The following is a 64156-nucleotide window of genomic DNA, read 5'->3' on the forward strand; positions in this document are numbered from 1 at the left end:
GAATGCACACAAACTTAAAAAATGCAGTTAAAATATTTTCCAGCATAAAAGCTGACCACCTGACAAAAGCCTTATGAAATAACCAGCAACCGTATCTGTGTAGCTTTATCTTTCCAGGAACACGCCAGACACTGCACGGTGCCCTTTCACACAAGCTTATAGTGAAAGATAAAAGCAATGAAACCTGGAAACAGCTGGAGAAAGAAGATTTAGTTTTTATTGAAGCAATTAGCGATGTTTTGACACTGAGCTGAGTTTGCTTACCTTGTTGATAGGTAACGTTTTGAGAGGGCAGAAGTCGCACAGAGACTCACTGTCCTCTGCAGCCTGATGCCAAACCCAGCTTGTGCACCCAGACCCCATCACCTGCTTGTTTCAAAACATTTTTGCACCAACAGAGATGAGGACATGGCAGCATTGCTGACATGCAGCATGAAGACTGCAATAACTTCATGAGATAAGACTAAAAGGAGCTTTGTGGACAAGCCTCGCCTGACGTTACTGGTCCCAACCCATACGACTAGTCCCACGCCACTGCAGTGGCAGCAAGGCTCTGCCCAGCTTCAGCAGACTAAAGATGGGGATAATGTGTAAAGTCTGTAAAGTGACTGCAGAACAGAAACGGTTCCTGAAATGTAGTTCATGCATTAAAATTCATTTCAAATCGCTCATTCCAAATGACCAAGTCTTTCTACAGGACTCTGTAGAGTGAATCCAAGAGGAGCAGAGGGCGGCCCACCTGTCTCAGCATGTTTTAACTCCATCAGTTTATTATAACAATAAAGAATACTCCACTGCTTAAAGACTTTTTTGTTACTTCCACCCTGCAGAAGGATGCTTTGAGGGTCCTCAAACTCCTATGTGTGCAGGGGTTCTGGCCTCCAGAGAGCGTCCATAATGCTCTGCTACACCTCCTCCAGTCCCGGAATAGTTTACATGACTTGAAATATGCTGTGTTGGAGCTTCAGCTGATGGGAGGAATAGTCTCTTAGGGCAGCTTTTGGTATTAAGCTTATGGAGCAGATCTTGGAGCCAACAGTGTGGGTCTCTCATAAGCTCTGCTCTGAGAAGCTAGAAATACAGTCAGTGTTGCCAAAGCTCAGCATGTCAATGCAAGCCTGACAATATTTGTTGTTTTTCATGAATCCTTTGCCTCCTGGCATTTGACTGCTGGCCAGCACAAGGAGAGCGCTGGTGTCCATGCCTATGGAGCAGGGGGACTGGGGGCGGGGGATGGCTCCATCTTGGTGAGGACTGACCTGTGCCCAGGAAGACTGGACTTTGAGTCCCTTGGGTGCGCACCTTCTTCCAGGCTGTGAAAGGACCTGTTAGCTCAGACTCAGTGCTGGACTCACACTGGTCCCACACGTCGGCATGGTGGCTCTACATCAGTGATGTTAGCCTGTGTACAAAATTTGGGAAAAGAGGAGGAGGACGTGCTTTTCTCCTTAACTGCTTTTATTAAAGTAAGCTGTGCTTTGGGGAATGAGAGTGTGTAGGTGGAAAGGCAGAAAGGTGTTTGGTATGCAAAAGCGTGTGAAGAATCTGGCTGGCAGCACAGCACGGGGAGCAAACAGAGCAAAGATGGAAAACGGAAAAGTTTTGCAGTTTTCACCTATTTGCTTGGGGCTGGAGCACGTGGCGTGGGAGGAGGGGCTGAGCCATTTAGATCTGTTCAGCTTGAAGAAGAGCAGGCAAAGGGAACATCTTTTCCTCTCTTCAGCTACCCAATGGGACATTATGAAGAAGACAGAGACAATTTTTCTTGGAGATGCATAGTCACAGGACAAGAAGCAATGGGCACAAATTAGGTAGGAGAAATTCTTACTAGGTAAAACAGAAAAAAATTTCACTGCAAGGGTGGTCAAGTGCAGTAACAGGTTTCCAAAACAGCAACCTTGCACATATTCAAAACTTAACAAGGCCTTGCACAGCATGATCTGCTTGAACATGCTTTGAGCAGTGGTCAGATTAGCTGACCCTTAGCGGTCACTTCCAGCTGAAATTCTTCTGTTTCTGTTATATTGTGCTGTTATTTAGTTAGTCAGAATTTCTGGGTCTGGCTTTGGGTCTTTATGTGCAAATCCTGACATAAGGAGCTAATAAGCAGGATGCTGTCGGGACATAATAATGATTAACCACTAAAAATACAGATTTTTTTTAAAGGTCTGGGCTGGCCTTGGTTTCATTCAGATGCACAAATATACAGATTACAGTTAGGGGAGTAGTGATAGTATATTCGGATTTCTTGACTGGAGCTTTTTTGTAGAGCTTGCAAGTAGGTGTGTCACATATTGTATTTTCTTGTATGTAAATCTGCAGCTCGTCAAACTATTTCCAGCATTAGTGAAAAAGTCGTAACTGGAATTTTCAAAAGAACGTAATTATTTTCAAGTTCAATGGAAGTTGCATTTGAATCTCTATGAAGCTTCACTGAAAACAAGGACAGTTTTGCAAAGAGATTCTAGCCTAAAGGATAGTACCTGGCATAAAAGAGGAGACATCTCAAGACCTCCCACATTAATGGAAGTCCTGTTTGTTTTAATGGAAGTCCTACTTACTTATTAGACCAATATGTAAATTGTTGTGAACTGGCATAAAATGCCCAGTCAGGAGAAGAGAGGTAGGGGCAGTAATTTGGGCAGGCACCATGTCTTTCCAGTACCTCCGCACTGTCTGGGTGTGGAGGATCCTGAGAAGTTTGTGCAGGTGCTGCTGTTCCCTTTAGCGCTGTGCATTGCAATACTGGAGCAGTAGTGCTTGCGTATGAATGCTACATGTAATATTTAACAGATGTCTGCTGTGAATGCTTTTTTCATACAATTCCCATTTTTGCAGTAGCTTCTTTAATAGAGACACTAGTTAATTATTTTTTTTATTACTTCTTAGTACCAAAAAATTAACTTCATGCAGGGTGGCTATAATGTTTTCCATCTGCTAGCCACATCAATAATAAACAGCAAACTCATTTGTTCTTTAATTTCCCCATAACAGCACAGAAAATAAGCCAAAAGCTTTCCCCATTTATCCACTGCCCTGTTGTTGATACAGAGCCAAATGCAGTCCTTATTTTTAAGTCAATGGAGCAACTACATGGATAAACTTAAGCATATTAAACAAATCACACAAAACAATCTCTCCGCACATGGTGTAAGCAGCAATAGAACCAAGTAACAGATGCTTCTGTATTCTTTTTTTCAGTAACTCTTCCATCAAGCGTGAAACTATTTTTTTACAACACTAAAACCCAATGCAACTAATATATTCATAATGGATTTTTATGATCCACTCTTGTATCCCCAATGGCTCATTTGCAGACCTTAATGCAATTTTCCAAAAGCTGAAAAATTTAATTCAGAGCAGTTTCCTGGTCTAAAATCACAATGATTCACTAATTCACTGTTTATAGCTTCTTGTTGCAGACAAGGCAGTTTTTTGCAGACAAGACATTTCTCGGGAAGTAAAATATAAACCAGCTAAAGACCCCAATTCTTTAGCTGAAATCGTCAGGAAAGTGTTTAACCAGAACTGCAACAGGCCTCAAGTACATTTTAAAACTGAGATATATGCTTAAATATTCTCCCAAAGTAAAGAGGCTTTTCTAACCTAGTGACAAAAACAGTCAAGAAGGCTTTTCTACCAAGAAACCAAAGAAGACAAATCACAACACACATGAAATAAAATATGTCTAAGTCTTCAGTGAGTTCTTTTAATTAGGGAAACAGAAGCCAAGAATCTCTGTTACACATACAAATCAAACAGCAGCAAAAAAAAATAATATATATAACAAAGAAGTGACCATGAGAACACCAGGACATCCATTTATTTACCTCCTCCAAAAACACTCAGCCATGAGGCACTAAACGTCCATGAACTACATGAGTGTATTGGAAAAGTTTGTTCTAATGCTTGGGCCTTGTGAGATCTCCTTGGCCAAAAATGATGATTTAACCTGTTTTAAAGGTGATTGTGAATTAAACTTCTCAGACTTTTTGTAAAAAAAAGCTGTTGGTGTTTGATAATTGTGGAGTTAAATATTATAGTCTTCTTTAAACAAAACTAATGCTTGTGACTTTCCTTCTTTAGGTGAAACCATATACAGTCCATCCTTCAGAGCCTGAACACTGCTGGCAAAAGAAAGTCCTGGGGCTCCGTTCCCCACCAAACCCAGAATTTGTATCTGATCCTGCCACTTCATTTACTTGAGCAGTCCAGTGACTTTTGTAGCATTGGTACATTATTCAAGCATGTCTTGCAACACCCTAAGAAAAACACTACTTTCCTTTTCACAGCTGAAAGACCAAGTCTCAGAGAGATCAGAAGGTCTAGGCAGTGGCATCCAAAGTCTAGCTGCCCCTTTGTCTCCTGTCTGAGCCTGGAGCACCTCAGATTTTGACATTCAAGTTCCTCTGATGCCTGAAGGACTTCTCCCAGGCACATTTAGAGGCTCTGGATGATCCTGCTGTTGCATGCATCAGCTTGCACCTCAAGCCTAAGCCTGCCAGGCTTCACAAACCTGCTGTTTCCTCATCCAGCCTTTTTAAGCATCATTTCTCACATGTGCTCAGAGACACCTGCCACGTTGGATTCCACGTAAAATGCAGGTTCTTCCTGCTGGAGCAACGTGTAAGGTAACACCTTTATCATCTTCATGGTTTGAGGCAGGAGGTTTGGTCTCAGTTCCCACATGTGCCTGGCAGCTTTGCTTCAACCACCAAGCCACAGGTTCTTGGCTTGAAGCACAAGTTGGGGGAAATGCCCTAACTCTTCACATGAAGCCGTGCTGCTGGCAAAAAATAAATAAGAAGAAGAGTGATGTAGGCTGAGAGCAGGAGCAAGACTACAGCCAGGTGATATGGGACCTTCTCTGGGAATGGGCGTCCATGCTCCAAAGCCTACCTGTGCAGTTCTAATAATCGAGTCTCTAATTTCCAGCTGATATCCCTAACCTTTAGTTTTAGTCTTTGTCACAACTGTTGCTTGATTTAAAATGGAATACAAAACCAGCTTCTCTGCTGAAAAACAGCCTGTATTAGGTGTCTAAGACACTTTTTGGAGAGATGTGTGGTTTAGTATCTTTAGGCAGAAGTGAGAATAGGAACAGAGTCTTCTGCAGCCTGTAACTCATCCAAGCAGTAGCCACTTGGCATTGAAAGGAAGGGCATCCCAGTCCCAGGAACTGTGTTGAGTGACGCATAGCACAGCGTAACCGGTGAAGTCTCAGCGTGGGCAAGGTTTTGAGATGCACTCTTTTGGATGGTATCACCTTTTCAGGCTATTTTCAGTGGCTCCCTGCCCAGTACACTGCCTGTTGGATTTCCAGTTGAAAGCCATCAATTCCCACATGCATTTATTTGGGAACTGAACTGAGAACTGAGGATTTCTCTGCAGAGGTGAGTGGTTATAATTTTGGTGCTCTGAGATCAAGTGTCCCACTCCCATTACAGATCATTAAATTTCTTGTTTAGAATAAGGCACAAAGGTTTGATTTTGGAGAAGAAAAGCAAAGAACAAAAACCTCGAGGTTCATTCCCTTAAGTCTCCGTTTCTGGTGGAGACCTGGGTGTGGAGGTCTCCTCTTCACCGAGCAGGCACCTCTGCAGGCTGATGCCACATGGGATCTCTTCAGAGGATTTCAGCAGTGCGGGCTGTTCAACATGCAGTCTTGAAGTTCCGGAACCCAATCAAATTGGTGATCATTTTAACTATAAGTTATGCAAACCTGGAATTTACACGGAAAGGCGGGCCATCCTCTGAGCCTGTTGCCTGAGAAGCTGCAAAAGGCTTGAGAACAGCACCATCTCCTGGAAATGCGGCATACAGCTGTGCTTTTCTAAGTTGGCTTAATGCTTTTTTTTTTTTCTAAACCTAGTGTCATTCAAATCGGTGTTTTGCTTAACGTATGCCCTACTGCTACCAAATAGTAGTTTGGCTAAGGTATTGCCATGCTTCAGCAATAACTGAACACCACCCATGCATGTTTTTTCCAGTGTACCCCGTGTAACAGTGAAACAAGTGTTCATGAAACAAATGATCCTCTTCAAACACACTTACAGGTCTCAGAAATCACAGAATCACGGAATAATTAAGGTTGGAAAAGACCTTTAGGATCATTAAGTCCAACTGTCAACCCAACACCACCATGCCCACTAAAACATGTCCTGAAGTGCCACGTCTACACATTTTTTGAACACTTCCAGGGTTGGTGACTCCACCATCTCATTAGCCTCTGCACTACTAATGCCCTTTTGCCCTGAACAGCAGAGCTGATGTGGTTAAAGGCCTGCACACTCTACGCACATTAACATGTCTGCCTGTGTGGCAATCACACATCTGACTGCAATATCAACACGGTGCAAGAGGAGGTCTCTGTTGGTGGTTTACAAAGCAGTTCCACTTGCATGAGGGCAGAAGATCTCCACACATAGATGATATGACTCCTCAAAACAGTGTAAGGAGGAATGATCCAGATTTTATTCTCACCTTGTTTTTTTTTTTTTTTTTACAGGAGAAAGCTGTATATTTGGCTCACTTACAGACCCTCAGGTTTATTTCTAAATGTCCCTTCTGTGCCTGGGGAGTAAGAAGGTTTTGTCAAGAAATGGAAGATGCAGATGAAAGAAGCTTATGAAATAATCCCCAAACACTCCAAAGATCTTCACCTCCTAGTAAAACTTACTGCAACCACACAAAAATGTTTTCTTACCGGAAGACTGAACATGTTGTCTTTGAGATAGTAGGAGCTAGGCAAAATAAGTCCAGACTGGGAAAACAAAACTCATACAGTACTTGGAGCAAAAAGGGACATTTCAGGCTATGAAACTGGAAATTTGAAAAGGAACTGTTATTTTGTTACATGCTGTTGGATAATGAAACTTCCGACGGCACAGAAAAACCTTTTTGCACGTGGAATAAGCTGACCAGAGAGGGAGATGTTTCTGGCTTTATTACAGGAATAGAAGACAGAAACAAACTTTGTTATGGCATTGTGGATGAACTGGGCTTGTGTCACAAGGTTTTGGTAGCAGGGAGCTGCAATGGTGCTTCTGTGAGCAGATGCCAGAAGTTTCCCTCACGTCTGACAGAGCCAGTCCCAGCAGACCTCCAGACAGGCTGGCCGACGGCCAAGGCTAAGTCCATCAGTGACGGTGGCAGTGCCTCTGAGAGAACATGTTTAAGAAGGGGAAAAAAACCTGCTGTGCAACAGCAGCCAGAAGAAAGGAGTGAGAATATGTGAGAGAAACAACTCTGCAGGCACTGAAGTCAGTGAAGAAGGAGGGGGAGGAGGTGCTCCAGGTTGCTCTAGGTGCCAGAGCAGAGGTTCCCCTGCAGCCCATGGTGAAGACCATGGAGATGCAGGTTGGCCTCTGCAGCCCACGGAGGTCCACAGTGGAGCAGATATCCACCTACAGCCCATGAAGGACCCCACACCAAAGCAGGTAGATGCACCTGAAGGAGACTGTGACCCAGTGAAGAGCCCATGTTGGAGCAGACTCGTAGCAGGACCCGGGACCCTGTGCAGCGTATTTGCTGGCAGGACTTGTGACCCCACGGAGGACCCATGCTGGAGCAGTCTATTCCTGAAGGATCGTAGCCCATGGAAAGGACCCATGCTGGAGCAGTTTGTGAAGGATTGCAGCCTGTGGGTGGGACCCTATGATCAAGCATACTCTTTAGTATCTCAATCAATGACATAGACAGTGGGATCAAGTGCACCCTCAGCAAGTTTGCAGACAACACCAAGCTGAGTGGTGCAGTTGACATGCCTGAGGGACAAGATGCCATCCAGAGAGAGCTGGACAAGCTCAAGGAATGGGCCTGTGTGAACCTCATGAGGTTCCACAAGGCCAAGTGCAGGGTCCTGCACCTGGGTCAGGGCAACCCCCAGTATCAATACAGGCTGGGGAGGTGAAGGGATTAAGAGCAGCCCTGACAAAAATGACTTGGGGGTACTGGTGGATGAAAAGCTGGACACGAGCCAGCAATGTGCACCCGCAGCCCAGAAGGCCAACCATATCCTGGGCTGCATCCAAAGCAGCGTGGCCAGAAGGTTGAGGGAGGTGATTCTGACCCTCTACTCCACTCTGGTGAGACCCCACCTGGAGTCCTGCATCCAGCTCTGGAGCCCTCAGGACAGGAAAGACATGGACCTGTTGGAGCAGGTGCAGAGGAGGGACACAAAAATCACTGGAGGGCTGGAACACCTCTCCTATGAGGACAGGCTGAGAGAGTTGGGGTGTTCATCCTGGAGAAGAGAAGGCTCCTGGGAGACCTTCTTGCAGCCTTTCAGTGCTTAAAGGGGACTTTAGAAAGAAAGAAAGATGGGGACAGACATTTTAGCAGGCCCTGTAGCGGTAGGACAAGGGTCAATGGTTTTAAACTAAAGCGAGTAGATTCAGACTAGATATAAGGAAGAAATTTTTCACTCTGAGGGTGGTTAAACACGGGCACAGGTTGCCCAGAGAGGTGGTAGATGCTGCATCCCTGGAATCCTTCAAGGTCAGCTTGGACAGGGCTCTGAGCAACCTGATCTAGTTGAAGATGTCTGTGCTCATTGCAGGGGGTTTGACAAGATGACCTTTAAAGATCCCTTCCAACCCAAACTATTCTATGATTCTATGATGGTTCTAAGAGTGTGAGGAGGAAGGAGAAGCAGAGACAAGGCATAATGAACTGACCACAACCTCCATTCCCTGTCCCACTGTGCTGCTTGTGAGAAGGAGGTAGAGAAGTCAGGAGTAAAGTTGAGCCCAGGAAGAAGGGAGGGGTGGGGGAATGTGTTTTAAGATTTGTTCTTACTTCTTATTATCCTACTTTGATTTGATTAGTTATAAACTAAATTAATTTCCCCAAGCTGAGTCTGTTTTGCCCATGACAGTAATTGCTGAGTGATCTCTCCCTGTCCTTATCTCCACCCATGAGCCTTTCATCATATTTGCTCTCCCCTGTCTGGCTGAGGGGGAATGATAGAGCAGCTTGGTGGGCATCAGGTGATTAGCCAAGGCCAAATCACCACCTTAACAGCTGATGTCACCCCACAGAGACCTCCCAGGATTGTCTCAGTGCAGCAGAATACTTATAATTCTCTTATTGCTTCCTTCTATGTGCTGCTCATGTCACAGACCCCACGGTCCCATAGTCAATGCATTGCACTGCTGAACCACCCAACATCCAGAGGCACACTTCATCTCTTAGCAGCTATTACAGCTATAACAGGTTCAATTTAAGCTAAAACTTTAAAGTATTAATCGCATCAAATGGCAAAATTACCTAACAAGTAGTTAGGAGTCTTACCGGAAGGTAAGCTGGAAACTATATGTTTGTGTTAGGAACAGATTTAAGATTTTAAGAACGTATTTCTTGCCGTAAATACAGCCGTAATATGTGTTTTTTCTGTCTACTCAAACTGCTGCATGAACTTGTCCGTCTTGTATTGCAATAAGAGTTTTTTCTTAAGAAGCATCAGTATTATCTCCCTTGAACAGACATGAAAGTAGATAACATCTAGATAGTCATAAATAGTCATTATCTAGCTAGTCTAGATAAAGTCTCTGGCAAAGTTTACCACACCAGTGTTTTATCACATATAAATTATCATACAAACATATACAAACCTCTTGAAAAAAATTGGCTGATAGCCAGTTAATTATTAAATGTGTGGGGATAATTGGAATAATACAATTGGAAATGTTATACTTGGCAATATGGAGAATTTTATTACTGAAATCTAGAGTTGCCTGTATTGTTCCTGTCAAGTGTTGCATTATGCCTTTTGTATTTATACAATCTTAATTGAGGGCTAGCTAAATGCATACTTGCTCACTACTAAAGAGTAATTTTCCTGGTAGTAAACTGATTTGCTACAGCCTTTTGTTTTGCAGCTATCTTAATCTTTTAATTTAACATCTTTGCCCACTGAATTGAAGACCACTCCTTGTATTACTCACTAGACTTTTTAATGCTTGAGACATGACTGAATTTTTTTCTCTACAGATGAAACCTGGCCTGAAGATGAAGCAGCTGGCTGCACTGATAGGACAAGATGCTTTTCTTTGTTAGCTTTAATGCATCACCCAGGCTGTGTTTCTGGTATTAAGTCACACAGATCTGCATGTGGGCTCTGCATGGCCCTAAATAGTACCTTGAAAAAACAGAAAACCCTCTGTATCTCAAGGCCTGTCATTAAATACTGTCAGCTCTTTGCTTCTTCTAAAACAGGTGAGAGAAGAGTTATTATTGATAAGTGGGTACTAGCTCATTTGGGATCTCATCTTACACCCACAACTTTAAAGTCCATACTCTGATACTGCATCTTCTTTCTGTTTCTCATTCTCTGAGTCTGTGAATCTCAGCCTGATCCTTCCCAGGAGACTTTTATCTCCATTCTGTTCTCCTGCATCTCGCCCACAAAACATTACATTACTGAGGACAAACAAGGGATTTTTAACAAAACTCGCTTTTGTTTTTTTCAGGAACAGGGGAAGACGTTCTGTTTAACACTCCAGTCACTGTCATCCTTTTATATTTTTCCCCACAAAGCAAACTCAAACTATCTGTCTTTGTTAAATCTGGTTAAAACTAAACACAGGGTCAATCTGATTCCAACTACTGCTTTCACCACTGTTAGTCATATATGCTACGCTTGCTTGTGCTATTAAGCTATGGCTTTCAGAATGAAGAACAGATTGCTTAATAAAGCAACGCCCTTCATGTTCCACTGATGATGGAAAATAATTTACCACTCTTTACAATATACAGATGCATAGTGGGTTGAACATGAAGTTCAGACTGTACAGGATAAGAGAACGGAGCTCAGTTTCACTCTATGTGAAACAAAAATCTTTTAAAGGAAACATATACAGTTGCTATGCCCAAAGACTTTCTAGAAATTACTGCATTTTCTTCAGAAGGCTAAATGTATAGTTATTAAGTAAATAAATATATTTTTTAAAAAGAGAAAAATTGAAGTAGCTGCCTGGCTGCAAAGCCAGTGACCTACATGGCCTCTGTGCCCTGGCACCCAAATGACAAAGTCATCACTCTGACTGTGTCTGCTCCGCATGTTTTCCCGTGTGGCATTTGCCTTTCTCCAGCCCAAGCAGCCTGACGGCAGTGTGTCCAGGCTAGGCTTGGAGAAACCTGAAAGGAGGACTCTAGTCTCCTCAACGTACATCAAGATATTCAGGGAGCTAACGAGTGCTATCATGTGTTGCCTGTTATTTGTAACCTGTTCCAATCATTTTTCATTAGCAACCACTGAGACTGTCTCTTAATTAGGGACCCAATTAGGGGCTTTTCAGTGTGAGTGATGGTTCATGGAGAGATGTATGTTAGAGATTCCTAGAGGATGAGTGAGCAGAGGAGTGTGATGAGTGATGCTGACTGTTAAGGTCTCTGAATGCTCTTGGCTTCATGAATTCTGTTGCAGGGTACGTATGGCTGGCTTGCTCTGAGACAGGGAGGCATGGGGAAATGCAGAATGAGGGTTGAAGCTACCTCCTGCTTGTGTGCACTAAGCCAGGGTAACTGATCTAAGGGAACTGGGCACTAACACAGGCAAGACCTCTTCCTGGAGCTCCCTCCTGTCCCCAGGCAATGGGGTGGGGTGGAAGGTCATTGCTCTTCAGACCGCTGCAAAAAAAGATCATCTTGGTGACAAACGGCAAACAACCTGGCTTGCTGCCTCTTGAGTACTGAAAGGCAATCACAGAGGAAGGTACTATGTAACACATGCCTAACTACGCTGGGAAAGCGGGTGGTATAAGTGGGGAACAGTGCTTTCTGCCGGACCCACCGGCTCTGAAACCACAAGGCTGCCAAGTGAGAAACATGAACTGAGCAGGCCAGCACCTGCTGGGGATGGGAAGGGGCAATCAGCAGGAGAAATGTGAAAACGTAATTGCCTTCTTTCTGTGCCTCTTTTTATTTCTTTCTCCTTCCCCACATCGTTACTTATGTACAGTGCGAAGTGACCTATATAATCCTGGAGGGTGTTCACAATTCACTGTGTATTTAGTCTGGTTTTGGTGCAGAGGGCCATAAAGAAACACTGTTGCCTTTTCAAGATGTTAATTAACAATTTCAGCTGTGAAACTGGTTTGCAGGATCCTTCCTCTCCGGCAGCTCAAACTGCACTGGGAGCATTAGGAAGAGAGTGATGGTCAGTGCAGGAGTTGGAGAGCGAGCTCTGGCCGGCGGGCACAGTGTGAGCTCCAGTGTAAAGGTGAAGAAACTTGGATAGATTTGATGTTTCTTGTTTAGAAGAGAGGGACCAGCGAGCTGTGTCTCAGGAAATTCTCCTGAGAGGGGAGGAGGAAGGACCTGGGGGTACGGACAGTAGCAGAGGTTCAGGCTCTACAGGGCCAAGTAAGAACCAAGAAAAACCTCACCTCAAACCATATCTCCCAGGGTCAGTTTTTAAGTATACCAGCATTTAGTACCTCTTTATAGGTAACAACCCCCTTTGGGTGCACAGGTCAAATGTTTTCTTTTATTCAAAGCACTGGAGCACAGCAAAACCTCCTAACTATGGAAATTGTCTATATCCGCTATTTAGATACTTTTTGCTAAGCCTTACGTTCAGCTATTTTGAGATATAACAGGTATTCTAAGTGGCACAGAGATATCTGTTTCTAGGAAGCAGATGTTTGATGCAGATGATAGCCTGTTCCCTAGACCTTCCTAATCTAGGTGGTACCTGGCTGACTTTTATGAGGTTAGTGAGGAAAATTACATTTGTTTAGTAACTTCTCTTTGGAATATTTTATACTACCAGGAAAAACAGTGTCTGCTTCTCTTGCCCTCCACATTGTTTTGTTCACCTACAATCTCTCTTTCACTGCTGGTGCACTAAAAGATTGTCATAAGAGACATGAGGTGTGAAAGACCCTCTCCTGAAAGAAGACAGACATATGGCAACACACTGTTGTGATTCTTACTGTTTTTTAAAAAGGAAAGCAATTTTCTGGAAGGATTTTCATTACCTTTTCAGCTCTGTACTGTTTAGAGTAATTGGCTTCTGAAGATCAAGTACAAGCAAGGAAATTGTGATATTTTAAATACCATGGGCAGTCTATAGGCATTCACCTCCATGCTAATCACTTCTGGCTTCTGTTACAATCAGTGGAGAGTAGTGGGCAGTTCATCCTAAAGCAGAATATTACCTGGGTTTCTCCATTGTAAGAGGAGTGTATGGGAATAATTGATGTATAAACCTCTAGACAGCAGACACTTAAGGTTAAATGAGATTATTCCACCCAAAAAGAGCACTAGGCTACGTTTACATAATTTAATGGGACTACTTACTGAAAGGCGGATTATCAATGGGAAGTTTGAGCTCTTTTTCATGAGTTTAAGTTTGATATGTAGAATGAGATGATCCAGATACCCACCTAAATGACTGACTACACATCACACCAAAAAAATTACCTCCCTGTTCCAAACCCTAAGTCTATGTACACCACCTTGTAATGTTCTTTCCCTCAACGTAAGGAATATCGCTTCACAAATATGAGCTCTAGTAATCTGAAATACTTGTAACTTTGAGGAGGTGGGGGGGTATCTTGCTTTCATGTAAGGTTATCACAGTACAGGCATTGCTGTATCCTGAAGCTCTGGCAATTTCTTGGAAGCTTAACTGAAGTCAGGAATGATCAGTGTAGCACTGAAATCAACAAAAACTGTGTGCAGGCATTATGTCAGATTTACTCATAAGTATCTGAAAGCCTTGGCTTAGATCCCAGGTAGTAGTATTAAAGACATATTTACTGTTGTGTTCAACCCATAAATATCAGTTAAGATAATATTGACCTACTTTAAAAGATCATGTTTGGACATGGAGTTAAGCAAGAGTAATATTTTGTATTAATAATTACCTTTAATTTTTTGAATTTGACAATTAATTTTGGTCAACATTGAGCTTCCCAAGTTAAACTTAAGCATATCAAAGAGCTTATCAATTATCAAGTGGTAGATATCTGTTTTGTAACACACAATTATTTTCTTGAATCAGTCTGTTTAGATATCCCACTGTGACTTTCAGGTGAGCTCTAGATGCAGTATTAAATGTAAAACTAAAATTTTTTACTACTGTGTTTTACATCTGCAATCATTTTAAAATCTGTGCAGACCTAAAATGTCCTTGGAAAAATTTTAAATCTACAAGCAGAAGCGAAGCTCTACTTTTTTGAGCAATCTTTACAAAAGCTTTTTAGTTGTCTCCAGATCTTCCCTGGAAAAAAACATGGGTGTGTTTTTCTTACTGGTCCACTCTAATACCAGTTTGAGTGGCTGAATTCTGCCTATCTAAATTCTGCCCTACAATTTCAGACAGATAGGATGTTAGACACTTCTTGTCCTAAACTGCTACTTGTGTTCACGGTGGCCTGATCCTCCAGCTCCAGCAGCAGCAGCAGGAGGATATTGGACATTCCACTGTGTATCAGTCCCCATTCAACAGAAATACAATATCAGAGCTGTCTGCTCTTCATTTATTATAGTACACAAGTCTTGTTGTTAGAGGAGAAATTTTTGCTGGGACTAATGAGCAGAGTGTGAATTGCAATGGAACTAGGACAACATTTCAGTTGCAGCATAACTGATTGAGGTAAAATGAGGATATTCTCCTCAGGTCATCCTGGGCCTTTTGAAATAACCACATATACAGATGTCAGTACTTCATAACTGTACCATGGGGCTGTTTGTGCAGTTCAATCTATGGTAATTCTTTTTTATTTCAAGCATAGCCTAACAAGCATATACAAATGCAAAATTTCTAGTAATTTGTTTACCCTTTCTGGAATTGCCAGAGCCTCTCAGAGATACAAGCAATGAGGAATTATTTTTCTCCATTAAAAATTCTGTGTGTGGGATTCTTTTTCTTCTGAATTGGAATGAGAAGCCAAACTCTGTCCCAGACAAAGAATTTTGAAACTGAGGTAAGATTTTATTATTATAAAGAAATAAAATCTGTTTGGTTGCAATGAGATGAAAACTGTGTTCATACAATATCAAAACTTATAATGGAGAGTAGTCTGGTAGTGCAACAGAGGTGAAACCATCACAGGTCCACACTCCCAGGTCCAGCCAGGAGCAAGGCTGAGCATGTAGTCCCAACAGGCACACATACAGACACAGGTATACATTACACATATATATATACACATAGGTGGCCACACTGATGAACACGGACAGAAAACGCATCACAAACACAAGCTGCACCAATGGCCTGGTCCTGTTCCCTTCTCTGGCTCATCAGGTTGAAGGTCTGTTGGTGGGAAACATATCTATACCTATAAACAAAATACGGGTTGCTCCAGTAACTGACTGAGCTCCTCACTAACTGGTCCTGGATCCTCAGTTTCCACAGTCGCTAGCACCTGTGCATGCAAGCCCCCAGTGTCTGCAGCCCAACCTACGGACAAAAGCATGCTGTGGATCCCCCAGTGTCCTGGTTTCAGCCAGGATAGAGCTGGTTTTCCTCACAGAAGCTAGTGTGAGACTGTGTTTTGGATTTGGGATGAGGAACTGTTGATAATGTGCTGATGTTTTGGGTTGTTGCTGAGCCGTCAAGGACAGTCCAGCTTCTTGTGCTGGCCTGCCAGCGAGCAGGCTGGGGGTGCCCGGGGAGCTGGGAGGGGACACAGCCGGGACAGCTGACCCAGACTGGCCAAAGAGATATTCCCTACCATACGACGTCATGCCCAGTACATAAACTGGAGTTGGCCGGGGGGCGGAAATCGCTGCTCGGGGACGGGCTGTCGATCACGGGGTGGTGAGCAATTGCTGTATTGGGCATCACTTGTTCTTGTACATTCCTTTGTTGGTATTATCATTATTGTTCCCTTCTTTCTTTCTGTCCTATTAAACCGTGTTTATCTCAACCCACGAGGTTTTTCCTAATTCTCTCCCCCGTCCCACTGTGGGAGGGGGAGTGAGCGAGCGGCTGCGTGGTGCTTAGTTGCCAGCTGGGGCTAAACCATGACACCCAGTAAGCATGACCTGGATCCTCTTGTCTCCAGTTGTCTCACACACACATATGTAAATAGGCCTCTCAGTCAACCCCAGCCCCCACAGTCTGGCCTGGACCCCCAATCCCTCCAGTAGCCAGCTCCTTCTGTGGGCTCATGCAGAGAAGCACGCACCCCCAGCTCCCATGCCACCCTGCTTGCCGCCTCGTGAAGGACGGTTTTTGATAGTGCTCACATACTTGCTTGCACACCTGCACTCGTGCCAGTTGCTGGGACCATGGATGGATGGGCCCCTGTGATGTGTGGTCCCTGCTCCAGCTGCTGGCACTCAGGCACCCACGCCTACACGTGCACACAGAATGGACAGTCCGTCACCCGGGAAATCGCTTAGAAATGGATTTTAGTGAGAAGACAGGACAGACTGTTGTGACCAGGCATGGCCTGACAAGCGTGCTGAGCAGCAGCATGTTTACATATCACCACGTCTTTTATCCTCTTATTCCTCTATATCCCACACTTGCTCCTCCCCAAACCACCTTGATCCCTTGCTTTCTCCACCCTTGGTTTCTCCTCTAAACATCTTTCAATAAATCTTAAACAATCCCCAAATGCTCTTACCAGGATCCCTGCTGACTCTGGCAGGCAGCTGAGCCACTCGCTCACTCCCCCCTGGTGGGATAGGGGAGAAAATCAGAAGTGTAAATGTGAGAAAACTCATGGGTTGAGACAAAGACAGTTTAACAGGTAAAGCAAAATCTGCACGTGCAAGCAAAGGAAAATAAAGGAATTCACTCACTCCTTCCTATGGGCAGGCAGGTGTTCAGCCATCTCCAGGAAAGCAGAGCTCCATCATGCATAATGATGACTTGGGAGGACAAATGGCATCACTCCAAATGTCCCCCCCTTCCTTCTTCTTCCACAGTTTTATTGCTGAGCATGACATGATATGGTCTGGAATACCCCTTTGGTCAGCTGGGATCAGCTATCCATGGTGTCTTCTCCCAACTTCTTCGAATCATAGAATAGTTTGACTTCGGAGGGACCTTTAAAGGTCACCTAGTCCAAACCCCCTGCAATGAGCAGGGACATCTTCAACTACATCAGGTTGCTCAGAGCCCCGTCCAATTTGACCTTGAAGGATTCCAGGGACTGGGTATCTACCACCTCTCTGGGCAACCTGTGCCAGTGCTTCACCACACTCAGTGTAAAATTTCTTCTTTATACCTAGTTTGATTTACACTCTTTTAGTTTAAAAACATTACCCCTTGTCCTATCACTACAGGCCCTGCTAAAAAATATGTCCACACCTTTCTTTCTAAAGTCTCCTTAGTCCTGAAAGGCTGCCATAAGGTGTCCCCAGAGCCTTCTCTTCTCAAGGATGAACAACCCCAACTCTCTCAGCCTGTCCTCATAGGAGAGGTGTTCCAGCCTTCTGATCATTTTGGTGGCCCTCCTCTGGACCCGCTCCAACAGGTCCATGTCTTTCCTGTCCTGAGGACTCCAGAGTTGGATGCAGGACTCCAGGTAGGGTATCACCAGAGGGGAGTAGAGGGGCACAATCCCCTCCCTCGACCTGCTGGCCATGTTGCTTTAGATGCAGCCCAGGATACGGTTGGCCTTTCGGGCTATGAGTGCACATTGCAGGCTCATGTCCAGCTTTTCATCCACCAGTACCCCCAAGTCCTTCTCGGCAGGACTGCTTTTAATCCTTTCATCTCCCCAGCCCGTATTGTTACCAGGGGTTATCCCAACCCACATACAGGACCCTGCACCTGGCCTTGTTGAATCACATGAGGTTCACACGGGCATATTCCTCAAGCTTGTCCAGCTCTCTCTGGATGGCATCTCGTCCCTCAGGCGTGTCAACCTCACCACTCAGCTTGGTGTTGTCTGCAAACTTGCTGAGGGTGCACTCGATCCCACTGTCCATGTCACTGATGAAGATATTAAATAGTACTGGTCCCAGTATGGACCCCTGAGGGACACTGCTCATCACCAGTCTCCATCTGGACATTGAACCATTGACCAATAACCTCTGGATGTGACCATCCAACCAATTCCTCATCCACCCAACAGTCAACCCATCAAATCCGTCTCTCTCCAATTTAGAGAGAAGGATATTGTGGGGGACCATGTCAAAGGCCTTACAGAAGTCAAGACAGACAACATGATACTTTTCCCTTGTCCTCTGATGTGGTCACTCCATCATAGAAGGCCACTAGGTTGGTCAGGCAGGACTTGCCCTTGGTGAAGCCATGCTGGCTGTCTCAAGTCACCTCCCTGTCCTCCATGTGCCTTAGCATAGCTTCTAGGAGGATCTGTTCCCTGATCTTCCCAGGCACAGACATGAGGCTGACAGGTCAGTAGTTCCCAGGGTCCACCTTGCTATCCTTTTTAAAAATGGGTGCAATGTTTCCCTTGTTTCAGTCTATAGGGACTTCACCTGACTGCTAGGACTTTGCAGATATCATGGAGAGTGGCTTGGCCAATTCCCTCAGGACTCTGGAATGCATCTAGTCAGGGCCCATGGACTTGTGTGTGTTCAGGTTCCTTAGGTGGTCTTGAACCTGATGTTCTCTTACAGTGGGAGGGACTTTGCTCCTCCAGTCCCCATCTTGCAGTCCATCCCCTTGAGAGATATGGGAAGAGAGACTGCCAGTGAAGACTGAGGCAAAGAAGTTGCTTCAGCCTTCTCCTCATCCATTGTTACCAGTTTGCCAGTCTTCCTTACCAGGGAGGTACATCTTCTTTGATCTTCCAAGAAAGAAAGTCACCTTGATCTTCAAAGAAAGATCAAAGAAAGGACTTTCTTGTGTACCCTCAGCCTACTCACTGGTGGGGCAGTTTGAGAAGCAGAAGAGGCCTTGATGCTGTGCAAGCACTGCTCAACAATAATGAAAACACCCCTGTATTATCAACATTGTTTTCATCACAAATCCAAAACATAGCCCCATACCAGCAGCATCTCATTTTTGCTTTGAATCCTGTTTGGACTTTGTCTGTGTGATAACTTCCACTGAAGTATTTTGTCTGTTTTGTAATTCATAGTATGAGTTAAAATGAAATCAAGAAACATGCACAAAATAACATTTTTCAGCAAAAATAAAATTTTGATGAAGAACCATTATTTTTCTATTTGGATAATATAAATGTTATAAAGAATTAAAACAAATATAGCTCCTGGTCCTGCAGGAGTAGTTAACAAGTACTTAAACTAAATATTATTCTCTCTGAAGAAGTAGAATGCTAAACACAGTAGTAAACCTGTACTTGCTCCTAGTAATCAAGAAAGAAGTTGATTTTGTTAGGCTTGCCATGAATATGGACTACAGAACAAATATCCCTAAAGATTATCTTTGTTTTAAGGAAAAAAAACCCAGACTAATTCCTCTGTCTCTAAAACAAGTTGAGGTTTAGGGTTCTTGATCACAAATGTTTCAAAGCAGAACAGTTTCTTGCAGATCTGCTCTCAGAAAGTGGAAAAATCCTCCTTGGCAGGTGGTGAGATATGCCTTTTCCCAGGTGAGGAAGTTCTAGTCAAAGCTTCTTTAAGAGTATGTCCTTAAAAAATGAAGACCTGAATTAAAGTTACAGATATTGTAGCATTTTAAGGTAAGGTATGTTGAGAGTCACTTACCCAGCAGTTTCATTTGCTCATCCTCTTGAATGTTTGATTTTGCAGGATAGAAAACTCAGACGGGTATTTGGAAATGTCAAAGGATGTGTGTAATTTGAAGAGAGTGGAACATGAAGATCAGTTTGAGACTGGAGTTCAAGTTGTCACCTTCAAGACTGGATCACTGAGCCCACAGCCGCTACCTATCAGTGAAGATTACTGCTGCTTCTCAGGAAACACTACAAGGCATCCCAGGCTGAAGTACCCCTCTATCATTATGCTTCAGACCCTTCCAGACTCACCAAGCTGACTTAGCAAAAGGCGTGCAAAGGTGTTCACAAGTACAAAAAAAAAGCAGGGTTTTTTTGGTGCAAAAGCAGTATGGGAGAAAGCTCTTAAAAACTTGTGAGTGATTCTTTCAAGGAGAAAGTATAGCAGCAACAGAATGAGCAGTGGACTTCAGAAAAAGCAGGTATCAGCAAACTTAGGAAATAGCAGAGAGGATATCTTTGGGACCAATAGTAAGAGGAACAGGCACTGCATTTGGAAAGGAGAAATCAAATGCATACCTTTAACATAAGGACTAATAGGGCAGGTAGCAGTCCTTAGAAAATAACCTGAGTATTATAGTACATCACAAACTGAATATGGGTCAGCAATGGACGTTACTGACAGGGAAGGTATTATTTTCACAAGACCATCAGCTAATTCACGTGGGACCTCAGGACGTCACTAGTCCAACTTCCTGCTCCAAGCAAGGTCACCTAGGAGGTCAGACCAGGTAGCTCTGGGCCTTACCCACTCTCACTGTGAAAGACTCCATGCATGGGGACTGCACAGCCTCTCTGGTCAACATGTTCCAAAGCTTGCCTTGTCTTCATCATTAAAAAAGTCTTTCCTTAAATCCTGTCAGAATCTCTGTTTCAGTTTTCCAGGGTGCATTAAAACAAGTAACGATGACTATGGTAATTACTTTGGTCTACTTGCAATGTGCTGGTGGAGTCTCAGTTTTATAGTTTGTAGTTTTTATATTTTTTCCAGTTTGGTGTACTGAACTTAAAACTACACTGACAAGTTGCAGCATTGAGAGAAGAACAATAAAGGGTGAAGAGAGGTTTGGAAACATGATCCTTGAGGCATGCATGAAAAGATGGAGTGATTAGCAATGAAAATAAAAAAAAAATGTATGGCACTGTATATGAAAATATTCTCTTAGGCTGTAAGGGGACTGTGATCAATCATGCTCATGGACACAAGGACAATGGACAAAAAATAATTGACTCACATTGCTGCAAAGTTTGGTTAGACATCAAAGGAAGATTTTTTAAAAAAACTACAAAGCAAATTTTGTGGATTTTTCTTCACTAGAGGTTAAAAGAGCAAGTTTAGACAAGTATCTGCCAGAGTTGTGCCTAGCTCAGTCATCCCTCAGTAAAAAGGGATGGACTGAGGGTCCTTCTAATCCCATGTTTCTCAGAGAGGGCTTGCTGCTATTAGACGGAGAAGAAAAAAAAGATGTAAAATGTAATACCACGTTGTCAGACAGCCTCTCTGTCCCTTTTACACCCCCACAAAAGTCTTAAATGCTTATGTCTGTGACCTTATGTCCTGGTTTTGGCTGGCACAGAGTTAATTTTCTTCCTAGTAGCTGGTATAGTATATAGCTGTGTTTTGCATTTAGTATGAGAAGAATGTTGAAAACACACTGATGCTTTAGTTGTCGCTAAGCAGTGTTTGTACACAAGGACTTTTCAGCTTCCCATGCTCTGACAGTGAGGAGGTGCACAAGAAGCTGGAATGGACTGTAGCCAGGACCCAATCTGGCCAAATGGGTACTCCATACCATATAATGTCATGCTCAGTGTATAATCTGGGGGTAGGTGGGGACGGGTGGTGACTGCAGCTCAGGAACTGGCTGGGCATCGGTCAGTGAGTAGTGAGCAATTGTATTGTGCATCACTTGTTTTGTATATGTTGTTGGTGGTGGTTTTGTTATTATTATTTCTTCCTTTCCTGACTTATTAAACTGTCTTTGTCTCAACCCACAAGTTTTACCTTTTTTTTCTAACTCTCCTCCCCATCCCACTGGGGGAGCAGGGAGGAGTAAGCAAGCAGCTGCATGGTGCTTAGCTGCCGGCTGGGGTCAAACCATGACACCTTACCACTCTTTGTCCATTATTAAAGCTGTGGTGGGTTTCTTCATGCCCACTGGTGGGTTTCTTCATGCCCACTGGTGATCTTCTGGCCTTTAGTGGGACTTTCCCTTCTGCAAAACAGTCTTCACTACCTGTTGTCATCTAAGTGCTTCCTCTTCAGAGACCTGCTGAAGGAGACTCCCCAGGTTTCCAGACACAACTTCAGAAGTTCTTCCTACCATCTCCTCAACAAGTCGTCCCTCTTCTTCCTCACACAGAATGCTATTTGGTAGTGACTGCAAGAAATGAAGACATTAAATCTGTATTCATTCACTTCAGAAACACATTGCAGCAGCTGCTCTCCTCACATGGACACTTCCTCTGGAGTGGGAGAGTGTAGGCATGGTCACACAGCAGTGAATGCCAATGCCACCACTGTCCTGTGCATCAGGATGTACAGACACACCCTCCCCAGCCACAGGGAAATCAGCATACAAAAACAAGTGGTACATAGGGAGAGCTGCAAGTGAACTTTAAGAGCAATTTTTGCTGTGAATTTGGGGAGTAAAAGAGCAGAAAATATTTTTTCTGCAAATGTGACTGTCCAGTAGGTGAGGTCACTGCTTTTAATGTGACAAAACACCTGAACAAATAAAGTGCTAAGAACTAATCAGAACAATTACCAAATTTGTGTTTTGTAGTAATAAATACACATAGATATCTGAGGATGAAAGAAAGAGTTTGTTGTTTTCTAACTCTTTGACATTAAAAATATGTTCAGGGAGAGCAATTGTGTTCATTCTTTCCCACATTGCAGTCGTCTGCTTTGCAATGTTCATTGTATATAGCAAAATTAAGCCAAAGAACAGTGAACTTTCTTTTTTATTTTTTTAGTTATCCTTCAGAAATCCTTTAAAAGTTGTCACAAACCCACAGGGATACATATCAATGTTAAAAATCACTGTATTAGGCAATTGCAAAGATAAGGCTGTGAGACATTTTTACCTGTAAAAGCATAATGTAGGCAACATTCATGTCACATGCACAACAACCTATGGTTCTTTTGGATGCGTTGAAGCTGTCTTCTCTGCCATAAAATGTTAATCCTGCCATAGATGGGGAATGGTCTCATCCATGACTGGAAGATGGTTCCTGGTGAGAGAACTGACAGTCTCATTGTAAGAAAGGAAACATGAAGGTTTATGGGCTGAAAGAAGAAGCACAAGGTAACAAGGACACAAGAGTGACCAGCCTGACAAGGAGTGGTTCAAGCCCATCAGTGGTCTGCATCCAGCCATCTGCTGTCAAGCATTTGCAGCTATCACAGACAAAAAAAATTTTAAGAAAGGATTTGAAGGGAGCCATGGAAAGCTGCTTTGATATTTACTGAAAAAATCTCTAAAGTATAATGCCAGTGTGTGTATTTCTGCCAGAAGCTAGGGTAAAAGTGCAGTAGAAATTTGTTCTGTTCTAAAAAAATGAAAGGGGAAACCCCCTTCTAATTACCTTATACTCACCATTGGGTAAAGGTATTCTCATGGGTAGTTACTGTATATTGGTTAAGTCCATACCAAGAATTGCTGCACAGTAACTTGTTCTTATCACTACGCATTGAGGTAAGATAAATTGAGCTTGCTTACCTTAACTCTTTCTGCTCTTCACCATTTAAGTAATATCTTCTAAGTTTGATTTAAGTTTATCAGTGCAATTTAACTGCAAATTTTTCCATCACTGTCTTTTCCCTCTTTATTCCCCTGTGTGCCCTGCACAGGGCCTCTCTAACTCCTGAAGATTGTGATTAGTGAATGCCTGGTTGACTTTTTGCTGCAGAGAGCAGATGGGACTGCTGCAGTATTTCATTTCACACTAGGAAAGCTGTGAGGGGCCATAAGCCTTAGGGCCAGCAGGAGCAGTAAGTCACGGGGCCAGCAAGAGGACAGGGGCCACGAGGCCAGGTTTCAAATTAACTGCACAATAACAGCATTGTACAGAGAGATGGTGGGGTAGGGGATATATATCCTGCAGAGGCCAGAGTATTGATTGCAGGCAGTCCTAATAGTGGAAGAGGTGGAAAGTGAAACAATAAAGAATCTACATGCTTGAGCAAGCAAATTTGGGCAGTCTTGGCATGGTGAAGCTGGTTTTCAGCCTTTGTGAAGTGTCTTCTCTTGAGTTGCCTGTTGCTCTGTGATGGTAAAGCCCTCCAAGAGAACTTTCTACATCTACCATTCCACATGGCATCCTCTTCAAACACACTTACAGGTCTCAGAAATCACAGAATCACAGAATAATTAAGGTTGGAAAAGATCTTTAGGATCATTAAGTCCAACTGTCAACCCAACACTACCATGCCCACTAAAACATGTCCTGAAGTGCCACGTCTACACATTTTTTGAACACTTCCAGGGTTGGTGACTCTACCATCTCATTAGCCTCTGCACTATTAATGCCCTTTTGCCATGAACAGCAGAGCTGATGTGGTTAAAGGCCTGCACACTCTACGCACATTAACATGTCTGCCTGTGTGGCAATCACACATCTGACTGCAATATCAACACGGTGCAAGAGGAGGTCTCTGTTGGTGGTTTACAAAGCAGTTCCACTTGCATGAGGGCAGAAGATCTCCACACATAGATGATATGACTCCTCAAAACAGTGTAAGGAGGAATGATCCAGATTTTATTCTCACCTTGTTTTTTTTTTTTTTTTTTTACAGGAGAAAGCTGTATGTTTGGCTCACTTACAGACCCTCAGGTTTATTTCTAAATGTCCCTTCTGTGCCTGGGGAGTAAGAAGGTTTTGTCAAGAAATGGAAGATGCAGATGAAAGAAGCTTATGAAATAATCCCCAAACACTCCAAAGATCTTCACCTCCTAGTAAAACTTACTGCAACCACACAAAAAAAACCACACAAAAATGTTTTCTTACCGGAAGACTGAACATGTTGTCTTTGAGATAGTAGGAGCTAGGCAAAATAAGTCCAGACTGGGAAAACAAAACTCATACAGTACTTGGAGCAAAAAGGGACATTTCAGGCTATGAAACTGGAAATTTGAAAAGGAAGTCTTAACTTAGGAACTGTTATTTTGTTACATGCTGTTGGATAATGAAACTTCCGACGGCACAGAAAAACCTTTTTGCACGTGGAATAAGCTGACCAGAGAGGGAGATGTTTCTAGCTTTATTACAGGAATAGAAGACGACAGAAACAAACTTTGTTATGGCATTGTGGATGAACTGGGCTTGTGTCACAAGGTTTTGGTAGCAGGGAGCTGCAATGGTGCTTCTGTGAGCAGATGCCAGAAGTTTCCCTCACGTCTGACAGAGCCAGTCCCAGCAGACCTCCAGACGGGCTGGCCGACGGCCAAGGCTAAGTCCCTCAGTGACGGTGGCAGTGCCTCTGAGAGAACATGTTTAAGAAGGGGAAAAAAACCTGCTGTGCAACAGCAGCCAGAAGAAAGGAGTGAGAATATGTGAGAGAAACAACTCTGCAGGCACTGAAGTCAGTGAAGAAGGAGGGGGAGGAGGTGCTCCATGTGCTAGAGCAGAGGCTCCCCTGCAACCCATGCTGATGACCATGGTGAGGGTGGTGAGACACTGGAACAGGTTGCCCAGACACCCTGTGGATGTCCCATGATTGGAAGTGTTCAGGGTCAAGTGTTCAGCATCTCCTTTTCCTATGCACTACCACGGCTGTGATAGGGTATGGTCTTTACTGTAAAAAGTATCATGGCAACCCAAAATGCCAAAGGAGAGCTAAAGGCACCTTGTGGCAGGTGGGAGTGTGTGTGTGTATAATCTATTGCACATATATTCAGGGGATCATCCCAGTTCTATGTAATGTAATCTACAACATTCCCCCACTGCATATATTTAATGTCATTGGTGTGAGTAGTCACATTAGTAAGGTTGAACATGCTTTTAAAAATTCACAGTATAAGCGTGAGAGAAGGAATGGACACACAAACTCACAGTGAGATTAATATGATTACCAGAAAAAGCACGAGCCATGTCCAAGCATCTTTTGTCAAGACTTCTGTAAGCCTCACAACCTAAGTTAAAGAGAAAGCGGAAAGTGGGTATTTATTTGCGGGTTTTGCACAGAGGTTCCTGCAGACATAAAAGATGGCATGAAAGATGTAATAACAATAGAAAAAAAGAAAATGAAATGCAAAACTATTTCTAAACATTATTGGAGGTGACCTATGAAGGCAATAATTTATTGGAGGATTTCTGTCTGAATGTATTTCTCTGCCGTAAGATCATATCTGTCTTTATAATTTTTTTACTAAAAGACTTTGTGCCCAGGATTTTAATAGCACATCCATATCCTAAGCAACTAAGAAAGGAAATATTTTTATTAAATTACATTGTGTATGTTAAAGTCTCCTTATCTCCTTTACAAAACCTAATAAATAACAATGACAAAAAATGGATGAAAAATTTTTCACTGAGAAAGGCCCAAAGGTTCTTGGTCCTTCCCACGAAATTGTCAGCAAAAATGAAGATAGAAATCCACAACCAGTTTCGAGGTTCCTTCCTTCATTTGTCATGAAAGCAAAAAATACAGGAAGCATAGTTACTAATTTTAATAATTTCCTAACAGGGTTAAATTCTAATTGTATGCCATTAACATGTCTTGTTTTCTGCTACTAAATATTGCAGAACAATTTTCACTATGTAACATGCATAAATACAATTTTCTGTCTTTCTTTGAAATGCAAGTGCAAAATATAATCAATATTACTCTAATTAGTAGAAAGAAATTAAGGTAGCATAAACCTTGGTGCTACTACGTAGAGCTGTATGAGTTGATCTTTGAGCTCACAAGGCTTCTTGATAAAGTGTATTTTAGTATGACCTAAAGGATATTCCCATATTAATCCCTTTTTCCGTAGCCAACAGACCTTTGTCAAAGTTTGGTTGTAAATGGATTTTAAGGTAATCATTGTATTTTAAAACTTCTGTTCATGCTGTCTCCCCAAACCCTGCTTGTGATCTGATAGTTTCAGCAAAGTTATGTTATTTTGGACACACACATAATCATTACTAATGCACTGAATCCCTGCTTCTCCAGCCCCCGGAGCCATAAACCTATCTTTGGCAGACAGCACTGAGTAGTCGATGGAATGACTGCTGTCCCCCACATCAGGCTGATTCAAAAAAGTTAAAGAAATTTAAACTCAATAACATCAAAGTGCTATTAGGTGGACATCTTTATTGCAGCGCTGGATGCACGGGGGATATCTCCTCCTAACATGCGTGTGCTGAAACAGAAGTTCATCCTTTATATACATTAAAGACATGAATATTCAAACATTTTTCAAGAAATTACCGCCTCCTTGCTTATCCACTAAATTTACATAATGCTGGCATTGCAAAACTACACTATGCATGCACGGGGGTCTCAGGTGGTCATTTGGGGAGTTAGCCCCCTACTCCTTTTTCTCTTTTACCGTCATGGGTCTCGAGGATAATTTCTTCTCCTTGGATGTTTGCCCCTTCTGTTGTCCAGCCAAGCGGTTCCTTCTTATCATCCTTGTTAGAGCATTCCTGCCAGTCTGTGTCTATGCTCAAGGTTAAGATATCTTCTCTGTACTCATTAATCTCTCAGTCCTCGCTCTTAACTCTTCTTTGTTTCAATTTTGGTGAGGCCTGCTTTCCTTGTGATTAACTGTTTACACATAGTTACAATGTAGCTACAATGTTAGCATTGAGGCAGATACAGCCTAAGGACTATAAGAGTAGGCTGTTAAACATAATCACACAGTTATTAGGCTAAAAAACTCTACACTAAAGTTAAACTAATCACGTAATCAATTATCTTCCAGAAAGTACATATATTAAGAAATTTGCAATTACTAATCAATTACAGTTGATTAGTTACACATGCTAAAACCTTATAATTGTTTTCGATCCTTGTTTCAGGGCAGTGAACCCATTTTGTGCCCAGCTTCCTCCATACCACCAATGTCACCACAGCTGTGCACCTCGTACTTCCCCAGCTCGGAGCAAAGGATCATACGCTATAAAGCAAGGGTATGTTCGCGTAGCCTGAGTCAAGGGTGAGTGCCGTCCTCTCGGAAGAAAACTTGTTTGGCTTTGTTTCTCTTCAGCTCCCTGGCACGCAGGTCTTCTTGGAGGTGGACAGTGGTGGGGAACAGGGTTGGACATTTTCCTTTGGAAAACACACTCCTGCCAGTACTTCAGTTCAGTTGCCCACCCCAGTTTGGGTGGGGTGTGGGCACTCTGTGGGTGTCTTGTCAGAGATCTGCAGGCAGCCTTTACCATCCGGGGCCGTGAGACCACCTTCCTTGCAGAGGGGTATTTCCCCACTAGCCTCATGGTGAGCTGCCTGGCACTAGAGGACTACGTGTGGCCAGGGCCACAGGGCTGGTACCACCACGGTGAGCGACGGTACAGTTACCACCACAGCCACCGTGGCCATGGAGCCGGCACCAGGGCTGCCTCCATGGCGAGCGCTGGCACAGGTACCCCACTAGCCGCTGTGGCAGGGGCCGGCACTGCAGGTACCACCACGGCCGTGAGCCACGGCGCAGGGACCGCACGACCCGCCGGGAAGGGGGGGCCGAGGGCACGGGGGCTGCTGCCGCCGCCATGGCAGGGCGACGCAGGGAGAGCAAGCGCCGGCCCGAAGCGCGGCAGCGGGACTGCGTCAGCGGCGAGGGGCGGGGAGGAGATGATATCAGGCGCCGGGCGGCAGCAGCGAGCGCAGCTGGAGGTGAGCTGGAGAGTGACGGTAGCGCCGCCAGGGAGCTCGGCCGCCGCCTCTTCCATTCATCTCCGTGCTGTCACCACCACTGCTGTCGCCACCACCACCACTGCTGTCGCCACCACCACCACTGCCGCCGCCGCGGGAGGGTTCCCGGCCGGCTGAGGTGAGGGGTTGCTGGGTGTAAGGGGTAACCTGCTGAGGCGCCCCGCTTCTTCGCGCAGCCCAGTCGGGCCCAGGCGGGTGGGAGGACGTGGCGGACGTCTTCTGAGGCCGGGGGAAGGGAGGCAGGCCCGGCCCGCCGCGCCGGTGGGCGCGGGGCGTGCTGCTGGGTGGGGGCAGGTGGGCAGGCCGGAGCGGCCGCTGCTCCACAGCCCCTCCTCCGCGACCGCGGCAGGCCCCGGCACCGAGTGCCCGCCGGCATCCCCGCGGCCATCCCCCGCGGGCGGCGCGGTCCCTCCGCGGGGCAGCACCCGGCCCACGCCGCCGTCCGCGGCCATCGCAGCGCCGGGCAGGCTGGCGTGGCCGCGCCGAGCACGTCGCCGTGGGGGGCCGCTGGGGCCTCGGGAGAGGGCCGAGGGGCGGGTCGGCTGTGTCGGGCGGTGGGGCCGGCCAGGCTCTCCCGCGGCGGGGGGCGGCCCGGCCCGGCCTCGGCCGAGCCCGTCTGGCCTCCGCGGGAGAGCCCCCTCGCCTCGCCTGGCCCCCGCGGGGTGCGGGCCGGGGCTTGCGTGGTGCCAAGTTTGGTGTCAGTTTTGGCCCAGGCTACTCCGAGTTGGCTAGGGCCAGCCATCTTCTGTCGGGGCATCTGTCGTGGCTTTGCAATTTACGTATTATAGCCACACACATAGGTAAGATCTATTATACATACGTCTTTATACATACATTTGAAAATAAAAGTTGCAATGCTACAATAGATGCCTCCCACAAAAGATAGCTCTGTGTATGCGTATATGTGCAAATTAAAGGTCTTTCTAACCATTTTGGTTCTATGATTCTATGAAATACATGTGATCATGCACAGTCACACACACTCTTCTGTTTTCCTATATGTGATGTGTGAGGTTTGTTGAATTTTATTGTGAGGTAGGGTCGATTCTTCCCTCTTAAAACAAGGGGAAGCATCTTGCCTGAGATACACATTGACGTAGCATTGCTATCCTGCTTATGGAGTGCTAAATCTAGCCTGAGAAAGTGGGTTACTCTGGGAGCTAGAGCAAAAGGTTTTACTAGCATTAATGGAAAACAAAATATACTAATTCACTGATTTTATGTACATATTAATGCCCTGTTTAGAGGAAACCATTAAAGAGTGTTTTTTAAGCTCTTCTGGGCTGTGGATTTTCCAGTATTAATAATGAGAAATTTGGAAAACTAGCCTGTGCTGTATGGAGACACTGTCCAGCTGATACTTGGGGGTTTTTATGTATGTGCATGCAGGAGAGAGAAGGGAACTTTTTCTTCTTCCTGCTTAAGTGCGGGTACTTGTTTTGTGTGTTGGGCTGTACCATTGGTCATACTGTGGTATATAACCCACGAGTTTTTAAGGGGCATAAGTATTGTGGCAGAGTGATCAGTATAATAATATCAGTGCTGCTTCACTGTAGGACCTATAAAAGGTTGCAGCACATCAGAGTCATCGTGGTCCCATTTCTCCTTCAAATTCTTTTGACAGGGACTGAGTATATCATCTCTCTGTTTCCTTAACCACATGGGCGTCTTTTGTGTTTAACTGACCTCAGTTTGATTTAGATACTGAAGAACTTCTTGCTTCTTGTCTTAATGGTGGCTAGTAAAGAAAACATTCTAGCACCTGCTTCATAGAGGGAAAACATCAGGGCAGAGAGAGGCTTATAAGATAAATGCTTAAATTCAGGTGGTGTTGACCTCAGTGATCATCTCAATTTCAACACTTTTATGAATGAATAGCTGCTGAGGACTCTGATACAGCAGATGGGTATTTTAAGTTGCTTCCCCATCCCCTTCCCCCAACCTGAATCTTACTTAGCATCTGCCCTATGTAGAATCAAATGCTTACAGTGCCTTTCTTCACTGGTGTGGAAGATGAGTAATTAAAACAGGGTTCTATTGTACCTTTCCAATATACTCTCTCCTGCGATGTGTAATAACAACATACAGTACCAAGTCTTTTGGAATGTTTCGTAACTAGCTCCTTTACAAAGAGGCATTACTCTCAGAAATTACCTAGAAAGTTCTCTTTATGTATACTGTATGCATATTAAGGTAGTTAACATCTCTTCACTTTAATTATTAAAAATAGTGGTTTGGGTTTTTATGTTTTGTTGGTTTTTTAGAGTGCAGCACTGACAAAAGGATTTTGATGTGTTGGAGTATTTTATTTCTCTTGGTACTGCAGCATTGAGACTTTGTTCTCAACCTTTACTCTGAAGAAGCAGGAGGTAACTAACTGATTCCTGCAACTGAGGCTTAAAACTGAGCACTAATTGAGGGTTAATATCATGAGTTAGCAGTGCTAATACTGTTCCAGTTTTTTATACAGTAGGGTATGATGATATGTTCAGAAGTATGATTAACTTGCTTATCTTTGTTCTAAACCCACCACGAACAAGCCAGTAATGTCTGCATTTCTAGAGAAGATCAGTTATTGAGACTTTTAAGGCATTCTTTTCAAAAATTCAAGTACATCCATAACAAGATAGCCTAGGTACAAGGAGGTGTAGCTTAGAAGTTTGAACTTTACAAATGTGTATTACAGTGAGAAGCAGGAGAAATGTGGTATATTCATAGAAGCCTGCAAGTTCTTGGAAGGGTGTCAGGATGGTTGATGATTGAGAATAAGGATGGGATGACACCAGGGAGGAGGTTGTTTGTGGATTCCTTTCCGCTCTTAGAGACATTCTTGCTAATGTTCACAGACATAGAACTTCAGTCCTGTGGCAACATGTTTATTGGTAGCTAGTGAATGCATGTTAGCTGATGTTTTTTATCAGGCTGTGATAGGTTGAACTAAAACAGCAGTGGCTATACCCAGACAATAATAGGAAACAAATGAACCACCTGCAAGTACGAAACTGCTGAGAGCTGAGGCAAACACAGAGCTGATCAGGAATGTGCTCTGTCTGTTAAGGAGTTTGCTAAATACTGGTTCTGATGGCAGTAGGTATGGACAGTGGGGAGAAGCAGTTCATTTGGGGGAAGATGGTATGCACTGAGCTGCTGTGCCCTGAGCTGCTGCTCATTTGTGTGGTGCCTTAGGGGACTAAGCTGTGGAAAGCTTAGGGAAGAGGGATGTAAGTCAGTTGATATCTGAACAGATTCTTCAGGGCTCTGAGCAATGAAATACTCTTTTGATCTTTTATTCGTCTTTTGTTTGGGGAACTGGACTTCTACATAAACAAGAAATACCAGACCTTGCTACTTATCTTTTTCTTCTAGCTGGAGCAGTCTACAAGATGCCTGACTCTTTCATAGCTTCTTAGTCATATTGGTGCTAGGTTTGAATTTGTGTTTCTTGAATGCTTATTTTTCAGAAGATGGAGTTTACTCCTAGTTTCATAGTTTTAGTTCATATGTGCCTTTTTTCCATACTTCTGAAGATGGTATGAGGAAGACAAAGATATTCACTGCTGAGTCCAGCTGTGAGCTAGATTGGGGTAGTCTGTCTGTGTGGCCTTTGTAAAGGTGAGGAGGTATTAGTGCTGTTTTGCATGGACATACGGAAATGCTTACACCTACCACTGTATTTGTGAGAATGGTGTCCATCACCTAGGATGGTAGCTTGAAATACCTCTTCACAAAATGACTGGGGTCAGACTGAGACTCAGTAATGACTTCCTCATCATGTCTGTTGTCCAAGCATGGCGTCTTAAAGCCCTTTGAACATTGTTCTTGATGTCTGTGGTGTTCTTGTCATCAGACTTTCACCCAACCTTTCCCTTGAGAAAGGCAAGGTAAAGTTTCTAGTTATCTGTGTCTCTACCTCTTCTGCTGTTCTTTGATCCCAGCCTGTTTTGGTAAGTCCACAAACTGCATTCCCTATGAAGTTCATCATTTTGTTGCACGTTGTCAAGCCTTCAGCTGTGTGCAGCTGAAGAATTTGCTACTGTAGAACACTGAGCACAAATGGCAGGTAAAATTCAGAATTTGCTTTTATTAAACACCATATTTTTAACCATCTGTCATCTTCTGAAGATAATTGTAATAATGATTTGAGATAGCTGCTGTTCCCTTTCTGGAAAAAATGGAATTCTTAAGTTTTTACTGCTCCAAATATGTTATACTTACTGTAATGCTGATTTCTGGATTCTGATTCTAAAGATGGTGTAAATGGGTTGTAAGGCCATATAGTCAGACTCTGAAACTTTTCAATTCTGTGTACTTGCTGGTCTGCAAGAAAGTTTTAGGGTGACTGACAGGGATCTGTTGTTGCAGTCTTGTTTAGTTGCTTTTGCTGCTTCTCTTCTGTGACTAACTCCGCTCCTGGGAAGATCCCATTTATAATTTCTGTCCCCCTTTTCTGTCCCCTGCATTTTTATTTGAATCGTCCACAAAAAAAGGCAAGTGCTGCTTTCTTAGTTATAGGTCTCCTGCTGCAAATGACTTTAAAAACAAAGCAAAAACAATAAAAACACCTACAGATAATTTAAAAAAAGACAGAAAGAGCTTGAATACTACTTAACCCTTGAGTTTCCTACAGCTCCTCTGCTGACAGCCATGACCTCCACAGACTTCATGTGGCATAGCTGTAGCTCAGGCTGTTGGAGTAACTCCTTGGATATGGAGGGTATGATTGCAAAGCTTAATGACCTGCTGCTCACCATTAGTAACAGTGGTCACCATCACACTTGAATGTGCATGTGGAGTATTCTCAAAGCAGCCATAGAGTTGCTGTTGTTTGGCTGATGAGCAGTAACTCATTAGGCTGTGCTAATATGTGTCTGCAATTGGCTGACCTAATCTGTGCAGTTTTGAAGTCCACCACGGTTGTGGGAATAGAGGAGAGGACATCACAAGCACTCATGTTAAAAGTAGATGCAAATGCATCCATAGGGTTACTGCAACACTAGTCTCACTGTGGTGTTAGATTAGTTACACTACGCTTGATAGACCACCAGCTGCCTAACCAGACTGAGTAGGGTTTTTGTAAGTATGGTCAAGAAAATGGCTTTCCTTATTGTTCTTATCTCTGAAATCACTAGAAGCATTTATGAGGTTGGCCTTCCAAACCAGAGGGCTAATGTTAAAGGAAGATAGGAAGGTTTGAAGACTAAGCAACTTGACAAGAGGCATGGGCACCAAGTGGGAGTAGGCAATGGTCTGCTGATAGCAAGTAGCAAATAATTCTGTAGAAAGTCAGAGAGGAGGCGTATCTTATCGCCTTGTTGAAAAAGTACCTGGAGAAGCAGGAGACAAACCTAAGGACACAGAGCTGTGGAAGATGAGCAGGGGCAGGAGCAGCATGGCTGGATGTTTTCCAGGTGGCTAGCCAGCCACCTGAGGAGGGAGGCTGAGTGTGGGCTACAAGTGCTGAGCTGTAGGAAGGCCTTTAAAGAGCAGATGCTGTGGGGTATAAAGTGCAGGAGCAAAACTGGAGGGAGCCAAGGGTAGAGCTGGAGAACTGCAAAACAGCTGCTCTAAACTGCTGAGGCATGGAAGGGGAAAAGCAGTGACCAGAGAGAAAAGGTGGGTCATTAGGGGTATCTGTGTGGGGTTAGGTGTTATTTTTTAAGACACTAAGCATGTTTGTATTGTGTAGTGAAGGGAAGGTAGAGGGAAGTGGGAGATTAGAAAGAAGAATGAGTGCTGAGGACAGGAGAGATCAGACATATGTCAGACGCAGATCCAGGAAGTAATAATCCCACTTAGTCCTATCTTTCTATCTTTAGATGTTTATTATTTTCAAACACAACTGGAATGGATATAATTTTGTGTATGGATATGCTCACCTTGAATCTGAGAACCTGAAAGGGAAGGCTGTCACGAATGGATAATTTATTCCGCTTAAAGAATCACTGTCAAAGATACCAGAAAGCAAATGATTTTAATATAAATTTGTAAAAAGCAGGACTTAACAGGATCCGATGGCAAGGTTCACTGTATTACTTACTCAACATGGAAAAGGTATACAGAGAGAAACCAAGTTACAATTAGATTGGAATGATTTACTCATGTATCGAATTGCATTAACATGTATATTGAGGAGAGAAAGTAGGGGAGACCCTCCTGGTGAGTCACAATGTTCAGGGTGGACCGAAATCCACCCCTAGTCCCCGACTTGGTCAACAGTTTATATCTCAGATTAAGTAAGGGAAGTAAAGGAATGCCCTCCCATTGAGTCATGAGGTTCAGAGTGGACCCCCTTGCTTTCTAAACTCCTTCCCAGAGGAGTCTAAGTGTGGGTGAATCCACTTCCAGTTCCAGGCCTGGTCAACGGTTTATGACTAAAGGGATAGGGTATCGGGGATTCTGGCATAGTGATATATGTTTTGCGTGGTGTAACTTTAGGATGACAACAATCTAATACAAAATAACATGAATCAGGTTCACTAACAACATTGAGATAAAATCACAGTATCAAATCATATAAGACTTAGCAGCACAATTGACTTAAACTTACTAAGATTCCTTAATCGTACACACATATAGGTGTAGAGACAGAGACACATACAGAGATGTAGAGAAAAGAGATACATATGTACAAAGGTACCTATTAAACATCCCCATCGAATTCTTTGCATCACTTAATGGGTGCACAGTCGAGCCTCTGAGTTGATCATGAACTTGAGGATTCACAGACTGTGAGAGGCATCCCACTCAGAGGGAGGTGCTGGCTGCAGCCCGCTGCAGTCCAGGAGAGCTCAAAGGGTCTCACTTGGGACCACTACTTATAGGACTGGGAGATGATTGAGTTTCCACAATCCAGGCAGGTGGTTTCTCGAGTTTTTGATGGTACTGCTGCCAGGATTGTCAGGAGATAATTGATTAGTTCTGTACCTTGTGTAGGCAATCGCTTCCGGATACGCTCAGTGCCGTTCTTCTCCTTGGCTACACAAGAGTGCTTGGTATGGTTGAAGGGTTTTCAATGACCAAACTCTTTGTTCAGAGACCAAGGCTTGTCAGGCAACTTAGAGTGGCCCAGGTACAAAGCAAAGGGACGGGGCGGCAGGGGAGGAGTGCACCACCACAAAGGCCTGAAAGGTTTCTTTAAGAAAACCTCATTTTTTAGGTTTATTAATTGCATCTATTTTGAGTAATCTCAGGCACAGAATTTTAATTTAGTAAAACTCTGGCACACTTTCCTCATAGGAAACACGTGTGCATACTAATTTCCCAAAACTCTCTACTGAAGAAAGTGGTCTTCAAGAAACCATATGATAATTTCATTAAAATGTGAGACTGTAGAAAAATATAAATAACAGGTTTGTAGTCTGTATATCTAAGTACTTAGTCTCTGATTAAATAGGCTACCTAAACAAGTAACTAACTTTAATCACTTGAGCAAAATGCCAGTGCTGTTACACAGGTGTTTAATTAGGCATATGCTTAAGAACCTTACGTACCAAAGGTGGATTTGAGCGTGAAGTTGCATAATCTCATAATGCTCCTCTTTCACCTCAGTCTTGATAACTGGTAAGTTTTCTGTGCTGTTTTCATTAAAGTCATATAATTTTGTAGTTGTTAAGAGAGTTCATGTTTTCTGCAAATCTAACCACCAGTTGATTAAAAGCACTCTTCAATCTTGTTGCTTATAATTTCACTGAGTGCCTAGTTTTATGTTAGTACATTTTGGTTGCAGTTTAGTCTTTTAGAACTAACAAATGTTAAATTTTTTATTATATCCTGGATATATTTATTTGTAGATTGAACTTTCAGATACTTTTTTAAAAGACTGCATTTTGTTTTCATTAAAATTAATATACCTTTTTCAAACTCTTTTTTTTTTGTAATTGAAAATAAATCACATGCAAATACTTTTTCTTTTTTAATGTGGAGGACTCTCTTTTCCTTCCTTGTTTATGTTTCCTTTGACAAGAGATTGTTTGAACCCAGTCATATAGATCTTTTGACCATAATTCTTTCTGATCTCCACTGCAATTGTGTTTTATACCAGGACTGGGAGGTTGGATCCTTTATGTAGATTTCATAATTCTTTGAATTTTGAAAGATTATGAAATTTTAATCTTTCATAATTATGCGAGTAAATTAAAGTTAAATTGTGGTGGCTAATTAATGAACGGAAAGGATTGATTATTTTTGTTTGTTTATTTGCATTCAAATCAACAGCTTTGATTTGCGTCTCTGACAGAAAACCAGAGCTGCATAAGCTGCTTCAAGAAGATTACCAATAATGTGGTTGGCACATTAATCTAGAGCTCTTGGTGGATGTTGACAACAATTTCTAGATCACTGCCCCGTGTTTCCTTAAGAACTTTCTATTTGGGATTTTGTAGGGTATGAGTAGATGCTATTTGTGGTATTATGTTCTTTAAAAAAAAAAAAAAAAGTCTTTTTTTCCTTTTAGGAGAAAAATAAAACCCTAAACCAGAGCAAATTCATCTGAGTTGGCAAGAACTTGTATTTAAGCTTGCTATCAAAAGCCACACTGCAGGGAAATCATATTTCTATGCCATAGTGTGCTGTGGTGCATATAATGGTTTGGAGACCATTTAGGAATATACAACCCAAGCTTTTTGAATTAAAACCCAAGAAAACATACCTTTAAACACGTAGTTATTTGAGCAAGGAGAATTTGAGTTGTCTATTCAATGTGGCAGATCAAATAGTGTATTATTGTTGCTTCTTCAAGCCTGTATAGTTTTCAAGAAATCCTAGTATGTATAATTGTTTGAAAAACATCTTCCCTCTCCTAAAATGTCTTACATTATGTTACAAATTAAAATAAATGTAGGTTTAAAAGAGGTGGGAATATTTATAAAACATAAAAGCTTTGTTACAATAGTGGTCTAAATTGTTAATTATGGGACAGATTTTCTGTATGTATTTCAAGCTACAAGACTCACAATAAAACACATAGGCACTTTTTATACATATCTAAATTATTAATTATCTTAGCATAGGTTTAAAATTTACTTATTTTTCTGTTATAAAAGGAAGAACAACCTTTTTACTTACTGAAATGTTTCAGACTGTATTTGGAATCAAACAAGAAAAAAAAACACATTGAAAAACAACCCTTCCTAATTTAAAGTATTTGATGTTGAATAAAGAAGGAACAAAGGCAATTTTGTGCATGTGACAGCTGGTAGTCTAAGTAAATAAACATTTATGTAATTTGTCTGTTAATAGAATTGTCTGTTAATAGAATTAGTGTTAGTAGAACTTAACAGTTTCAGAAGTGGCAGATGTGATGGATTTTTTGTAGTTGAAGCTAGAAGACTGAAGATACTACTTTTTAAAAATTTTTATTTTTCATTCACCTTTTATGTAGTTTCACAGCTTTCACTGAACCAGGAACTGGACATTGCAAGGTGGGGAAATAACATAGCACAATGGAAATGATGTTCCTGCTGCTCTGATTAAGATGGTTGCTGGTTTGGTACGTCATCAGATATGGTTCTGGAGCGTGGCTTGGGACTTCTGCATTCCTGGCTTGGTTTTCTCTGGAGCATCAGCAGCTAGTGTATAGAGTTATATATTTAGTTTGTTTTATATGTCTCTTTTCATGATGCTACCCAGGTGTAGCTTACAGCTAGTCTAGGAGATCATAGTAGGATTATATTTTTAAGATAGAATTTGGTTCAAGGTATGTGATAATTCATAAGAAATGCATGGCAGTCCTTAAGGAGTTCTGGGATCCAATACTTCAACACTTGTTCAAATAGATCAAAGCTTAGGTCAAGCACTACTGTGGTTTACTTTTTGTCTGAGTAGGCTAATACTTCATCACAGAACCTGACCTGATGTGTATCCTGCAGGCTGGTGCTGGATTATCTGTTCTGGTTTAGCAGAAAAGTTCTGCAAGTTATAGCTTAAGCACCCTGGTGTCTGTTTGCTAAACTTCAAATTTTAATTTAAAAAAAACCCCACCCTAATTAAATTATAATTATTTATTGTTAAACACAAGTTTAAATCTGAAGATTGTTCACCTGCCATGTAGCTGTTAATTTAGTTTTGGACATATTTCTTACACCAAACGTGTTTATCTGTCCCAGTTATTTTATGTTGAAAAGTCCTTGGTGGATTGTGATCTTTATTCTTTTTAAAAGGAAAATGAGCTGTGCAGTTAAGTTGTGCTGTGAAAGTAATTGTCAACTTCCAATAACTGTCAAGTTTTGATACAATTTGCGTTCAAGTATCTCATGATTTCCCTAAAATATTTCTCATACTGGTCTCTCTGAGGTAACGATTATTTGCATTTTGTAGATGAGGAGTTCAGGCAGATCAGGTAGCATGTCTGTGCTCACATAAAGTCTGCGCTAGAGCTGGAAATTCATCCTGATTCCTCTAAATCCTTGGCTGGCAGCCTAGCCTCTTAGATTTCAGTTCCCCTAAGATTAAGGCACCCTAAAGCAGTTTTAAGCTGCTTTTAAGCCCTCTGACGTGCTGTAAAAACAATATAGCTTTTGGTTTCTTATCTTTCTGCTATTTCATGTCACTCAGTATTGAGGGTCCGCAAGGGGATGAACAGATCTCTTGATTCCTGCTGAAATCCATGTGTGAGCTGGAAGTTGCATGTACTGTGCATCTCTCCTTCATGCACTTCTAAGATGAATTCGGGGTTGCAGTTGTGATTAAATTAATTTGCAATGTTAGAGCTCACTTGCTCTACTTTTAATTTTTGTATCCTTAGTGTTTATAGTAATAAAGATTTGGTGAAGAAGGAAATGCCTCAGTTGCACAGGAATCTGTTCACTCATCCTGTTAAATGTGGTTTTTATTGGTGCTCCTTGAACTGATCTCTGTTACCCTCTGGTGCTGCAGCTGTTCCTAAAAAGGGACGTGCCATTTCTCGCGTAGTAGATTGCATAATGTTGACATGGGGAAAGTCATACTATTCCACATTAAAGCAATTGTTGCTCATGTGAGTTTGTTACATACAATCTTTAACACTGTTTTGTGAAATTATATGATTATGAATAATGTAAGATTTATTTTCTTTCATTTGAAACATGAAAAGCAAAATTTGCCTCATTTAAAAAATAAAATAAATTTCATCCCCCCCCTCCAGACACAGACTTCTAATAAGCCTTTTGTACAAACGGTCATGATTAGTTTGGTTGCTTAAGGCTACATCACATGTGCTCGGCCACCCTGACTGTTTGCTAACCAATTGGAGTGGTACCCCATGAGCAGAGCACGGTCCTGCAATGCGTGACAAGGATTTGACCTGACAGTTTTACAGCCATGCAACACATGGAGTCTTAGAGCAACAAAGAGGGGACTGCGTGGCACAGACCTGTCCTGTTCCTGCTGCAGCTGCATAGAAAAATACATAATGCTGTTGTCAAGGAAAACTGAAAAGCTGTTTTCTCTTTCCTTTTTTCTCTCCTGTGCATTGCTTGAGACTTGCTAGATGTGGAGCCATCTGTGTTTTTACTTTGTTAAAGACACTGACAAACCAATTGTGTTTTTATGAGGGAAATATATTAATTTACTAGTATTGGAAGCCATTTGGTTTGTCTTTGGTAGGTAATTTTGCCTTTCAAAATGCAGATGCTTGCATTTTGGACTGTTGAGTTACTTCCTTATGCTCTGCTGTAGATTGGCATGGGACATTCTCCTTTCATCACCTTTTAATCCTTTTAATGTAACTTGATAGCTTTTTGCGTGTAGTTACTGATTTCTTCAAGGATCTAGTAAACAGTGTTGTGAAATATCTCTGATCTCATCAACGCTGAGATAAATTATGTCACACAGGTTTGAGAGCTTGTCACTTTACATGTCTAGTCTGCTGCACAGTACAAATGATGGACAGTTAGTGGGGATGCTGAATAGGTTTTCTTTGGTTCAGTCTTGAAGATTGCTCTGTATTGGGTTTTCTCTGCGTAAACCATTCTCTGTAAATGATGTAAGAAGAAAAGTCAAAAGTGACTAATCTAAGTGAGTTGGGAGTGGGTAAAATCAAAGTATGCTATATGAAGTGTTAAGTAACCCAAACAGCTAAACAGAAAGGAGTTCTTTGAATGATTTTGAGGATAATTCAATGAATTTATGAATTAGCAGAAAAGAGGTTTTTGTCTTTTTTGCTTATAAGCAAAGATATAGTTGTTGCTTTTGTTTTCATAGTGGTGTAGTGGTTGGAACTCAGATAATCTACTGAATTCCTTATTGCATGTTTTCTGCTTTGGTCCTATGTTATTCTGCTCTTAAAAAAATGTCAGGAATTATTACCTAGAGGCTTTCAGTTATAGCTTGTGGCTTGCTTGTCTGTTTGTCATGTAATAACTAACGAAAGCTCAACTCAATTTGTCTGTAATTCTGAGTTATCCAAGCACTTAGGTATTTTTTTTAATAGTGGAGGGGGGTTTCCGCTTTCTGCCAGCATACAGAAAATGAAATTTTGTGGTTTTCATGTGTCTCTCTTCCCCTAAAGCAGAATTTACCTGGCTGGTTGCAGCTGACCAGTTGCTAAAGCCTCATCCTCTTGTAGAAGCAGTGACATGTAATCTCACACTTCACCTCTCTTTCTGTTGCTCTCGCGACATACTTAATATCAGGCTAGTCCATTTGTGTGTACTACGGTATTGTTAGAGTGTTTCAGAAGTGTAATACGGGTGGGTAAACCATATCTGCTAGAGGTGAAGAGACCAACGGTAGCTCAGTTTGTTCCGCGGCAGCAGCTTCTCTGGCTGCTGTGCGTTGCTGCTGCATTCGAAGGCACACGTGCCTCACTTTTGGCTCTTGGAAGTCCCTTCGCTTGGGAACAGGAGGACAAATGGAGTTGGCTGGTGTGTCTTGCCTGCCTCTTCCCTGTTAACAAGGGCAGCAGCACCTGGAAGGTGGGAGGAAACAGGTGGAGAATTAAGAGATGCAGCTATGCATCTGAAAGGGGCAGTGAGCAATAGCAGGAGAAACGCGAGAGTCCAGAAGAAAAGGCAAGAGAAAAATCCAAATAACAGGTAAGGGGAAGGAATGAGCTGAATTTGGCAGGAAACGGCTGTGGAGAGTGTGTGTGTGTATATCTGAACAATAGCATTCATGGAAACCATTAGTGTTTTCATCAGCAAAAGCATTAAAGCTAGCAGTTGTAAATGTCAGTCACGTTTGGTTTTCAATTTTAACACAAAAATACATCTTCTGTAGAAAGAGCAGACTGATCTATTCAAGCAACTTAAGAGTGGTATATTATTGCCATTAAAAAGCTTTTAAAATGCAGTCTTTTTAATTACTGCTGAGTGAAAATTAAAAGTTCCTTTGCATTTGATTTACCTGTGTCAGTAGGACACTGAATGGTGGATTAAAAGGAGGAGACTGGCAATAAAGGAAAAAAACAATTGGAGACTAGGATTTAAAATAATTTTTTTTTTTAGAAAGACACCATAATGGAGACTAAGAATTGTAAATCCCCTATGAAAAGCTTTGTGGTTTTGAGAGTTGGGTGATGAGTTCCCAGGGACTGAGCGAGACAGAACAAGAGGTCCCTGTGTTCCTCCGTATCAGGTTCTCATGAGCTTGCGGTAGCTCATGCTTATGAGAGTTTGGGCTGTAGCTTGAAAGGAGCTATGTGTTTCTGCATATAGTTCTAAAGACCTGCAAGAGCCTTAGCTGAAAAGCACATGGTGAATTCCAGGAGCTCTTGTTAATCTTAATTTGACACTGCTTTAATGAGGAAAATTTTAATCTAAGAGCTTTCAAGGAGCTATTGCCACTGTGGTTGGTCTTCAGTGCTTTAATTTTTGTCTTGTTACCTCCTAAAGTGTCTCTGTCGGTGGGCTTGTTTTTAACAAGCTTGTAGCATCTCCTGTTCACAGTTGAAATGCTTTTGGAAACAACCAGCTGGTAGGCCCTCTAACTGTCCAGTTGTTGAGAGAATTTCTGAACAATGCTTTGGTTTCTTCAGAGATGGATTTAAATGCAAAGTCTCCAAAATAAATGAACTCCTCTTTCATGTTGTTATCTTTCTGGCTGTTTACTTTTTATTTGACCAGTCCCTTATTGCATAGTCTGTGGCCTCAGAAACATCAGCTGTGAGCCTGCCGTAACCGAGACTGCCACCTCGAGGCAGCGTGTAGTCTATTGCACACGTGCTGCAAACGGGGCTCGTACGTTGGAAATCTGCCACGTTTGGGTTTAGGGGCATCTGTGGGCGAAAACCATCCTCTTCGGCTTATAAACACAGATTGGGCTCATGTATTATTTTACAGACTGGGTGCTAAAAGGCACCATCCTAGTTAAATGCCTGAAGCATTTTTTCTTTCTGCCTTGGATGTAGAGGGCTCTAGAAAGTAGCCGAGTGGGGCTGTTCAACAGTGCTAGTTACATGCTTAGTAGGAATGTGTGATAAACTGTGTGTTGTATCTCTCAAACTACCTACAGTAACAATGTTGCTTATTTCTCAAGAGGATGTTGTTCCCTGTGGATGTGTTGAGCAGCTGCAGCCATGAGGACTTGGAGAGATCAGCAGAGGACTACTTGGCTTACCTTCGGCATGAGAATCCAAACCGTCCTGAATTCTTTTCTCTGCCAGGTCAAGGCAAAGTAAGAACCAGAAAATACCTTAGTCCCAGTTCTCTTGATATACTCATAGATTTAAAAGATTTAAAATATCCAGTCCATAACTATTGAATTACACAATTATTTCAGCAAAGCTTTTGTATTTTCCAATATCCTGTTTGTGTGTTAAGCTCTACTTTTTTATCATTCTATAATTGGGTTTAAATTGGGGCGTCAGTGACTATTTTCTGCTTCTAGGCAATGGATCTCTATGCATAAAGTCATTTCAAAAAAACCTTAAAATTTCAACTGATGAGTCAAACTCTTTCCTAAAAAGCACTAACTCACACAGTCACAAAAATCTATCATTGTAACTAAGGGGTTCCTGATTTACTGAAACTAACTGTCTCTTTTTGTATCTCAGTCCATCAGTGTTCTTCATGGTTGGCTTCAATTCTTGATCAGCAAGTTTTACTAATTTCAGAAGCTATTTTGTTCTTTTTATCTGAAATATATTCCCTGCTGTTGTTGTGACACCTAATAGAGGCTGGCTGTGACGCTTCATGTTTTAAACACCTATCCTTTACATGATAAGTTCGTCGATGTTGGTTCTGTCTCGATGAACATTTGTTTTAAAATTGATACCAATAAAAGCAGTGGTGCATAGCTTTCATGAGAGCTAAGTGAGCTGAGAAGATTCTCTGTGGGAACAAAAAGTCAGTGCTGCAGATTCCTTGGCAGAAGCAGAGTCCTGAGCACTTCCCTGCATTTCTGCAGGTGCTGCGTGCCTAAATATTTGTTTGTGTTAACTTCTTCATTTGTGGCATATTATACCATAATCTTCTTAAATTGGGTAAGGAAGTCCTATTTACCACATCATTAATGTCTGTCTAATTTTATTTGTTAATTAAATATTGAAAACATGTGAATTTAAATACCAAAGTGCATTTCCACAAAGGTACTCAACTTCTGCAACATGGATTGATTTGACCCTTCTGATGTTATTACTGAGGGAAATCAAGCAGACAACTTTGGAATTTCTAAAATGTGTGCAATTAAAGGGAAGAAAACCCTTATGAATCCAGCCTTCCCACCATAGCACATTAGGGCTCATGTTAACAAACAGCAGTTTTGCTGTGCCAGTTTGTTTCTGTGCTTGACTGCCTGCATCGTTCTTCCATTGGCTTTGACAGCTTGCATAGCTGGGACAGTTGAAATGAGCGTACTTTGCACAGCTTACTTCAGTTGAGCACATAAATGCAAACTGCTGACAGCAGAGCAGTGTAATAGTATAAATTACTGTAACTAAATCTGCCAGAGCTCATCAGAGCTCTTTATAATGTAGTCTGTCTGTGGGAAGAAATATCTAACGTAAGGGCTGGGGTCTGATGCTTGTCCTTTACGGTTAATTGTTAAGCACCTAGTTTTCAACGTTTGTCTTGCTTACCTTGCTCAACATCCTCTGTATATTTTACTAATGTTCTTTTATATCAAGAGTCTATTGAAGTATTGTACACTCTTGTTTCAGGTTTCTGTTAGCTTGTCAAGTGTGAGCTTCGTTCCTCTTTATGGTGAAGAGCAGACACACAAAGTTCTTGCCTTGTTTGCACCAGCGGACTGTCTCACAGGTTTCATTTTACGATTTTAATCTCTGTGTTGCTCTTTTGTTTTTTCTGTGACAAGTACATGTAAGCAGGCCCTTGCTCGTTCCATTCTAGTGTAGCTCATAACTTTGCCACTTCTGCATTTTTCGTTCACTGCATTCTTGTTCCCATACTGTTATTTTTCTTGTGGATTCATGTACACAACTGATAAATTTTGCACACTAATCAGAGTAGAACTGGACCCATTGAATTTGGAAGATAGGTAGCAAAATAACATGGTGCTCACCTGAATCTAAGTACAATGTTTATCTCTTGATCTCTTTATGTATACCTCACCTCTCCAAAATAAATTTACTGAGCATTTGTAGAATCCCTAGAATTTGCCCATGAATTATGGGTCTTTATTAGCAGTGATGGATCAGCATCAGGTGTAAGTTTGTCTTTACCTTTAGGTCCTAACATACATCTGGCTAAGATGACATCTCACTGGTTTGGGGTTTTTTCCCCCTCCTTTTCTCCCTTCCTTTCCAATCCTCCATGTTTCCCTCTCTTTCCATTTAATGCCTTCTACATGATTGCCAAGTTTGCCACAAATGCCCATAGATCAAACTCTTCCTGATTGCTAATTACATGGCCATCAGCCTTTTTACATTCAACTGACTCACTAAAACTTGCATAGTTTCAGTATCAATATCCATCAGCAACCCAAACTAAAATACATGTATGAATGGTACTCCTCTTGGTAGGCCCAGTGTTTAGTGGAAGAAGGTGTTAGAGCACAGTGTTGAACAACAGTGATTATGTCTGAAAAGCAGTTCCTGTATGTCATACTGTGCAAAGTCTGTGTTTGGTTTTATTGTTCTCAGTTTTCAACCAAGTTTTGGACTAGGGAGCATTGCATGTGGGGGCATGTATAGCACCACATTTGTTGTGCTAGGGTAGTAAGAACTGCATTAATACAGTGCCAACTAGAAGATGTTTACCTTGGTTACTGCAGTGTTATTCGTAATTGTTTAGTAGGTTTAATGAATCTCTTTCTTTTGGAATGGTAAGAATCACTAACTCTGTATTTCCCCTTGTTTCTTCCAAGCTGTAGCCCTGTATCTTGCTGACCGGTGGTGGTCAATTGATGACATTGTGAGAACGTCTGTCCCTGCTAGACAGGGTCTTCAGCAGGTAAAGCGCTCCAATGTTCACCTAGCAATTATTCTTATCCTTGCAGATAATGGCAAGTAATGGCAAATAGGTAGTATGTGAGATGTAACATGTTTTCGTTTCTTTCAGAAATGAGGTGGCTGTCTCAAGTCAAAAGCAAGGTCAATGGGAATAGAGGAATAGGTACTAGAGGGAAGGGAACTTGGTTGTGAAGATAGTATGTAGAGCAAGAGTGGATCTCGTACAGTAGCCTCATATGCAAGCTATTTAAGTGTTAATGATGTTAAAAGTTTTTTCTTTATTCTTTCTTTACTCATTGTATGCATAGTTGTATTGAAACGTCTTAGTAGAATGGTGCATTGTACCATAGCAGTACCTGCTTGTCTTATCAGAAGACTAGTAAGCTAAAAATATTGTCAGGAACCTGTTTGATAAAGATGAGTTGGAGCTGGTGGCTTACAGTGGCACTACATGAGGTTTGTGAAAGCAGGTTGCCTGGTGTCTGCTTTATTGCTCATCATTGACCTTTGTTGCCACTACTGACATGTATGTAGCATGGAGTTTTGTTTTTTTTCCAAAACTGGAAATTTGTATTTTTCTGGGAGTGTAATTTGTAATCTGGGCACTCATCTTTGATCTTTTGTATTTTTTTATTTACTCTAGAGAATTTGGCACGTAGCCTTGTTTTACATGTGCTTCTTAATGGTAGGATGGCGATTAAATCGGGAACGCTGAACCTTTTACAGGTAGGGTAGCTGAAACTCTGGACATGGGGAAGAGAGTATAATTTCTCCGTTCTTCCTTCACAGTGGGTAGAATAGTGGTGAACTTAAATTGCATATGTAAAAGGAACCCTGCAGGACAGAGAAAGGTTATTGAGTTCCTACTGTTGTAGCTAATTCTTCCAATGCATCATGTCCTGTTGTCTGCCACTCTGTCAATAGTGACTGAGCATGCCAAGTCCTGCTACACTATGAGGCTTGTAATTTCTTTGTAGGACTCCAATTACCTGCTAGCCTGGGAAGTCTGAGGCTGGTGTACTGCTATTGTGTTTGGTGAATATTTCTTAAATCCAGAAATAGTTTTGAGTTAAAATCAAAACATTTCCACCACCACTCCACTCCCAGCACTTCTCTCAGCTTTTACCCATTGGATTAGGAGTGACACTGAAGTCGTGAAATACCTTTTGTCTATGGTAGTGCTTTATACTTAACCTATTGCCATGGCTTCCAAGCATCTCCTTGTACGCAAACAAACCACAGAGCTTCATCCTGCTTTTGCAGCTTCTCTTGACTCCATCTGCAGCTGTGTTAACTGGCAACTTTGAAAAACAAGGTCCCTGATGGATGAGTATTAACTAATTTGACAACTCTTCTAAAATGTTTTTTTGTTTCCTTAGGTGAAAACTGTCGGAGAGAGGGTTGTTCTCTATGTTCTTAATCGAATTATCTATCGGACACAAGAAATGGAAACAGATGAGGTCCCGTTTCTCTGTCATCGTAGCAATGACTATGCTAAGATCATGTGGAAGCAAGGAGAGGCTGTTGGGTTCTACTCTGTTAAACCTACAGGTATTGTGGGATTTGGTGGGGGCAGGACTTGGGGGGAGAGAGGGAGCTTACTTTAAGAATATTGTATTTAGTAGACTTTACAAGCCTTGCAGGCCTAATGAGTTGGTGTTTTACTGAAATCATAAGAGGTCAGATTGCTGTTAAAATTTCTAGCTTAAATGCTTATGTGCTTTAGCAATTTAAGAAAGTTCTTAGATTTCTTCATATTCTACAAAATACATTTAAAACTATAGAAACAAGACCTACCAGACAGCTTTTTTTCTTTCTTCGGTAGAACAATTGTTTACATTTGGATTGAGCTGTGCTTGGTTTTTTGGTTTTTTGCATTGTTTTTTTTTACCTAGCTCCAGAATGCAGAGATCCTGTTTATCCAAAATGATTGTAGAATCACATGTTATTATCACTTAAACATTTTATAGCATGACAGCACAGAAACGTTGCTCACGAATTATTTTTAATGTCAAAGTTGCTATAGTGTGGTCACAATTACATTGCGGTGGTTTTTGTTGTGGCCTTATAAAGCTGGAAATTAGAGTAGTGATTCTAGTTTTAGTTTAGAATGAGGACACTTCTTTATGTGGCACTGAAGTTTTGCTATACTCATGCTCATTATTTCTCATGATGCTTCTCTCATTTCTTGTCCTGAGTTAGCAAACACTGAAGGCTAATCTTTGCAGGCATTATCAACATTTCAACCTTGTTCGATTGTGTGCTGTATTTTCCAAATAAGTAGTCTACCTGGAGAAACCAGCTCTCGAAACAGATAGCTAGGAAAGAGTGGTGGAGCTTGGCTGATATCCCAAAGGGTACTCAAGTAATGTAACCTCTCGGCCCTTGTTTTCCTTACTTGAAAAATGATGAGTGTGTTCACTGGTCTCAAAACTACAAGGTTGCAAAGACTGACTATGTTGTATGGACAACCGTATGCTTGTCTTTGGCCTTGTTAGAGGAAAGGGCAACTTTTTGACATAGTTCACACCAACTCACGAAATGAGGGCCTGAAAATGGATTGAATAGTTGCTGGGCTATCTAAATGCCATTGTATGGCATCCCTTTGTCACCACTGAGTCCATAGCTACCCTTTGAATCCTCTGATACTGAATTACCTATGTGTTGTGACAGTCTGTTTAATTCGGATCTTTGTTAATTAATTTGTCTTTGTTTAATTTTGATAATGTGTTGTTTATGGGAGAATTCCAATGTAAAGTATCATAGGATTTTTTGTGGTTTCATTTAAAAAAATTGGACTTATTGTTTCAGTCTTTAAATAGGAGCTGAATTATAGTCTTCATATTTGTCTTGAGGAGTGATGTAATCTACATAGAAGTGCAATTCATGAATTCTATTGTCTCCTTTTCCCGCCTCCCTGTTTCAGCTTCATTTTTAGTATAGTTTTCCTATGAAATTTTATAGTGAGATTTCAAAGTGAGCCTCTCCTCTCTAGCTCTGCTGGTACTACAGACTTTCTAAACATACTAATTTATTGATATATCTTGGCAATGTTATGAAGCTTACCCAAAGAGACAATAAATGGCTGATAGAAAGTAGTTGTTTTTAGTGAACATTCTAAATTATTTTTATAATTTTTACCATAATTTTACATGACTGACAATTATATCATTTGGGATAATTTTTATAAATTATAAAAGTCTTTATTTGAATATACTAAAATCTGTGCTGCAACATGTCAGTGCTGAAGTACTGATGGATATTTTTTCACCTCTTATTATTCCAGGAAGTGTTTGTCACTCTTACTGTGGTCAGACTTATAAGCTGCCAGTGCTAGACACAGTCTTTGTAAGAAAGAAGCATCGTGGGAAGGACTCTGGGCTTATCATCTTGGAAGACTTTGTGGATTCCTTTGCTGAAAAATGTCTTGGCCTAAGATACCCAGTGTCATCCTTCATGTACACAGGCAAGCTCTATAATTTATTCTTCAGGTCTTTGTGATTTCTTTACATATCCACATGAGTGCTGTCATTCAAGCTCCACGTCTGTGGCTACATCCTCAGTTTCTCTATTAAAGGTTCTGCTCTTCAGTGAAGGCTAAAAATCCCGATTTGTTTAAGGTGATGAAGTAGTTCCTGATTAGATTTTTTTAATCTTCTACATGAGATTAGAGTATTGGATCTCCATTGGCTTTTTGCTACTGTGAAGTTTACTACTGTGTCTCCCAAGCCTCCAGAATGGGTTGAGGTTTTTCTGTGTGTGATCTAATGTATAGCTTCTTCATAGCACCTTTTTCTTGCTCATACCTAAGGTCACCACCTAAAGACCTTACAAGGTCATTTAATTCTTGCTTTCTGAGAACTTCTGGTCAAATGGACTTACTAGGCTGTGTTTCAACTTGGGTGTAAGGCAGTGCAGTTCTAACGTACAAAGGAAAACACTTCTCTTTAAGTGTTTTCACTCTTTACACTTTAAAGGCCCTTGCATGAGCAACCCAAGAGGGTTATGTCACCTAGGAAATGACACGCAGTCTGGAAACTATTTTGCTTGGAACTGTGTTCAGGTAAGAAGCACATTTCCTTTGCTCTGCTTCTCAAGGCTTGTCCTACTCTTAGGCCCTCTGCCAGGCTTCCTTCTATGAACATTTTCATCTGGCCGCCTTAGCTACTGGAAATTTTCTGCTTTTTCAAGTACAACTGACTAGATCTGACTAGAGCTGGCTTGTTAGGCTGCAACCAGCAAACTGTCTTGAGCAGAATTTAATGACTAATCCATTTCCTTCGTCAAGGAATGATACGGCAGGGATCTTGTCCACTGAGATTATGCACTGATAGTGAATCAGGTGAAAAATGGTAGTTTTCCTGGTAGCTACTACAGAATAATGTTAAAACATGCCTCTCCACATGGATGTTTAGTACATGTATAGGGAGAAAAGAGGTGGAGGGACAGTGGAGAAGAAAATATTCCAGAAGTGAACAGTGAGTGGATCATAAGCCATGCAATGATAATGTGTTTGCATTCTCAAAGAGTGTTTTTCATGAGTGCATATAGTAACGTGGGGTGACAAAAATCACTTGATTATATCCTCTACCAAAGAGACCCTCCATCCTGGGTTGGGTCTTCTGATTGGCAGGGACAGTGACCAGTGAAGTTGTAAAACTCTCAAATGGGTGCTTAGAGAAGAAGAAAATCCTGTCCATCTTTCTTTGCAGTTTAAGATCATAATGGAAAGTGTTTAAATCTGAAGAAAGGATTTATTGAGAAGGATGAGTAGGGTAAAGCAACATGACGTTTATTTCAGGCTCAACTGTTTTATTGAACAGCTCTTTCTGTGGTGGTTTATGTGTCTGATGGAAAATTGCAAATTAATTTGATTTCAGATAAAATTTAAAAACTGAGTACAGCTGAGTATATACTGTGTTTAATATAGTGGTTTTTCTTATGTTTATTTAGCTTGTAAGCAATATATGGAGAAGCACCCTGAGCATCACAGTGTTTTGTGGGAGGTGGAGGGACCAGGACGCTGGTTCCAGAGAACATCTATTATGTCTATAATCCAAAGGAAAAAGCGCAAAGTTGAAGGTATGGGTGCTTTGTTTTGTTGTTTTCTCGCACTTTATAAAAATTGAACAAACATTCTGCAAGTACCACAGTGACTTCTGTGAACACTGCCCATGGAAACTAGGAGTAAGATTTTTTTGTCCCGAGATCTGTGAGATCATATTTGGAATGGTTAATTGTTATAGAAAGGTACTATAATTTTCCATTTCCCTGTTTCCTCTTTTAAATGTTAAAAGCAGAGACCTCGCAGAAAGAAACCTGTTATTCCCAAGGTCATTTTCAGCAATCTGCAGCAGTATCTGGAGCAAGTGGACAGAACAGTGAGCTAGAAACACAAGTAAGTGTATGTACACAGATTGTTACCTCTTTTTTGATTGCTTTTTTACTAAAAAACAAAGTATGAGTTGTCCATCTCATTATGATTGAATTGGCTAAAGTCCACACAATCTATGAAAGACAAATGCTTTTGTTACTTTTTGGGTGGATGTTATGCTTCCCTCTGTAATACCGATGACTCAGCTGTGGTTAAAAATATCACTTTTTTTGTGGGGGTGTGGGGTGTCCCCATGAATTTAGAGGGTCTGTGCCACAGCTGTCAGGGTCTATAGTTTGAGCTGTTTGCCAGCAGATTAGAGAAGGGCGAGTATTTCAGCTGGTTCTGAGATTAAACTGTCTAGAAAGGCTGTTGTACAGTAGAGTCATTGTAAGAGTTGAGAGAATGAGGAAAAGCGTTTATGGAAGTACACATTCACATCACAGTTCAATACAATGGAAAGTGTTTAATTTACATTCAGAGTTATAAATTGTCCATACAGAAGGACTGCAGCTTTCTTTGTATGTATTTGAAATATCAACCTGATTTCAGCTGCATATGGAGATGTGGTCATGAATATATTTGTGTCTTTGAATATTATGAAGCTGTGACTCTATCTGTTTGTGTTCTGAGGCCATGCAGAATGTGCTTGAGAATAACTTGTAGCTCCAAGTACAGTAAGAATGGATTTGCGTGCTTCAGGACTGACTGTAGTATTGACATGACCGTGCTCTCACAGAATTCAATGCTTTTGAAAACTGTTGGAGCACCAAAAAAAATAAAATACCCCACCTTTCCCCAAACCAGGAAAAAACATTCCCCAACTTTCATTTTCACCTTTCACTTAGTGCTTCCTATTTTGTGTGTTTTGATGCTAGAATAATCTGTCATTAGTCTACAAATTCTTATGTACTTAAAACTCACTTGAAACTATTTCAAGCAGCAGAATGTAGATATAGCCACTTTTTGCTGGCCTTGCATGGTAATACTGGAAGTGAGGCTGGAAAGGCAGCAGAACACCTGGATGATGGTTATCGCCAGTTCTAGACTACGTCCAGCAGCTAAGAAAGAGCAATGTGCATAACTTTTATTTTAATGTGTACAACTTGTACACTTCAGAGTATCAAGTGCTTGACTGCTGAGTCCTCAGCCAACTTGCAAAAAAAATTGAAGTATTGGGATGGTGGGGAAAAACAAGAGGCAGAAGAGCTCTAAGAAGAGGGAACTCTTCACATAAGCAGCCTCTTGTGCTGACTGTACATGTAACCTGCATGACTGCTGAATCACTATGTTCTGCTTTTCTTGTCTGATCCCCTTTTTTACGTGGACTGCCATACTCTGTTGCATGCCAGATAAAAACAAGACTACAAAATAGAATACAAATATAAAAATAAAACTTTCCTGTTAAATTTTGTCAGCTACTGTAGTGTAGTCCCTTGGATTTATATGAAATGGGGAAACAAAAAAAAACACTTCTAGCATTTAATTACGTGGACACCTTGTTAAAAACGGAATGGTTAGGAAAAAAAACTTGGTAGTGTTGTTTATAATCACAGGTTACTTTCAAGACTTAATCTTCTATGTTGACGCAAGGAGTAAAATGCAGAAAAAATATTCATCCTTATAATAAAGATAATTAAAGCAAAAAAAAAAACTGTTGAGAGATAAGTTACATATATGTAAGTGTCTTAAATTAAGAGTGGTTTTAGCTGTTCTTCCATAGGATCATTACTATGAAGTAGTGCTTTAGAAAGATGCAACCACAGATTAGGGAGATGAAAGTATTTCAGTCAACTAAGAAGTTTTTAGGATAACATTAGCTTTGCTTTTGTTTCACAGGCTGACTCTCAGACAGGTAAAGAATCAACAGATGTCTGTGCAAGCACATCTAAAGGTAAAAATAACCTTGATTATCAGTGTTGTGATTACTGTGGATTAATAGGTTATCAGGCTCTTCTACTGCTTTCAATCTTAGTGTATTCATCTGCAAAGTGTATAAAAACATGCCTTCCTCTAAGGTGCTGAGGCTCAACTTGTAAACCTTTTAGAGGACTTCAGATAAAATGGTTATGAGACTTGGTAAAGATATTATGCACGTGTATTAAGAAAAAAAAGTACCACAATGAAATGCTGGTTTACTTGCACTCAGTTTCTTTAATGAGATATTAGGGGGGGAAATTATATGCAGATCTTAGACTTCATTTGTTCACTTGCATTTATTTTTTTCTTTGTGTTTGTTTTTTTTTTCCTAAGACCCTAACATAGCTTCCACTTCCGTATTGACACAAAGCAGTCATTTAAAACGTCCCAGGATAGGAAGAAGGAAGCAGCAATCTGAACCTGAAGCTTCCCAAGGAGATAAGGAAAATGCTCTTCATGTGTCAGAAAGCAGGTAGAAGAGCCCATATTTTACTGATTTCTTATTTTGTTGCTTGGGCTGTCACAAACTACATCAGTGTCTCAGTGTGCTACTTGGTATTTCTCCTCCTTTTTTCCAACTTTACTTGCTTGATTTCAAAATTACTAAAAACAAAGCCTGATGTGAGAAAGAAAATTGAGGCACTAAAGTGCAGTGTCTCTGAAAGCTCAGCAGATACTGGAAATAACAGTAAGGAAACAGTGAAGGCTGAGTATGTTCGCTTATAACTGAGTCTGCAGGAAGGTAAAAACATGTATATTCATACAGCATAGTTTCTTGCAATAGTGTAACTGGGCATGTATCTACAATGCTGTGTGTGATCTTTGGAGAGGTGTCCCTTCCTGATCTCTTGTAATGGTGGCATATTGCAGTAAATAAAGTCTGATCGTGTACTTTGGGAGCTAGTTACTGCTTGTCACTTAATAACAAAAGAGTTACAGGGAGCCATGCAACTTCAAACTAAAGCCCTTTGTTTAGACAAATTCTGATTTAAACCTATCATATCCAAATATCCTGAACACCCCTCCTTGTCTGCAATTTAAAAGATGTTTTCCTGTTTAATAATTGTTAAATGGGGATGTGAAGAATTGTACCGCTTGCATGCCATAACAATTCATACAAGGCAGGCCCTGAAGTACTAATCTGCACTGGCTTCCACCCAGAAAGCAGAACTGTGGCTATTTTAAATAAATTAATTAATTGCTCCTTCCTGTGTGTGAGTATATGTATGCTTAGACACACATTGCCCTGCCCCACCCCTCCCATGTGTCTCTCTTTGAGGGCAGACTTTAACCTGTTCAGCTCATTGGTTGAGAGAGTCCCTTGGGAGACTGTCCTGAAGGGCAAAAGGGTCCAGGAAGGCTGGACAGTCTTCAAGAAGGAGATCTCAAAGGTACAGGAGCAGGCGGTCCCCGTGTGCCACAGGATGAGCTGGCAGAGAAGATGACAGGCCTGACTGAACAGGGAGCTTTTGCTGGGACTCAGGGAAAAGAGGAGAGTTTATCAGCTCTGGAAGAAGGGGCAGTCAACTCAAGAAGAGTACAAGGATCTTGTTAGGACAAGCAGAGACAGAAAGGCAAAAGCCCAGCTAGAACTCAAGCTGACCACAGTCGTAAAGGATAACAAAAAAAGCTTTTACAAATATATTAACAACAAAAAGAGAGGCAATGAGAATCTCCATCCCTTACTGGATGTGGGGGGGAACATTACCACCACGTATGAGGATAAGCCTTACGCCACCTTTGCCTCAGTCTTTAATAGCCAGACCAGGTATCCTCAGGTTATTCAGCCCGCTGAGCTGGAAGACAGGGATGGAGAGCACAATGAACTCCCCATAATCCAGCAGGAAGCAGTTAAGGACCTGCTAAGCCACCTGGATACCCACAAGTCTATGGGGCCTGATGGGATCCACCTGAGGGTACTGAGGGAGCTGTTGGAGGAGCTTGCCAAGCCACTCTCCATCATTTATCAGCAGTCCTGCTTAACAGGGGAGGTCCCAGACGAGTGGAGGCTGCCAATGTGACACCCATCTATAAGAAAGGCCAGAAGGAGGATCCTGGGAACTACAAGCCTGTCAGCCTGACCTCGGTACCAGGGGAAATTATGGAGCGGTTCATCTTGAGGGTGCTCACAGGGCATGTGCAGGACAACCAAGGGATCAGGCCCAGCCAGTGCGGGTTCATGAAAGGCACGTCCTACTTGACCAACCTGACCTCCTTCTATGACCAGGTGACCTGCCTGGTGGATGAGGGAAAGTCTGTGGGTGTTGTCTACCTGGACTTTAGTGGAGCCTTTGACAGCGTCTCCCACAGCATTCTCCTAGAGAAACTGGCAGCTTGTGGCTTAGACAGGTGTACTCTTCACTGGGTAAAGAACTGGCTGGATGGCGGAGATCAGAGAACTGTGGTGATTGGCGTTAAATCCAGTTGGTGGCCAGTCACAAGTGGTGTTCCCCAGGGCTCGGTCCTGGGGCCGGTCTTGTTCAGTATCTTTGTTGATGACCTGGATGACGGGTTTGAGTGCTCCCTCAGTAAGTTTGCAGACAACACCAAGTTGGTTGGGAGTGTTGATCTGCTGGAGGGCAGGAAGGCTCTGCAGAGGGATCTGGACAGGCTGGATGAGGTTTAATAAGGCCAAGTGGTGAGTCCTCAACTTGGGGCAACACAACCCCATGCAGTGCTACAGTCTTGGGGAGGAGTGCCTGGAGAGCTGCCCGTGGAAAAAGACCTGGGGGTGCTGGTTGACAGCCAGCTGAACATGAGCCAGCAGTGTGCCCAGGTGGCCAAGAAGACCAACAGCATCCTGGCTTGTATCAGAAATAGTGTGGCCAGCAGGAGTAGGGAAGTGATCGTGCCCCTGTACTCAGCACTGGTGAGGCCGCACCTCGAATCCTGTGTTCAGTTTTGGGCCCCTCACTACAAGAAGGATACTGAGGTGCTGGATTATGTACAGAGAAGGGCAGCGAAGCTGGTGAGGGGTCTGGAGCACAAATCTTATGAGGAGCGACTGAGGGAACTGGGGTTGTTCAGTCTGGAGAAAAAGAGGCTGAGGGGAGACCTTATCGCTCTCTACAACTACCTGAAAGGGGGTTGTGGTGAGGTGGGTCTTGGTCTCTTCTCCCAAGTAACTAGTGATAGGACGAGAGGAAATGGCCTCAAGTTGTGCCAAGGGAGGTTTAGAGTAGATGATAGGGAAAAATTCTTTACGGAGAGAGTGGTCAAGCATTAGAACAGGCTGCCCAGGAAGGTGGTGGAGTCAGCATCACTGGAAGTGTTCAAAAAATGTGTAGACGTGGCACCTCAGGACATGGTTTAGTGGACATGGTGGTGTTGGGTTGGTGGTTGGACTTGATGACCTTAAAGGTCTTTCCCAACCTTAATTATTCTGTGATTCTCTGATTCTCTCTCATTTTCTTTAAAAAAAAAAAAAAGACACCACTGCAAAACCTCTGTTGAAGATCTGAAGATAACCTGGTTATGTTCTAGGAATTTCCTCAAACTTATGTTCCATTAGTTTATTTTTTTAAATTAGTTGGGTTTTTTTTTTTCATGTGAAGCTGAAGTCTTCAGCTAGATACAGCTGAATTTTTGTGTTTAAATTACTCTGTGGAACTACAGAGATGCAGCACTGCTGTCCTGCACTGTCAGTGTGCTGCCCTCAGCTGTTTCAGACAGGCCAAATGTCATGGTTTGATGCTTCTATAGGTTGAGAAATTCTTTGCCCAGTTACTACTAATAACTGGCTAGTTGGTATGTGAGAGGACTAGCCTGTTGTTGAATGCCAGTATTTTGGGATTCACAAAATGAAGTCAATGAGGTGCCACTGCTCCTTTGAACAAGATGTGTAACGTGATGTTTGTGAGCATAGCTAAGGGGAATCCTGATGGCAACAGGGCAGGATATCAGCTTGGTTTTCTCCTTCCATGCACATTAGCAAATGCAGTAGGGTCTTCTGTCAGGGACTTTCTGTGGAATGCCTGAATCTCAAGACTGGAACCTGGGATAACACCCTCCTTTACCATGAAGCAGCCTCCTGCAAATCTATTGCATGTACTTTTTTCTTTGCTTGTATGTAATACTTCCAGTTCATCAAAGTTTTTTATCATCCTTAAAAATGAGAACTGAATGTTAGAGATAGTGTTACTACCCATCAGGTGCATCAGAGCTTCATCTTTAGCTATTTGCTAATTTAATCTCTAGCTCATTGAATCTTCTTCAGCTCTGATGTGTTTATTGCCTTGAATTCTTTTCCAGTCATGGTCTTTGTAATATATGTGTATTCAATGATTATGCAAACATATTTGCTTTTATAACTCCATAATTTTAAATTGTTTCTGCCGTGGGGGTGGGAGAAGTTGCTTCCTTTCACACCCCTTTGTGGCTTCCAAGTATGTAATGGATTACTGCTTTCTAAATTTAAAATAACAAACTTAAGCAAATTTCTGACTTTTATTCCCATAAAATGGACGTGAGATAGATGTCTTCATTTTATAATTGCCAAAGCAATTTTTCCTAGTTGACTTTTTTTTTCCTAATGAGGAGTTAGCCATTTTTTAGATGTATTTAGTTTTGTGAGTTCTTATTTCCTATGGCAACCATGTGATACAGCACTTTATAATTGGTCATAAAAGAATTTGCCTGCTGACATCACCAAATTGATGTATTAATCTAAAAGATTAAAGGATATATCTTAATATCTGCTGCAGGGTGGAACTTCCTGCCCATACATCTGAAAGCTCTGAAGACTTAGTTAAAATACCTGAGAAGAATACTACTGAGAAGGATGAGGAAATGATTGTTGAAAAGGAGGGCCAGTCTGTATCAGAAGTGGAGCTACATGTATCACCCCCTGAGAAACAGAGTGAGAAGGAGGTGAGCTGGATGTGATAGTGGTAGCAGATAAGTTTGGAATACAAGTATAGTTTCTGTTAAATATGATCCCTGCTGCCTTGATCCATGTGACTGTCAACTTTTTGATTTTCATACTGATGCTTCCTTGAAAAGTATATGTGAGATGCTAAGGCTATTATAGAATTAGTTTCAGGGAATACTCCATTATACTTGGTTTGAACAATAGAGTTCACGGGACCTTCAGTAAGGTGAATTTCTTGCTTGTCTACCAACCTAATTTTCTTAACTGATCTCTTCAACTCGCATATTCCAGAGAACTGCAGTGAGATCAAGGACTGATCCAGTACCTCTAATTTAAAAAAAAAATTTTTTTCTTTGAAGAAGCCAATAGCTGATATGCTTCAGTGGCTACTGTTGGCTCTCTTTTGCTTCTCCACTTAAAGTTTGCCTGCTTTAATGTTTAAATACAACTTTTATCTACAATTTGTTAACAGCTTGAATTTAAGTCTGTGAGTACCCCCTTTGTGCCTAGCAATGCATCCAGGTTTTATGTTCTTACTGATCAGTGAGAAAGTGGATCTTAAACTATGTTGGGTTCAAGGAGTGACTGCAGCACATATGCTTGTGAGATGCATAATAACTGCTTGACTTGGCACCAAACAATGTAAGCTATGGTCAAAAATGTAGTGCAGATGACAACACCAAGCTAATATGCTGGTTAAGCTAGCTACTCTGCACTAAGCTCTGCCTTCTTAGTACATGTTTCTGGGTACCCAAGCTATCTGCTTCTCACATTAATCTGTGAATTTAGATCACAGATACACCCACTAGTGTTGAGGAACAATGGCTGGAAAGTCTTGACTAAAGTCTAAGTCTTGACTCAGAAATGTAATGTTTTAGGAAACGCCATCAGAACCTCTTAACGGTGAGGTAACAGAAGAAACTGGTAAGGCCTCATTTACTGCTGAAGAGGAAACAGCCAATGAAGTTCAAAGTGGTGAATCAAAATTGCAGTCTGAGAGTCAAGGAGAAGAGCCCTTAACACTGTTTGTTCCGTTAATCATTGAGTCTCCAGAAAAACCTTCAGAAGACACTGTATCAGAGAAGGTGAGAGAATTGAAACAAAATGTGAAGTCATCTTTTCAGATTATACGTATCTTGCTGTCTTATCTATCAGATCAAAAGTAGTCCCTACCATCGTATGAAATTCTTGGAAGAAGCCATTATTAAGCCAGATGATGTAAATCAATAAACAGAGTATACTGATGTTTCTGTTTTAATATGCAGAAGTGGGGCATATATGCATGTGATACCAAAAAGAAAGATGATACATTGCTCCAGCTTGCTTGGACAGTAATGAAACAGCTCTTTCTCACTAAAATATGGATACAAGTTGGATATGAGTGAAAAGCTATCCAGTAATTCTGGCCTGATGAAGTGTACAAGCAATTAATTACTGGTAAAATACCTTTCCAGAACACAAATTTTACTGCTTTTTATTTATAGTGCAAGAGCAGATTATTATATGTTAGCAAAATGTTAATTGTATATGTCTAAAATAAAAAACATTTATTTTTCCCTGGGATTAATTTCAGAGTGTTTTTACTGTACCTGAATAATCCTTTGAATAATTTGAATTTGAAAATAGGAGAGCAACTCTTGGTATCAAATGCAGTTCACAAAATAGTCTTGTGCAAAGAGGACGAAAGGACTAGCTTGTTGATTGTACATGTAGTATTAAAAACTGCTGAATGCCAAAATACCCTCCAGTGTTGCTAGCTAGGGGCAGTAGTTGCTCAGCCTCTTGTATCTTCAATTAATCGTCTGTTTTGGTTGTTTTGGCACCCTTCCTGTCTGCTCCCCTCCCTTTCCCGCCCCCGCAGGTTTTAAATGCAAATGATTCGGAAGTGCTGACTGAAGAAAATACATCAGTAGAGAAAGAGGGCACTGAAGAACAGCAAGAATTTGAAAAGACCACCACTGAAAATGCAGCTGCTTCGTCATCGAAGGAAGAGCCCTCTGATAATGGCCAGCCTATGTCTATGGTAACCGAAGCACCAGAAGAATCAATTTCTGAAAACGTGTCACCCAAAACAGCTTCCTCATTGGAAGATCAAAATGAGGAAGCAGGGCACAACTCAGCAGAGGCCCCTGTTGCCTTGAGTCAGAGCTCTTTGATAGCAGTTGAACTTGAGGATGTTTCTTTTCAGCAGCTTTCCAGACAGAAGAACCAGTTGGAAGAGCACTTAGAAGAGTCTGAGCAAGTGGATCAATACACGCAGACAACAGCTGCTGACAGCAGCTCTGAGGAAGCAGAAATTGAGGTACCTGTTGTAGATCGGAGAACCTTGCGGAGGAAGGCAAAAGGCTACAAAAGTCAACCCAAGAAAAAAGGAAAGCCAACTTAAAAATGAAATATTGATTGTTAATTCACCTATTTATAAGAAAGTTATTTTGTATAAAACACAAGGGTGTAACTAAACTGTATGAGTCACACATTTAAAATTCTGGGTTGCACTTCCTCTTGGGATTTGTCACCTTTCCTCAAGTTTTCTTGAATTTGTAACAACTAGACATCACACTTCACCAGAATATAACAGTAAAACAGCCACTCTCCTAATTTTATAAAAGGTACATGCTAAATAAACACAATTGTGCTAGCAAAGGGAACCGTTTGTTTATTTGAGGTGGCAGTTGCAGAATCAAAATGCAGTGTGAAATCCTGGCCCTATCAAGGTCCCTTAACTTTCCGGAGACTTCCATGAGGCCAGACATCACTCTAGCTTTTTTTTTTTTAACAACTTTGTGTTCTCTACTGTGGAGAGAAGCAGAACAAGAAAAATCCTTTCTCCCTTCTTGTCCCTCCCCATAAATTTTCCCAGATGAGATGAAAAGAACATAAGCTTCTGTAATTCTAGGTCTCAAAATACACAAGAAGGTATAACTCAGCAGATCAAAACAACTTAAACAGCATCTGTTTTTCCTGATAATCCCTTGATACGAATGAGTCACCAGAAACTGTTGTCCCATTAATGGGGACCAGTACCCGGTGTGCAATGGGCCAATCTTGCATACAGAGCCCAGATACTTATTTATTTTATGTCTGCGCAAAAGTGGGCACTGGGTGGTAATTCTACAAAGCTAGCACCCCACACAAAGGAACTACAACGTATTTATCCTGTTACATGATTAGCAAAACCAATGGAAAACCCACCCAAATTTACATTCATTGGTTAGTGATTACCACGCCGCTTGCTATGGGTTTGTTATATTGAAATGAGCTTCCCTTGCCATGTAAATCAGCACACGTGCTTTTGGCAGGTATATGTGGGGGGCAATTTGCACAGACCCTCAGTCGAGTCGGTGGTCGTGATCCCCCCCTGCCGTTACTGTGGATTTTGCTGACTTCGTGCCAGTGGCATTCTTCTGTCCTTGTTGCCTTCCTTGTAACAAGATGTCTCCTTGAAGTCCCTCTGGAGGTAGGTGATTAGTAAGGCACATCAAGTAATTAGACCTAAATTGAACCGTTTCACCATTATCTGGGCATTAACCCAAACATGGTTGTAGTTAGTCTCCATTTCCCCGCTTTGAGATTATAGAAGAGTAACTTCATTGTAGTTTCTCTTATATTAGCCTCATCTTCTCCTTACTCTGTCTCCCTACTGTAGAACAACATTTCCAAAACCACTGTATTATTACATAGATACATACAAAAGTTAATAAAGTGATCATTATAATGCCCAGTAACTTCTTTACCCATAGAGTTAAATCAGGGAACCAGGAAGTTACCCATTTAAACGTTTCTTCACATCTATGAGATGTGTCATCCCTTCGTATCTGTTTCCAGATTTCTTCTAGGTCGTAGAGATTCTGCCACTTTGATCCACATACACCCAGCAACTAGTATTTAAAATTGTATATATCCTTCCCTGGGAAGTTAGCATCATATCAAGAGCCATTCTATATTGCAAAGTGATTTTAGCTAATTCAGATACTTCTTTTAGGGCCTTTATAGCATCATAGGTCTCACTTCAGAGTTTCTGAATTGTGGCTGAAATATTTATTATAGCTTTTTCTAATTCACTAACTGCTAACCAGGGAATAAACCATCTAGCGAAGGTGTAAAATCCTGTGGGTCTATCAATCAATGGTTTATTTCCATTTCTTTTATTTCTTCAGAGGTAGGTTCTTATCCTACTTGAGACTCTAGTTTCTCGATGATTGTGGTATTTGGAGCTACAGCTCCTAGAACACAAGTTCCAGACCCGTTTGGTGGCAGGGCCTTATGGGCACATCCCCACTGAATGGTTACCTCTGGGATACATCGTTAGACAGCTTGCATAATTTTTTGTAGAACTTGTAATTTCTGTTTCCCATTCCTGATTTTCAGAGTTGTTGACACTGTTGAGTTGTATTTTTCCACAGATTACTCCATGATGAGATATTAGTCAGTACCAGGATTCCGCTTAGTGGGACCCCGTTGTTTGAATGTTCTGGAAAATGAGTACAAACGCAGTAACTCAACTTATTTGCAATCTGAAATTTTTTTTTTTAATGGTTCAAAATGCATGTTCTCCCATGCATTTCCTGGTTTCCCATTGTTTAACTTCATCCACAGGCAACAGAGGAGTATCTCCCCCCTTAGTCCCTTCATTCCTTGCCCAAAAATTTGGGTATCTACACAAACACACTAGCAAAGGTATAAAAACCATTATTAACACACAATACAAAGATACTAGGCTTTATGTACAGTCTAGTTCAATATTTGACCTTTTAGAGTATCAACTACAGCTCACTGAGATAAAGAGAATTTCGGTTTCAGTGGTCCTGTTTCTTCAGAGATCCACTCCTCCTGTGGAGCTTTCTTCACATGGGTATAATGTACCCACAGATCTATACCTTTCGCCTTTACAGCTTTATAAGTAATAAGTAGTACCAAGTAAGGTGCTTTCCACTTTTCCTTCAGAGGCTCATCCTTCCAGGTGTGGATATAAACTTCATCTCCAGGTTGAAATTCATGCACTGGCAAGTCTAAAGGCCGTTAGTTCAGTATTGATGGAATCAAATCCTTTCTTGCACTCTGCTGTCCGTTCCGAAGTTTCTCTGGGCCCCTTGATAGCTGCATATAATGTTTTGGCAACTGCGTATAATGGTTTGGCAATCAGGCTGAGATTTGGTATCCAGAGTCTGCACCATGCAGCCATTCCCAAGAAACCTCGCAGTTTTTTTCTTAGACTGGGGGGGAGCTATTTGACAAACAGCTTCCTTTCTCTCTGCTCCTAGTTTTTTTTTCTTCCTGAGGTATCTCAAATTCCAAGTAAGCTACAGTGAACTGTATTATTTGGGCCTTTTTCTGAGATACCCAGTATCCAGCCAGTATCAGGAAATTCAGCAAATCTATGGTTGCAATTTTACATTCCTGTTCAGTTCCTGCTTCTAAAAGTATGTCATCTACATACTGCAACAAGGTAGTGGAAGGATTCTTATGTTACCACTCTTCTAATTCTTTGGCAAGTATGTTACCCACCAAGGTTGGACTGTTTTTAAAACCTTGGGGAAGCGCAGTCCAGCAGAGTTCTACTTTCCTGCTGCTGGTGGGACTTTCCCATTCGAAGGCTAAGATCTTCTGGCCTTGTTCTTCCAAGGGGATGCAGAATTAGGCATCTTTCAAATATAGTGCAGTAAAATACGTACTGTCCTCAGGTATAGCAGACAAGGTGTAGGGATTAGGTACCACTGGGTGTACGTCTACTGTAATCTTACTGATTTCCCTCAAGTCCTGTACCAACCGATACTCTTGAGTTCAGGGTTTCTTGACTGGTTGGATTGGAATGTTATATTCTGATTGGCATTCTTGTAACAAACTATTGTATAAAACCATTAATCAATGATTCCAAACCTATTTTAGCTTCCAGTTTTATAGGATATTGTTTTCTTCTTACTGGATGAGTTCCCACTTTTAACTCAACCTTTACCAGGGTTGCATTCTTGGTTCATCCAGGTTTCTTGGAGGCCTGTACCAGAGGTACCATGGCATTCAAGATTTCTTCTGGGATCCTGGTCTCCTCCTTCTTTTCAGACAATAGACACAACAGAGCTCTCCACGCTGTCTCCTCAGGCACATGTCGCTGAATAGACTTGTCAGAGAATGTTAATTGTGCTTTCAGTTTACACAACAGATCACGTCCCAG

The 64156-nt window shown here is 41.8% G+C and overlaps 1 protein-coding gene across 1 annotated transcript; it reads left to right on the top strand.

The window, feature by feature from the left end:
• Positions 1 to 28419: 28419 nt before the first annotated feature.
• FAM169A (family with sequence similarity 169 member A) lies at positions 28420 to 60373 on the top strand (the record flags this gene model as incomplete). Its single annotated transcript, XM_082013283.1, has 13 exons — positions 28420 to 28461; positions 42952 to 43089; positions 44573 to 44672; positions 45739 to 45824; positions 47203 to 47374; positions 49110 to 49289; positions 50777 to 50905; positions 51124 to 51227; positions 53037 to 53091; positions 53451 to 53589; positions 57821 to 57986; positions 58866 to 59072; positions 59849 to 60373. The coding sequence occupies 13 exons, from the start codon at positions 28420 to 28422 to the stop codon at positions 60371 to 60373; spliced, it is 2043 nt and encodes a 680-aa protein (XP_081869409.1).
• Between the last annotated feature and the right edge of the window lie 3783 nt (positions 60374 to 64156).

The sequence above is a fragment of the Phaethon aethereus genome, assembly GCF_964289735.1.
Source record: "Phaethon aethereus genome assembly, chromosome: Z".
NCBI classification, from domain to species: Eukaryota; Metazoa; Chordata; class Aves; order Phaethontiformes; family Phaethontidae; genus Phaethon; species Phaethon aethereus.